The 71157-nt window shown below is 45.5% G+C and overlaps 3 protein-coding genes and 2 long non-coding RNA genes across 8 annotated transcripts in view; 3 read left to right on the top strand and 2 right to left on the bottom strand.

Moving 5' to 3' along the window:
• The window catches only part of apbb3 (amyloid beta (A4) precursor protein-binding, family B, member 3), a 10967-nt gene extending 10691 nt beyond the window's left edge, over positions 1-276 (bottom strand). For all 3 annotated transcript variants that reach the window (XM_026180966.1, XM_026180968.1, XM_026180967.1), the window contains exon 1: positions 5-276. In XM_026180966.1, the coding sequence (XP_026036751.1) occupies positions 5-53 (49 nt within the window). In that variant the 5' untranslated portion in view covers positions 54-276. The remainder of the gene's footprint in view (positions 1-4) is intronic.
• A 1936-nt stretch (positions 277-2212) lies between these two features.
• sra1 (steroid receptor RNA activator 1) lies at positions 2213-8869 on the top strand. Of its 2 annotated transcripts, none has more exons than XM_026180974.1 (6): positions 2213-2431; positions 4206-4319; positions 5214-5300; positions 5371-5534; positions 7922-8030; positions 8147-8869. In XM_026180974.1, exons 1-6 carry the CDS (start codon positions 2407-2409, stop codon positions 8488-8490), a joined length of 843 nt encoding a protein of 280 aa, XP_026036759.1. In that variant the 5' UTR covers positions 2213-2406; the 3' UTR covers positions 8491-8869. The 2 variants fall into 2 exon arrangements, with proteins under 2 accessions (XP_026036759.1, XP_026036760.1); XM_026180975.1 differs by lacking the exon at positions 2213-2431 and adding an exon at positions 2438-2511.
• A 3242-nt stretch (positions 8870-12111) lies between these two features.
• LOC113029999 (uncharacterized) lies at positions 12112-15422 on the top strand. Its single transcript, XR_003273532.1, has 3 exons — positions 12112-12235; positions 12696-12788; positions 14514-15422. It is a non-coding gene; the product is annotated as an uncharacterized LOC113029999 (long non-coding RNA).
• A 7731-nt stretch (positions 15423-23153) lies between these two features.
• On the top strand, positions 23154-63761 carry camk2a (calcium/calmodulin-dependent protein kinase II alpha). The gene is made up of 18 exons (XM_026180969.1): positions 23154-23374; positions 24711-24805; positions 34673-34732; positions 45697-45751; positions 50384-50449; positions 50533-50605; positions 51860-51962; positions 52301-52384; positions 52693-52787; positions 52936-53058; positions 53146-53229; positions 53460-53502; positions 55420-55460; positions 59363-59411; positions 59582-59657; positions 60744-60838; positions 60932-61160; positions 62818-63761. Exons 1-18 carry the CDS (start codon positions 23313-23315, stop codon positions 62819-62821), a joined length of 1437 nt encoding a protein of 478 aa, XP_026036754.1. The 5' UTR covers positions 23154-23312; the 3' UTR covers positions 62822-63761.
• LOC113029997 (uncharacterized) lies at positions 38872-41793 on the bottom strand. The gene is made up of 5 exons (XR_003273531.1): positions 41662-41793; positions 40897-40962; positions 40388-40546; positions 39834-39926; positions 38872-39579 (listed from the first exon to the last, which is right to left on the bottom strand). It is a non-coding gene; the product is annotated as an uncharacterized LOC113029997 (long non-coding RNA).
• Positions 63762-71157: the final 7396 nt, after the last annotated feature.

Genomic DNA, 71157 nt, shown 5'->3' with positions numbered 1-71157 from the left:
TTACCATCATAGTTGACTATAATGATGGCCAACATGTAGTCCTTGCCCATCATGGCTCCGCCCTCCAATACGTGTGTTCCAATCAGCTGATCACCAACACACACATACACACGGGCCCAGAGGACGGTTGTTAACGTCTTCTCCCGTTCGCCTCTCTCTCTCTCTGTCTGTCTTTCTCAGTGTCTCTCGTTCCTCCGGCTGTCGCTCTCTCCGATGACACCATCAGTCTTCTTCTTCTCCTCCTTTGTGCTTGCCCAGCGTTTGTTTCTCCCTCTCTCTCCCTCCTCTCTGCCTGATAAACGATGCTGCTTGTCCTCCTCTCCTCTCTGTCCTCCCTCTCCCTGACTCTCCTCCTCCTGCTGATGTCATCACTCCCCTCCCTCTCCTATCTCACCCTTCACTGTAAAAAACTCAGTGTTACTACTGTGGTCGCGTTCACATAATGTCTGGTAAACAGTCAACTCGAGGCACTTCATATTGTACAGTAGACCCTACAATAACACATACAGAGAAAAACCCAACAATCATATGACCCCCAATGAGCAGCACTTTGGTGACAGTGGGAAGGAAAAACTCCCTTTTAACAGGAAGAAACCCCCGACAGAACCAGGCTCATGGAGGGGCGGGGCCATCTGCTGTGATTGGTTGGGGTGAGAGAAGGAAGACAGGATAAAGACATGCTGTGGAAGAGAGACAGAGATTAATACTCCTCCAGATTTGGAGGTCTGATTCTCATTCCCACTGTTTCACACTCGGCTGCAAACCGTTCCAGTGCGAGCTGGAGGCCAGCACTCCATGAAGCCAACAGAACCACATTTTTTACAAAAAAACAAAGAAGAGACTCTGAGACCACCCAGTGAAGCCTTCAGACACTTCACTACGCCTAGACGTTCTGTCCATAAAAGTTATGAAGAGAATCGATGACAGAGGGCAGCTCTGGCTGAGTGCAACACCCACTGGAAACCAGTCTGACTTATTGCCGACTACGCGGACCAAGGTTGTATTAGGATGGCATGGCCTGCTTCAGAGACAGGGATGATAAATATGAACAAGTATCTCTGCCTGGTTTTAGACATCCAGCAGTTAATGTCATCAGTGCAGCTGACAGAGGTCACATCATAAGATCATCTGCACGGAACAGCAGGAGATGTTGTGGCTCGTTATGATTGTACCAAGTGGGAGCATGTAGAGGCTAAAGAGCAGTGGACCGAGGACAGAACCCTGAGGGACCCCTGACTGGAGTGTGATTACTTTGACCGTTAGATATGGTGACAGGCAATTCATTTTGTTTGTTTTCAAATCATTTGCTGAGAAATGAAAGATTATAAATGATTAATTATCAGTGGCTCTAAGAGGTGTGACACAGATGTGACAGGTTGGTGGGGTCGAGTACAGAGACTGTAACTGATGAGGAACTTCAGGTGAGAAAGTTTAAAAATGGTCTTGTGGAGTTGAACCTCTATTTCCTGGATCAAAGTTTCACTTTTCACTTCACTAACGGGAGCACGATACACGGTTATTAGTTTGACTTTCACAATAAAATACTCCAGAGATCAACTAATGACTGCATCCAGGTTCATTAGTTTGTTTACAGTCTCGCTCTCTCTTTATTTCAGGCTCACTGCGTGTCTCACTACGTCATCATATCTGTGACACAGCGGCCACGTGTCCCGGAAATGTTTGTAATGTTGGGCGTTCGTGAAGCTCGAGACATTTCAAGATACAGAACCATTTCCTTTTCAAAGTAAAAGCCTTAACATTACATGTAAGAACATGTTTAAACGCAACACTATAATCGTTTATTTTATTTTCTAGTTTCTGGGCTTTTACTAACATTTATAAATTATTAACTCTAAAAAGTCATCTTGTTTCTTTGTTTGCTTGTCATAATCAGAAAACATGTATATTTACTCACTTAAGTAACTCAGTTATTGTATAATATTATTGTTAAATGTTATATTTTTATTATTTTTATCATAGGTTATTATTTTATATGCAGCAATTTATTTTATTCCAATAATTCAGTGGTGACAGAAGAGTTTTCTCTGCTTTTGCACATCTATCTCTCCTTGAACAAGAAAAAATACATATAAAAATGCATATCCTTTCTAATATTGGTCTGTGTAAATGCTATAATATTTATTCAGAGTGATATTAGAAAAATATAAAATAAATAAACGTTTCAAGAAACGTTTATTTTGAAGCTGGACCGGAAACCGGAAACCGTTCCCCGTGTAGTCTGACCCGGGCCCGGCGTGTCCCGTCCACAGCAGGACTCTGTGTCGGTTTACTTTAAGTTTAATTTGGACCAAAGTTGCCCCGAAGCTTCGGTCCCTGTTTAGCTCGGTGGATTAGCCTCCCGGTTAGCTTAGCCCAGCTTCCCGCCGCTGCTCTCTGGACTCCAACATGGAGGACATGTACGTTAAACCCGGTGAGTTTCCTCCTCCCGGCACAGAGCGGCTCTGCCTCCATGAAGAAGGACATTAATGTTAATGAACGGCGTCGTGCCCGGTAACGATCTGCTCTCCTCTCATCGTCTATTAACAGAACACAGTGACGAACTTCATTCACAAATCTGTGAATTTAAAGTTTTTAGGACTACAGGCAGTAAATAAATAGAGTGTAAACATAATCTGTGTCAGGTGCCAGTTATTGGGTTGTTATTCGACATTCGGCCAGCAAACAATCCATAAAATAGAAATGGAGGGTTAGTGTTTTATTTAACGGTAACGGGCTGTTGCGACTTGTATGAGTACGTGTAAGGTTACATTTGAATTTATGTCTGATTTAAACATGCCGTTTGTAGCCGATTTCTCTATGAGTGGAGTCTTCGTGTTCAGAATGATGAACCGGAGTTTGGTTGGACTGGCTGGACACGTAAATGAGTCCGCCTGCTCAGCTGGAACAGAATCACCTGAGAGCCAGGTAGTACCGGACTGCAATCACGTGGTCAGCTGACTCCGAAGGGAGTCTGTGTTTATCTAACATCAGAGACACCGCGCGTGGAAAGAAAGACGAGACGAACCTCATTCAAAAACTTGTTAGTTTTACATTTCGCGGAAGCTTCAGCCAGCTAACACACACCTGACACCTGTAAATGTTAGTGTTTCTTAATCCTGAGTGTATTTAGGTTCGGCTCACGAGTCATGCACCAGATGATCATCATCCAGGTGCAAACAGGAGTTTCATTTGATGTTTCCACAAACTGAAAGTCCTGATCAGGTTATAGCGGAAATCACGTGATCAGTGACGGCTCGATAAACGACCTGACTGACCTCCTTATGTTTACACACACGTGGACAACGTTAGTGTTGCTGTTTTTAGATTCCAGAGCTGCTTTCATTGATCAGTTATTGATTACGAGGCATCAGATGGTGTGTTTCTGTCTGACTGATGAGGGTCATTGATCACATGAACAGCTTCAGCCATCTGTCACAGGGCAAACTGAGATATTGATCCCAGTGTGCTTTAAATTAGAGGATGGATCATGTGACCAGTGAGGGGATCAATAATCAGTCACATCTGAGTCACAGTAACGAATCTCCACAATCCACCTCCTGCGTGATGTGAGTCATGTGAGTTTGTGTTGTCCCTGAACCTCACACCATCTCACCTTTACCTGAAACGTCCCAGGTGGAAGGACCACGTCTTTATCTGAATTCTGCAGACTGTCAGGTCCCTGCCGTCAGCAGTGTTCTCAAAAGTAGAAACGCTCTTTGCTGTTGTTCAGACTCCATTTTTAATTCCATTAAGTAGAAAATCGTGGGGCGATCGTGGCTCAAGAGTTGGGAGTTCGTCTTGTAATCGGAAGGTTGCCGGTTCGAGCCCCGGCTCGGACGGTCTCTGTCGTTGTGTCCTTGGGCAAGACACTTCACCCGTTGCCTACTGGTGGTGGTCAGAGGGCCCGGTGGCGCCAGTGTCCGGCAGCCTCGCCTCTGTCAGTGCGCCCCAGGGTGGGTGTGGCTACAATGTAGCTGCCATCACCAGTGTGTGAATGAGTGTGTGGATGTGTGGACGTGTAAAGCGCTTTGGGGTCCTTAAGGACGAGTAAAGCGCTATATAAGTACAGGCCATTTTACCAAAATTCTGTGAGCTCGGCCCTTCAGGAAGCATTTGTACGGGGAGCAGTGGAGCAGACATGACTGCGTGCAGCTCTTACTGAGGAACGTTTAGAGCTGGTTTAAAACTCCCAACTCTTTGAGCAGGTAACCAGGAGCGGGGCTGGAACGACCCCCCTCAGTTCTCCTATGGCCTTCAGGTGGCCCACGGACCACAGAGGAACCTCCTCAACAAGAGACCGCCTCCAGCGCTGACCTCAGGTACGAACAGTAGTGATGTGTCGCTCGATAATGAAACGGCTCTTATTGGGAGCCGTGTTTCTTTTTTTTTTCCTCGCACTTTTTTTCGCTTCACGCCGCACGTGAGCCTTGTGTTTGTGGTGAGCAGAGGGGGGAGGGGCGGCAGTTACACTCACAGTAGCACAGGAACAGAGCGGGAGGGAGAGAGAGAGCCGGGGGCAACAACAGACAACATGGTGACATTAGAAAGGTAGAAAAGAAGCAACATCTGGACCCATTTCAGCTTTACTGACAACACAAAGGCAGAGTGTGAGTCTGCAAGAAGACGCTGTCGCACAGAGCTGCACAAACAACCTGCAACCTGACAACTGTCCACCCATCAGTGCAGGGGGAGATCAAACAGTCAGCTGAGTGTGATATTAATGAAGGTGCCAGTGTGTCTACACCACCACAACCCTGATCCAACCCACAGCTCTATGAGAGCGTTTGCAGAAGTCTGACCCAGCAAGACACGACTCAGCTGATAAAGACCTGCAGACATGACCGCACTTGATTTCCAACTATTTTCAGTTGCTGATGTTTAAGGATTCAGAAAGTTTATTCTGAATCCTGTGAATGCACTTCCAAACAATCCTGCCTGCATGACGGAGAACGTGCGTCTGCGCTTTGTTTTGCATATTTTCATTTATATTGTGTTGTGTTGTTAAGTAGTTAATAGCAGAATTGTAAATAGTTGGTTTTTGTATTTTATAATCTATGTTTTACATTTTATGGAGTGAATCAGTATTTCATTTTGTCCATAATTTTATGTTGTTGTTGATAATAAATTGATTCAAGCAATAAAACAAACAGTCAGCTGATCCACCTGCTGCTAAGAACTACAACCAGATACTTAATAATGACCTTCACCTATAGGTGCAGGAGCCCCACCTGCAGCCCCTCCCTCCTCCAACCCTCTCGCACCACCTCCCTGTGCTGTAGCTCCGCCTCTACTCAACCCAGGTAAGAAAGGTTTGTAATGAGATGTGGTGAGTTTACACCTGACAGCTGAGACATTTGTGGTTTCTCCCAGCTGGACCCCCACCTGGTGCTGTGGCCACGCCCCCTCCTCCTCATCTGGGGCAAATGAGGACTAAGAGAGAGGCTGCGATCAGCCAATCAGAGAGTGAGCCTGAAGTTGAGGGCGTGATGTCGGTGCTGAACGGAGCGCTCGCTGCCTGCAGACGCGCTGTGAAAGTGAGTTCAAAATATGACGTCATTCAGGGGTAAAACCGCAAAGGATTCTGGGAACTCGTGGCAAGCGGTACTAGCGCACGCAGGCTTTCACATGAAAACAGTCACAGCGATAAAAAGAAACACAAAATGGCAAGAAGCCGTTGTATTATTAACTGCAGTAGCCGGTCGCATGACAGCCACGGGAAGCCGACGAGTAAAGAGATCGTTGTTAACGGATTACGTCGTTGAAGAGAAATTGTTCGAGCCATGTTTCCGAAGTAACAAAGAGCCACGGATGGTCTGGATTGCAGCCATTCAAAGATCAAATATAATGTCCCAGAACTCTCACAGGTTAGTCTGCTCCAAGCATTTACACACAGCTCAGTCTGCTGTTGTAGCAGTGATTCTTGAGAGAAGGGACAAAACATGTCGGGCAGATAAAAGACAAACCAAGGCAATGTTTATACAACAAAACTATGATTTTGTCTTCAAACAATTATATGTAAATATGTTTTTGAAAAATCAAAAAATATATTTTAGAAAATTAAAACCTGTTTTGTCCCTAATCTCAGGAATCACTGGTAGTTAATGCGTCATTTTCATAACATAATTGGTGATATAGGTTACAAGCAAGTCTGGCACTGAACAGAAATTGTGGCGCTATGCTCCTTTATTTATTGTGCATAAATAGTGAATTGTCCTGACACAATATTGTGTTTCGCTTCTGTTATTATGGTACATTGACAAAAACATATACTTTTATTCACAGGATAAAGCAGTTGTTTTGTATCACTAATTGTCCAGTACGATTACAACATACAGTATTATTGTCACTGCTACATTTCTGTAATGAACCAGAAATTATTTCCACTACTAATTAATTACCGTTGAGCTCAAAGGTCCTATTAATAAACGGTTAACGAATGTGTATTTATGACGACGATTTGTGAGACTGGTAAACTTACCTTTGTTCGTACGATGCTCTGTACTTTCTACACGGTGCATTTCAAGGTCCTGCACCCATCCGTCGGTAAACTGTACCTGGGCTTGTTGCAGTGACCTGAAGTTACTAAACTTCATGAGTGTATGCACTCACTCCAAGAACCGTATAATTATAAATCTGAGCGTGGTGAAAGTTGGGGAGCACGCTGACGTATTTTGTCCACTCTGTGTGCTCGTAAGGGTCTAACACTTTCGCTCCTTTGATTTTTTTCCTCGTATCTTTTCTTTGACTTTTCATCAAGTCCGTCTTTGTACGGACCGGCATTGTTCTCCTTCGTTTTGTACATTCCTTTTTGGGGGGAAAAGAAAACGCAAGAAGGTTTTGGAACAGGAGAATGAACGTTTTGCGGTGCTGCAAATGCTGGCGTTTGATGCGGTACTTGGATTGTTTTGCCACGAGTACCCGTCATGCAATGCGCGAAAGTCACGTGGTCTGTCAATCTCTATATATTACATCAGCAGGGGGCGCCACCACGTTGCAGTGAATGTTACTGTAGCACAAAGTGACCTTTGACCCTGAGCTGAAACTTTGGCTGTGTCCCAATTCAGGGTCTGCAGCCTTAACGGTCCTCAAGGGCCACCCACTCAAAGACCGCTAAGGCCGGAAGTGCGAGGCTTGTGAAACGGGACGGTCTAGCCTCCGTCGCGCTGCCCAGGTTGCCTAGCAACCATGATACTAACTGGAAACGTTTCACACAGCTTTGTTTGACAGAGATGAAGGAGAACGTGTTTTGTTCGTTTGTTTCTACACGAGCTCTGTGTGGTTTAATGAGGCTGAGACCACACGACTGTCAAACATGATTCCTGTGCTGAACAGTCGTTTAAGATTAGCTAGTAATTAACAATTAGCTGCTGTTGTTCATGAGACTAAAGTCATCTCACTGTGGTAATGTGAATATAATATGGCCAATATTATAGTTAATATATTAATTATTATTAGTTATTACAGCAGTGAGCTTGAACTCTGTGTCAAAGATTCAAGTTGCATTTATTTATTTGTCCTGTCACCTTAAATCTTCACTCAAAGACAAGTACCTGTGACAGTGTATATGCAGATGTTTTATATATAAGAGACAAATATTGTTCTGTCTACACCGCCACATCCTTGAAATTCAGGGAAATGAAGGACGCGTTTGAGGCTGCATTTCGAGCAGCCTTCGAATTGGGACAGCCTTCGTCGCTGTGACGTAATCGTCCTTAAAATGCGGCCTTTAAGGCTGCAGACGCTGAGTTGGGACACAGCCATTATCTTCATCAGAGAAATAACCAGATGTTTCAAATCACCTCTGAGCGTCACAGTCTCACCTGCAGTACCAGGTTGGGCCACCGAGAGGCCAACGAGTCATTTCCTTTTCTGTTAACACAAAAATGTGTTTAACTCAGAGCGACCTTTGACCTGTGTGCAGGCTCAGGTGTGTAATGAAGTGGCAAAGCGCCTTCACCTGATGGAGGACAGCTGGAGGTCGGGTAGACTGAGCCTGCCTGTCAGGAGGCGCATGGACACCCTGTCTGCAGGTAAGGTGTCTCACTGCACACCTGTGTGATCACACAGGTGAGTGAACACTCACCTGTGTGATCACACAGGTGAGTGTTCACTCACCTGTGTGATCACTCGTCTGTTTGTCTCTCAGAGTTACAGAAGGGTCGCTGGGACGCGGCTGATGACATCCATCGCTCTCTTATGGTTGACCATGTGACTGAGGTTAGCCAATGGATGGTTGGTGTCAAACGACTCATTGCTGAAACCCGAAATCTGAGTCCAGAACTGCTAGAACCACTTCAGAAAGTGAGAGGGCCGGTCGAGGACTCCGCAGAACCTGTCCGAGAACCGGTCAAGGAACCTGGAGAACTCCAGCAGTCTTTACAACTAGTCCAGAAGGAGGAAGAACCAGACTCAGCAGAACCAGCCCAGAACCCCGTAGAACCAGTCCAAGACCCCGTAGAACCAGTCCAGGACCCCGTCTCGGAGTCCTAACTGTCCAGGACTCCTCTCTTGACAAACTCTGGCGCTTTCACCAGGATTTGCTGCTTTAATTCTCACCATCATGTACTTATAACACTCTGGACTTTGGCCACTCCCAGCGGCTAAGCCTGGTAATCTTGGTATCTTGGGATTTTGAACTTAATCTTCCTGGACTGTATTGGGAACTTTGGACCGTAAACGAAGTCGCCCCTGATTCTGCTGCTGAAGCTCCTCCCCCCACTGTAGCACCCTGCCATGGTTTTGTTTCTCTGGCATCTTTCTGGGCTCGAGTCCAGCCCAGTGAAACCTGGTTTCAGGATGAGTGTTTGGTCCTGATCAGGTGGATCCTGTTTCTGTCTGATGTGAGAATAAATCTGGTTTCTGTCCTCGATTTGTGTCCGCCTCTTTAATGCTCAATGACTGTTTCCTGATCCAGAACCACCGACATCGGGTATAAAAGTGTCATTAGTTTCTAAGTTTAGGACTGAGCTCAGTCACCCACCCGTGGAGGTCCTCGGTCACCTGGGTCATGGTGAGACTACCTGAGGTAGGTTCTTGAAGATATTTAACCCGTCCTCTGAAAGGCTTCTTCAGTTCTAAACGCTGGTGGTCCCACGTTACCCGGGTCCCACCTGGCCCCAGGTATGTCACCACCCTGTCAGAGGAAAGGTCAAACATCTTCAGACAGAGTCCACAGGACAGCTGAGGTTTGTTAGGACTGTGTTTACTGTCACATGTAATCCAAAAATGGCATTAAAGATCACCTCCAACTAACCAATCAGATCTCTGGAAAATGATATAATTCCCTGAAGCCTCAGAGGTCAGACAGCCAGAGCGCTTGTGTTTGATGGTCAGTTCAGAGGAACTTTACTCCAGCCGTGTTCCTGTTGGCTGCAGCAGGATTTTAAAGTATATGTGTGGTTCCATGTGGTATTACCTGTAATAGTAGGACACGATCCTGGGCGGACGCGTGCTCGCTCTCAGGGCTGCAGTGGAAAGCGGAGCTGGTCTCACGATGAGGTGGACCAGGCTGTGACGAGCTCTCGGCTGTGCTACCTGCTTCATCCTGATCTGATGTCATCCTGTCTGTGTTCCTGATTGGTCCGATGCTGCCTGCAGCCCTCCTGCCGACTCACTTGTAGCTACATTAATAAATCCTGGATTGACCAATGGAGTCGATAACTCCCTGTGACCTCTGACCCTGACCGATGATAGATGAAGCTGGCCTGACCAGAGGTGTGAGGTTACCTGCTAAGTCACCATGGTAACTAAGCACAGGTTACAGAGCGCTGTGATGATCACAGCCTTATTTTATCTGTGTGACATTGAGATGGACCGAGCAGCGAAGGAAACTTAGCCACAGGTGAAAGTCCAAAAACAAGAGATTTTTTATTAAACCCCAAAACATCATAGTTCAATCCTGCAAAAAGATTCAAAATGTTGGGCCCATAAATAATAATCAGCTAATCAGCCCACAAAAAGGGGTAAAACACACAAAACCCAACTGAAACTAACATCATGAACTCCGATCCCCCCCATGGTCCCGAGTTATGGAATGAGCCAATCTGCAGTTTTCCATCAAGGCTTGCTCCGCCCCTTTTCCACGTCTTGGCTCCTCAATCAAGGGACTGGAGCAGCTGCAACTAAGGTAACTCAGAAAACAAAGATTAATCATACATAACAGTGTAAACTGAAATGTGCGCACTTATTTTAGAATGCAGTGTTATGTGGATACGTGAATTAACTCTAAACCAAAACCAGTTCTTCATTGTCCTGTAAATTAATTCCTATATTTAAAGAAAGACAGATGTGAATGCAACGTTATGTATAAGCCTCAGCACTAATATGCTGATATTACCCCTGTGTGGCTGTGAGTGCAGCCATCACACACACGTTCCTCTGATAACGGCTGTGACTGGGGGAGGCGGAGCTCAGTCGATCCCCTTGATGTGAGCGCGCTCAGATCTTGGAGCAGGAAGTTCACAGAGAAGGCTGATGCCCAGCTGACCTCTGACCTGAGGGTTCAGCTTGAACACAAAGCCGGGCTTTGATGACAAACTCATGAAACAAAGTTTGAAAGATGATTAGAAACATTAGAAATATTTATAGGTTCCTTATAAATGTGTCTCACTCAAAAAAACGAATGAGGTGGATTGTTCAGTGTATATTAATTATTTATTTTCATTTTACTTAAAATATGTTTTTGTTAAGTTAACATGTGTTTTTCTAATCAAGTCTACGTAATTGTGTCTATTATTCAATGTACATAATACTAATGTGTTACTTGATGGCATAACATTTAAGTCAATTAGGATCGATATACTTTGTATATCCACAAGGTGGCAGTAATGCAAAAACAGTTGTAATAAAACCGCGAAGAACAACAAGGTTTCACGGCTTGTGCCTGCTCATGCGCAAGACTTCAAATTTAACTTGAAAACGTTGTTTTGGCGCCAAGCTGCTGTTTCTTTGAGAGGTAAGACCACTTTTTTCTTTGACTATGTTGTGTAGTATCTATATGTCCAGCATGGTTATATTTTGCGTTTGTCTTACAAGACATGTTATATCGTTTGCGTGCGCTTGTTCTACATTAGTTTTACTGGGTCCTGGACATGCTTATTTTGTGGACTGTGTAAGAAACATTTTTATTGTTTTTTGTTTTATTAAGGGATTAGCTACAGGGGTTCATGGGGTTATTCTTTCAAGGGGTTATTTTTCCATTTGCTTTCTTGGGATTCCTTTAATGTAATCCGAGAGTCGTAAATATCGAATAGGATAGCAAGGATAGCATAAAGTGACATTTAAAATCCAAAAAGTCAAGGGCGAAAGCCACTGTGACACCATTGTTCTGCTCTATCAGTAATCTGTATTATGTAAAAATGGTCTGTAAATACAGCATGTTTCCTAGCGGAGTTATACATATCAATGTAGTTATAAATTACAGTTTGTGAAAGTACACACTTAATTTTTTTAATAAAATTATTCAAGACATATGAGTGGACAGACAATGGAGGTCGACAGACCTGGTGATAATTGCTTCTATAGAAAGTTAGCACATGGCAGTGTCAATCTCTTGCTTTTCTTCTGAGTAGTATTTTATTTAGTTGTAATTCAAACAATAATTTGCTTCTTGAAATTAAGGAATTAATTTCTTGTTTTTCTTTATAAATCTCAGATCCTGCCTTTACCTGCTCCCTCCTATACTGATGTGGTGTATGTGGTATTGCTGAGCTTGTATGTGGTATGTGAACTGTTATACTTTTAAAAACAAAACTGTTTTATAAGTTAAGTTTTCTTTAGTGACCCATCCCATGCCCCTGTTATTTCTTCTCCACATCTGAACCATTGTAAAGGTTGCAGTTCAAGGGCCTGAGGTATGAAATTTTTTTCAGATCAGCTGTGATCAATATTTTTTGGAACTTATAAATAACAATAAAAGCTGTAATGGCTCCATTAGCATTTTGTGTAAATGTTTGTGTTAAAATTATAGCTTTAATGAGGTCTTTCTACTTTAGTTTTAGTTATAAACTATGTATATGTGTACATATAGTATGTATATTTACAGTACAGTATGTTGTGTTTGTTGATATGTTTTCAGGTGGAAGCAGAATATGTGAGGGTTACTACTGCTGCACTTGTTCCAAGGCTTTTTACACAACTTGACCAATACACCAATGACCAGCTCATAAAAGTCTTCAAGAAAAAAGGAGGCGTTGCAGGGAAGAAAATTAGACAAACTTTGGCCCCAGCCACACAGGTGCGTTATTCTGTTGGTAGCAAAATATTATGGCTAATAAGATCATTTTCAAATTTAAACAGCTAGTGTATGGTAGCTGCACAGTGCACTTACATTTATATTAAGCAAGACAAAGTTTGGTACCCACAACTTTGGAAAATTAAAATTACCTAAACTTGTGTAAAATCTGATCCCTCAATTTTGGGTTAAACCAGAAGTGAATGTTTTTATGTTAAAGATCAGTTTTTGAATGCAAAAAAGATGATGTATTAGTTTGTCTTTACCTCCATTATGGACATATATAATGTGGTGGAAACCCTGCCCAACAGGTTAACTATTCATGTCCATGTGATGATCAGTTGGTCTTGTGTACATGTCTATCTGTGCAGTGGATATGTCATTCATTTTGCGTATAATGTGAGTTTGTGTCATCCTAAAGTATATCTGTTTTCTCTTCCTGTATCTCTGCCACTCTCTACAGAAGGAAACTATTGAAAAGGGGAGGGAGTGTGTCCTCAGGGCACTACCTTTTTACCTGAATGAAGACCCAAGCATCCTCTTCAAAGAATAATTGGTTGGTAATTTTAGTTTAGTTTTTTATCTGTATTAAACCAAATTTTTGAATAACTAATACAGTTTGCATACAGGGAGAACCGGTCAACCGAGGATGCGATCGCCACAGTGCTGCACACATTACTGAAGCACTTGGAACACAGGAACACCTATGCACGGCTCCTCTTTGTAGACTACAGCTCGGCTTTTAATACCATCCGGCCATACAAACTCCGTCCCAAACTCCACCAACTGGGACTTAACTCCTCTCTGTGCAACTGGATTGTGGACTTCCTCACTAACCGTAGACAGAGTGTCAGAGTGGGTAAGAACACCTCTTCCACCCTTGTGGTCAACACCGGTGCCCCTCAGGGGTGTGTTCTGAGCCCTCTGCTATACACTCTCTTCACCCATGACTGTATTTCCTCCTGCGCGTCCAATCTCATTGTTAAGTTTGCAGATGACACTACAGTGCTCGGACTTATATCCAACAATGATGAGACAAACTATAGGACAGAGGTGCAACAACTAGAGTCATGGTGCCACGACAATAACTTGGTCTTAAACACCAAAAAGACCAAGGAGATCATTGTAGATTTCCGGAAGAGGGGTCATAACAACCATCTGCCTCTCTTCATTGGCAGTGAGGCGGTGGAGAGGGTGAGCAGTTTTAAATTCTTGGGGGTAACTGTGACCGAGGACCTGTCCTGGGGCAACCATATCACCTCAGTTGTACGGAAGGCCCAACAGCGCCTCTACTACCTGAGGAGACTGCGGAGCGCACACATTCCCAGATCTCTGATGTTGAACTTCTACAACTGTGCCATCAGCAGCGTTCTGACGTATGGATTTCTAGTGTGGTTCCCCAGCTGCACCAAGGCCGATCAGCAAGCACTCCAGCGGGTGGTGAAAGAAGCTGGCAGAATTATTGGAACAAGTCTGCCAGAGATCAGTAATATCTTCCCCACTCGCTGTCTGAGGAGGGTGCACAGTATCCTGCGGGACCAACATCACCCTGCGCGCCACCTTTTCCATCTGCTGCCCTCAGGGAGAAGGTACGGGTCTATACAGGCCAGAACATCCAGACTGGCCAACAGCCTGTATCCACAGGCTGTGAGGCTCCTGAACTCTCTGCCCCCCTCTCACGGACAATAACCATATCCAACTTCTTAATAGCAATGAACTGGTCTGCATTGGTGCATCATATCTTTATTCTCTTCCCCCTCCTGCCCCCCCCCCTCTTTCTTAAATAGATAACTATCATATCTGATATCATATCTCACAGTACAATAATATTGAATGGGTTGCATTGTTGTATTTTGTCATGTTTCTCAGGTCTTTGTCTGAATTTCTACGAACATTATTGCTAAGGATTGTCTTATTGCATTGGAGTCACACTGGGTTAAATATGTACACTTGGGTTTTAAGGGGTATTTATTATTTTCTTCTTTTTTTTGGGTTGTATGGAAGCCCCAAACGCAATTTCATTGTTCTTGACAATGACAATAAATAAATAAATACTAAAATACTAAATACTAATGTTGTTGCATGTTGTAACGTTGTTGTTGTTGTTGTAATTTGCATGGAACCTGTTTAAATGTTTTGGGAAATCTTCTTGTATACCCAAACTATGTATATTTATTGTTGAATCTGTAGTCTAAAATAGTGGCCCACTGGGGTGCATGTTCCTAATATTGTGTTTACTTCATTAAACTGGATGCCATTTTTCTATGTTTTTGTGTCTAAGCTACAGCTGTTCAGAGGGAGCTGGAACAAATTACCCTTGCTATCTTCACCATCGAAAGAGTTGATGCCAGCACTCCTCCAGCCGATGTGGGTATAACCATCTCGGGTGTTCTGCATGACCTGGAAGACCTGGCCTCTGCATGTGCACTCTTAACGGGTGGGATATATGCACTGAATCTCAGTTAACCTCAAGACTGAAAGCTTTCTTTGAAGTACTTCAGAAGCTCTTCCTTCATCTGTATGTCAGCAGACTCTTGACCAAGGTACAGATGCTCAAGAATAAACTGAATGAATAAGCCAACCCTTAACTTGGATGATGAATGTTCTGTCAGATGGACAGAAGTTTTTCAGAGGCTGAATGAGAATAAAATGGTAATTTGTTGAAAATGACAGATAAAGGGAAAATTACATTTAAGAGAAATTTAGAACATTTTGAAAAGTTTGTAAACTACTACAATTTGAGAGATTTTACTCTTGTGGGGGGATTTAATTGAGATTCAAAGGATTTAATTGAGAGATGATACTGCACCAGAAATGTTGAAGGGTGGTGTGTATATTAGCGTTCAAGGCATATTGTTATGAGGTGGAAATATGTTCATATTCTGTTTGTGTTACATTGTGTGCATTGTAAAGGTAATTGCAATACATACTAAGAATAAGGGTAAGTTGGGAATGCAGGATGAATGTATATTTTGTGGACTTTTAAAGACGAACAATTGTTTCCATGTTAAAATGTTTACAACTGAAGTTTTTTGGTAAAATAAACGTTGACAGTGGCAAGTGTTAAATGGTTACTGCTGTGCTGTTGCAAAAAACCGAACGCTGACAAGCTGTTTTGTTGTTAGACCATAATGTTGGCATGTTTTATTAAAGTTTTATTTGGGATGGTGATAGAATTTTCTTTGATTGCTAATATCAGTGGACTATTTATTATTATTATTATTACATTAATTTTTTTTTATTGTAGCTGTTGAGGTGGACACTCCACTTTGTATTGTTAAAGGAAAGCACTTTGGCGTTGTGTTACTGGACTGACCCTAAGCAATCATTGCAAACAGCAACTTTGCTATCCATTTTAGACACTAAAAGAAAAAACACTCCACAGACCTTACTAGCATCACATGTGCATAACTCAAGTGTCATCTTATCAATGTGTTATGTGGTCTTCAATGTTTTTTTTCTTCTATTTCTGGCACATACAGACATTTAATTTAAAGTCGTGATGTTGCATCTGCCTACATACTGTTAGTTACTAACCCTAATGAGCTGTTGTGTTTTGTTTCGGACCGGTTTTACACAAATGCTCACTGAATAGTTATACAAGTATAACACACAGTGAAATGTAGCCTGACACGCTCCTCGACATGTGCAAAAATTGGGGGGGGGGGGGGTGTAGAGGAAGAACATTATATATATATATATATATATATATAGTATATACATTGGGTGAATGTGCAGTAGTAGCAGCAAGCAGGTGAATTCTGTACATTAATATGAATAGATATCTGACTATTTTACAGGATAGACAATATAAACATATTTAAAATTAAAGGAATTGAAATGTACATTGTGCCTTGGTTTAGTGTCTGGAAGAGTCCTGTCTCAGTCAATTATAGATGATGTGAGAGGGCGGGTGTGTGTGTTTAGGGCCTGGATGGCTTGGGGATAGAAGCTCCTCTTGAGTCTCTCTGTCCTTGCCCGGAAGATGCGGAACCTTCTACCAGATTGCAGAAGTTGGAACAGTTCGTTGCCAGGATGGGACGGGTCCTTCAGTATCTGCGCTGCTCTAGTCCGGCATCTCCTGGTGTAGGTGTCCTGAAGCGGGGGGAGAGCAATCCTGCAGCAGCGTTCTGCTGTACGGATCACTCTCTGGAGAGCTTTTTGGTCCTTCACACAGCTGTTCCCGAACCACGATGTCATGTTCTGTGTGAGGATGCTCTCCACAGCGCCTGTATAGAAAATCCTGAGGATCTTTGGAGAGACCCTGAACTTCCTCAGTTGTCGTAGGTGATACAGGCGCTGCCTAGCCTTTTTGGTCTGGACCTGAATGTGGGCAGCCCATGTCAGGTCTGAGGAGATGTGGACACCAAGATACTTGAAGGACTGCACCCTCTCCACTGGAGCTCCATTGATGATAATGGGCTTGTAGTCTCTGTGCTGACCCCTTCTGAAGTCCACCACCAGCTCCTTGGTCTTGCTGACGTTCAGCTGGAGGTGGTTGTCCTGGCACCACGATGCCAGATTCTTCACTTCATCCATGTAGGCCGCCTCATCGTTGTTGGAGATGGCACCCAACACCACTGTGTCGTCAGCAAACTTCACAATGGTGTTGGAGCCGTGGGTGGCCACACAGTCTGAAGTGTAGAGGGAGTAGAGCAGTGGCGAGAGGACACATCCCTGAGGTGCTCCTGTGTTGATGGTGATGCTGTTGGAGAAGCACCTGCCCACCCTCACCACCTGAGTTCTGCCAGTGAGGAAGTCCAACACCCATGCACACAGACGGCTGTTAAGTCCCAGATCCCTGAGCTTTGTGAACAGTCTGCAGGGCACTATTGTGTTAAACGCTGAACTGTAATCAACAAACAGCATTCGCACATAGTTACCCTGTTTCTTGTCCACGTGGCTGAGAGTGGTGTGTAGGACGTGGGCGATGGCATCCTCTGTGGATCTGTTGGATCTGTAGGCGAACTGCAGCGGATCTGTGGTGTCTGGGATGGAGGAGGAGATGATGTTCTTCAGCAGCCTCTCAAATACCTTCATTACTACCGAGGTCAGTGCAACTGGCCGCTAATCGTTCAGGGATGAGGGTTTGCTGTTCTTGGGCACAGGGATGATGGTGGATCTTTTGAAGCATGTGGGGACCACAGACTTCGCCAGGGACTCGTTGAAGATGTAAGTGAACACACCTGCTAGCTGGTCAGCACAGCAGCGCAGCAGACGGCCGGTGATGCCGTCTGGCCCCGCCGCTTTCCTTGTGTTCACTCTCCTCAGTGCCGCTCGGACGTCATGCTCCGCGATGCTGGTCACCGGTCTCTCGCTGATGACGTCACTGTCCTCGGTAGTCAGGCGGTAGATAGCATTAGCCGCCTGGCTAACCTCGAAACGGGCGTAGAACCGATTCAGCTCGTTGGTGAATGCAGAGTCAGCGTTGATCGGCGCAGTGTCCCTGGCTTTGTAGTCCGTAATGGTGCGTAGTCCGTGCCACATACTCCGTGTGTCGCCCTGGTGGAAGCGAGACTCCACACGTTCCCGGTACCTGCGTTTGGCATCTCTCACCGCGCGCCGCACGCCTTATGAGGCTGCTTTATAGGCGCTCATATCGCCAGTGGCGAGACCCGCGTTGTAGGAGGCGGTCCTGGCGTTTACTGCAGTGCGGATCGATCTGTCCATCCACGGTTTCTGGTTTGGGAATGTGGTGACTCTCGCAGTGGGGATAATCTCCTCCGCTAGCATATTGACGAAGCATACTGCTACTTCCGTAAACTCGTTGATGTCGACTGCGCATGCTCTGAACATGTCCCAGTCGACGTCGTTGAGTGCGTCCTGTAGCGTAGCTTCTGATTGGGCAGTCCACCGTTTTACCTCCCTCGTGGTCACGTCTTCCCTCCGTATGCTTTGTTTATACTGGGGGATGAGGAAGATGGCGTTGTGGTCAGACTTCCCAAAAGCCGGGTGTGAGACAGCTTTGTAGCCCTGCTTGTATGGCGTGTAGCAGTGATCCAAAATTCGATCCTCCCTCGTTGGACACGAGACATGCTGGTAAAAGTTTGGCATGACTTGTCTGAGGTTCGCTTTGTTAAAGTCTCTTGATACAATGAGGGCTGCGCCCGGGTCCTTGTTTTGAAGCGAGCTCAGCACATCATGTAATTCGGACAAAGCCATACCTGTGTCCGCTTGGGGTGGGATGTAGACCGCCGTGGCGATGACCGAGGTGAACTCACGGGGCAGACAGAAAGGGCGGCACTTAATGCTCAGGAACTCCAGATGTGGCGAGCAGCCGCTGGAGAGAGTAGAAATGCTCCTGGCATCACACCACTTTCTGTTTACCATGAAACACACTCCCCCACCTTTGGTTTTCTTCGACTCTGCCGTTCTGTCCGCGCGGAGCACAAAGAATGAATCCGACGGAGTTACGGCCTGGTCCGGCACGGTGGGGGTCAGCCATGTCTCCGTGAAGCACAGAATGTTGCAGTCCCTCATGTCACGTTGGAAGGTGACCCTTGCTCTTAGGTCATCGAGCTTGTTCTCCATGGATTGTACATTGGCCAGTAGGATACTGGGCAGTGGTGCGCGATGCGCCTGCTGTCTCAGTCTGTTCCTAATACCAGCGCGTTTCCACCGGCGCTTCTTTGTTCTGTGCCTCGGATGAGCGGCCCGTCCTTTGTTGTTCTCTGGCGGCCAGGAAGGGTCAGGTTTAAAAGTGTCCAAGATTAGATGTGCAACCTTGGCACCGATGTTTACAAGTGATCCGCTGTCGTATACTATAAGACTAGAGGATTTTGGGATGAAAACCAGAGCAAAAAATAGGTAAAAAATAAGAAAAGTAGATAGTCGGAGCGGAGTGGTCAGGAAGGCGCCTGGACGTGGCCGCGCCATCTTGTATGTGTTAGCTAGTAAATAACAATTAGCTAATGTTGTTCATGAGACTAAAGTCATCTCACTGTGGTAATGTAAATATAATATGGCCAATATTATAGTATTGTCAGATTATTATGTTATCTATCTATTACAGGATATATTACAGCAGTGAGCTTGAACTCTGGGTCAAAGATTCAAGTTGCATTTATTTATATTTCCTATCACCTTAAATCTTCACTCAAAGACGAGTATCTTTGACAGTGTATATACAGATGTATTATACATAAAAGACAAATGTTGTTTGTTTAATATGTTGACATTATTACATTTGGCTCAATGCTTACATATATGTGTAAAAAGCAAATGTACGAGCTATGAAAACTGTGTCTGATAGAATGAAGAGTAGACTGATATATGAAATATTCCTTTATTGGGTGAGAAAATCAGACCATGTCATAACTGCTGTAAGTCACACAGAATAGATATCAGAGCCTTAAACAGGCTGACGTCTGCTAAATGGGTCAAACTGGGCAGAAAGTCTACAAACACATAACATCCTTATAGAATATGATGTAACACTATAGATCAACTTAGCTCAGAATATATAAAGCATATAAACAGTTACAGCAATATGATGCAACACACACAGCAGCTACTGATCCAAAATACTCAAAGCTTCATAGAACTGGAAACCAACATTTATTTTTAGCTCCATTCTGCTGCTGATACAGACTTTAGTAGTGTGCGTACTTCAAGCATGCGGTCTCTTAATTGGGACACAGCCCCAGTGTTAGCTAGCTCACTTCATCTGTAACAGGAAGTAATGTGTGTGTGTTGCTGACACGTGTACCTGTGACCTGCTGCCACACAGATCACACCTCAGGCTCAGCTGTCCCACTCACAGCTCCCCACACCCACACTGCTGACACTAAGCCAGCCCACTCACACCTGAGCAAGCAGGTGAGCTCTTTTATGTAAAAACACGTGTCTGACTGCAGGAGGCCCCTGGGAAATGTGTTTTTATTCAACGCACAATTTATTTTGTAATAATACATTTTCATTCTAAGCCACATAAACAGAATGCTGCTCTGCATAGATTCAGTGAGCCAGATTAAAACCTGCTTTTATTTCCACTCAGGACAGAGACATGTTTTACTTTGATATACTAACTGATGATGTTTATTCTGAGAGGACTACAGATCAGCAGCAGGTGTGCAGAAATCAGACCAGCAGGGGGCAGCAGAGGACAACACCCACAGCAGAACTTCACAGACACGGTGACAAACCAGCCCGGGAGTTCCAGCAGGTACGGGAGCCTGGAGGTTGATGTAGCCGATCTTCAGCCAATCAGACGTGAGCCCCAAGAAGAGAAGTGAGCAGGCAACAGCAGAAGCTGATGAGCATGAAGTCTTTGTGTTTACTCCTCAGACTCATCTTTAACTGCTAACCCACAGAACCCTGGAACTGTCAGTCTGAGGCCACGCTGAGAAACGAGACACATCGAAGGCCTTTTCACAACAATATAACATTTACTCAAACTAAACAATGTAATCTGATTACAGTGAGACGCCTGTTTGAGCTACTGGCACAGCAGTAATGAGTCTTTAATGTGTCACTGGTGTGAACTTCTCAGCTCAGAAGAGAAATTGTTTAAAACTGTGATCATACAGCACAGCTTTCAGTGTTAAACCTGCCGTCACACCTGTGACACTGAAGACTCTCTGCTCTCTGTGCATGACTCATCCTGTTGGAGGGTCTCTTCTGCTCATCGGATTAAACCCAGACTTAATCTGACTGATGGATGGATGGACTGATGGATGGAATGATGGCTGGAGGGATGGATGGATGGATGGGTGGAGGGGTGGATGGATGAACGGATGGAGGGATGGATGGATGGGCTGGTGGATGGATGGATGGACAGGTGGATGGATGAAGGGGTGGATGGATGGAGGGATGGACTGATGGATGGGTGGATGGATGGATGGATGAAAGGGTGGATGGATGGACTGATCGATGGTTGAAGGGGTGGATGGATGGACTGATGGATGGACAGATGGATGGGTGGGTGGATGGATGGATGGATGGACTGATGATGGATGGAGGGATGGATTGATGGATGGACCGATGATGGGTGGATGGAAGGACTGATGGGTGGGTGGGTGGATGGATGGATGGATGGAGGGATGGATGGATGGATGGATGGACCGATGATGGATGGAGGGATGGACTGATGGACTGATGGATGGACCGATGATGGATGGAGGGATGGACTGGTGGATGGATGGATGGAGGGACGATGGATGGAGGGATGGACTGATGGATGGGTGGGTGGGTGGATGGACTGATGGACGGATGGACTGATGGATGGATGGAGGGTCGGACTGATGGATGGATGGAGGGATGGACTGATGGATGGACTGATGGATGGATGGAGGGTCGGATTGATGGATGGATGGAGGGATGGACTGATGGATGGATGGACTGATGGATGGATGGATGGATGGACTGATGGAGGGATGGACTGATGGAAGGATGGACTGATGGAGGGATGGACTGATGGATGGATGGATGGATGGATGGACTGATGGATGGATGGAGGTATGGACTGATCGATGAATGGATGGATGGACCGATGATGGGTGGGTGGAGCGATGGGTGGATGGACTGATGGAGGGATGGACTGATGGATGGATGGATGGACTGATGGACTGATGGATGTACGGATGGATGGATGGAGGGATGGACTGATGAATGGATGGAGGGATTGACTGATCGATGAATGGATGGATGGACCGATGATGGGTGGGTGGAGCGATGGGTGGATGGACTGATGGAGGGATGGACTGATGGATGTACGGATGGATGGAGGGAGGGATGGACTGATGGATGGATGGACAGATGGATGGATGGACTGATGGATGGATGGATGGACTGATGGATGGATGGATGGATGGACGGATGGAGGGATGGACTGATGGAGGGATGGACTGATGGATGGATGGATGGATGGACTGATGGATGGATGGATGGATGGATGGATGGATGGATGGATGGATGAATGGATGGACTGATGGATGGATGGACAAACAAAGTTTCAGCATCACAGACTCAAACAGCTGCTGCTGTCATCTTATTACAGTTAAAGTTTACTTTGGAACCAGCCAATCAGAAACCACCATATGGTATCACATCTGTTCACTCATCAGCCCAGAGCTCCCAGTGCTGTGAGGGATGCTGGGTTGGTGTTTCGCCCACTCACAGCGTGTTCTCGGGGTTTGGAGACGAGCTCAGCCTGAACTCTGCTGACCAATCAGCTCTGCTTCAGTCCTGCTCTTCATCCCCAGAGAGAGGAGGAGGAGGCGAGGAGGCTCGAAAGGAGGAAGCCGAGCAGAAAAGATGAGTGACAGGAAGAAGGAAGCTCGTCCCAGCGGAGATAAACAAAGCTAAAAATAAAACTGGAGACCGGAGAAGTCGGCTCCTCCGACTGCTGGACTCAAACACAGACACTGATCGCTGTCAGTCATGATCAGCTGATTTATTATCAGCTGTTTCTGGAAATACCCTGGGATTCCCCCCCACCTCCGCAAGGGTACCCTGACCTCCTCACTGTGGTTGTCTTGTTCCCAGTACAAACTGGGTGCAAACCACTCTTCCTGTAGTAGGAAGCATGATGTAGTATAGCAGTGGCAGTATTCACAGTACTGTGTGTACTGCAGTACCACTGGCTGCAGTAGTATTATTAATAGTAGTATCACTGATATTTGCAGTTTAATCTGCAGTTTTTGGATCTCTCACTTTTTTACTTTATGCTCACAGCGAGGATGCAGTTACCATAGCGACTGTGTGTGTGTGTGTGTGTGTGTGTCCTGCGCTCTGATTGGCTGGCAGGGTTGTGGGCGGTCAGGGCGAGCCTCTCACAGCCTCCCTCTCTCTCTCGCAGCCTCAGATCAGCACAGAGAGACGAGAGGTGCAGCTCTTCCTCACTGCTCTCTCCATCATCCCTCCATCTTCCTCCTCCTCTTCCTCCTCCTCTACCTCCGTCCGCAGCCAAACTCTCTCTCTCTCTCTTTGCCACCTCTGCTTCTTCTTCTTTCTCTGCCTCCTCTTCTTCATCCCTCCGACACACTCAGACGGGTCTGACTCTTGGGCTTCATCACCATCATCATCATCCTCGGAGGAAGACGACAGGGAGCTCCCTGACCCCTCGCCCCACAGGGTCACCATGGCAACGGTCATCTGCACTCGTTTTACTGAAGAGTATCAGCTGTATGAGGAGCTGGGCAAGTGAGTGTGGTCGTCTTCATCCCCACGTTAAACAAAGCCTGCGAATCAGAAATGTTCAATAATCTGCTTTATATCAGGAATCAGAAGCCTTTAATCGTTTCATCGTTATTCCACCGTCCTCTCACAAGTTGTTTGATTTGTTTTTAGCTCATGTGTCAAATAAAACTTTATTTAAAATGTTTTAAATATTTGATTTTTTCTTTATATTTTCTGCAGGATTTTCTAAGAGATTCACATTTAATGAGACAAATCTCATTATTATCATTATTATTGTTATTATTATTATTATTAAATAAGTTTCCTTATAATCAAAGTTGTCTTAGTAATGATTATTCTGATGATGTCACAGGTGGTGTACTGTGTTTATGTTTGGATATAATTGTAAACGGCAGTAACAGACGCAAAGATGCTGATAACGACTCGATCTGTCTGATGGTTTATTGATTATTGATCAAGCTGCTGATCAGTAAAGATGGCTGATGAAAGCAGAGAAAGATGGAGGGAGAAGTGTAACACCTTTCTGACCCCATCCCACTCACCGCCCACACTCACACACACACACACACACACACACACACACACACACACTCTCACTCTCTCTCTCTCTCACACACACACACACACACACACACACTCTCACACACTCTCTCTCTCTCTCACACACACACACACACACACACACACTCTCACACACTCTCACTCTCTCTCTCACACACACACAGACACACACATAATGCCAGGTCTCTTACATAATGTGATGGTGGGTGGCAGAATGCAGCTTTCATAAGAAACAGAAAGCTTTCTGCAGAAACTACAGCTTCACTTCCAGCCATAAAAGGATCGTCGTGAATAACTGTTCATCAGTGTTACTGTTATTGATCACTGATTGAGTTATAAAAACAGATCTTCAATCTCTCCCATAATGTATCTGGTCTTTCTTTAGAGATGAACAGATGTGGCTTTAAACCACAGACTGTATATAAAAGATGGAAGTTTGTGAAGCCTCCACCATTGGTGTCTCGTTTTTCCTCAGATCTGTGTATGCAGACTGAAAACCATGCTAGCTAGCATTAGCTGATGACATCACTCCACGCTGTACTCCTTTTATGTTCACACCTGGAAACGAAAGGATGCAATTCCACCAAAAAGCAGTGGGTGACGTCTCAGGTCTCGTTATGAGGATGGAGCCTGCCTCCTGTGGCCGTTAGAGGAACTGCATGTTTCCATGCTAGCTTCATGTTTCAGCCGTGCTTCACTTAAAGTGAAGGTCTCTCACTCTGAGAGGATGAGCTGTGTCCTTTATCTGCCTGATTGGTTCCTCCTGTCGTGTTTCCAGGGGAGCGTTCTCCGTTGTGCGGCGCTGCGTGAAGGTCCTGTCGGGTCAGGAGTACGCCGCCAAGATCATCAACACCAAGAAGCTGTCTGCCAGAGGTGAGGACAACTCTTGTTAAGACATGCTAACTCTCGTCAGCGACTGAATCAGAACACCAGACGTTTGAGCGCTCGACAGCGAGCTCTTAAACGTCTGTAGTGACGGCCGAACCCTCACCGACCTCCACGCTAACAGCCCTGCAGCTGTAGTTTGAATAGTCCTCATTCATCTGCTCGGCATTTTAGAGTTCACGACTCACACAGTCACACTGATCCATTGCTTTCTTACCAAGACGCCGACACGTCTGCAGACAGTCACTGAGCTGTGCTGAAACATTTTAAACCAGGACCTGCTCGCCTTCAAAGTAAAATCTGTGCTTTCTGAAGCCTGTGAAGCACAGCTTTTATTCTGAAAGCAGACAGTTGCATCCTTTAGTTTCACAGCTGCTTAGCAACTGGTTGCAGACAAGATGGCTTCACCGTAATCTGCATCAGTCTGTCAGAGACCGAAGCCATCACCAAACCTCCAGCATCCACTCGCCAACCTGTCGGTGAATACCAACGTGTCTGTACTGGTCAGCAGTTACCAGGCAACAGCTAACTGGTCTGTAGCCCTGTGTGCCTGTGACGTTTGGAAAAGGCTGTTTGGGTGGACGACGTTGGCTGATTCATACAAACTGCCTGATCCCAACATAGAAGTACCACGCTAGCAGGCTAACATTAGCATGCGCTCTGTCAGGTAACGAGGTACAAACACCTGACGACTCTTCTTCAGTCCTCAGGTATCTGCGGTACAAACGGGCTCAGTACTGCAGGTGATTCTGTCACTTCACACAAACGCATCACCTTAAATCTGAGAAACAATAAGACGTGAAACACAATCTGATTGCTCCATCAGTGACACGTGACCGAGTTTAAAACGTGATGAAAAACACACCTGAGAAAGGTGCGATCAGCATCTTCCCACAAATATATGCTGCAACCTGTTGTTTTACTCGAGTACTGAAGTTAAATCAGTACTTTAGCCTGTACCTGTACCTGAGTGAGGAACGTGTGACCTCGCTTAAATCCTGTGTGAAACCTCATCAGCTCTTAGTTTGTGTCACTGTGGGGTTTGTGTCGTTTGACTGGAGGACACCATTTCTAATGGCTAACTGGCGAGCCAGTGCTGCTCACTTGGTGCACAGACGTGGATTCAGTGGGCGTTTCCTGAGACGTCACATAGAAATCAGTCACAGACTGTCAGAGGCAGTCAGAGGAGGAGGAGTGAACATGCTACATCACCTGCATCGTGGCTGTAGCTCAGGTGGCAGAGCAGGTCAGCCACTAATCAGAAGGTTGGTGGTTCGATCCCAGGCTGCCTCCTGGCTGCATGCCAAATATCCTTGGGCAAGATACTAACCCCGTGTTTGCCTACTGGTGGTGGTCAGAGGGCCCGGTGGCGCCAGTGTCCGGCAGCCTCGCCTCTGTCAGTGCAGCGGTGGCTACGATGTAGCTGCCATCACCAGTGTGTGAATGACTGAATGTTGTGTAAAGCGCTGTACAAATACAGGCCATTTACCATCGTCACCTTGTTCTTTTTCATCATGACAGAAATCAGCTGTCAGTAAAGCTGCCTTCAGTGTAACGAGCAGCCGTGCATACATATGTAGCGACACCTCCACCCAGCCTCCACCGCAACCAAAGACCCTCTGAAGCAGTAAAGTCGTTGTGCAGCTAAAGTTTAAAATGTTTTTTTACATTATTATTAACTTCCTGTGATGTCGAGCTTCACCTCAGGTTTAAAACCAACGTGAGGCCCAAACTTGGCCTCTGCTGACCAGGCCGGGTGAACGGGAGTGACATCACACACTGCTAGCTCATGAGCTAACACACGACTACAACTTCACAAGTTGGCCGTTGTGTCCATGTCACACATGCTCAGTGTTGTGCACAGAGACATATTAGGAGGTTGGGGTGTGATGAAGGATGATGATGTCACTTCCTGGTTGAAGCCCAGTAGGTTTAGGAGAGCTTGTAGTTTTAGATTTTAGCAGGAAGTCACAGACCATGTCTCTAACATATCACACACCTGAGCCACAGACTCAGGTGTGTGTGATCCAGATGTGTGTGATCCAGGTGTGGCGTCTTGTGGACGAGCTCGGTCTGTGTGAAACCTTCGTTGTTGTGACTGTTGTTCTTGTGATTATTTGTCTGAAGCAAACATTGAGCATCTCCTCATGGCGAGCTGGTATTCATTGCTTTTAAGCCCATCCCACTTTGCATACCTAAATCACATGACCTGTGTGTCTGGATCTTGGTCACATGAGCGTGTTAGCGTGCGGGAGCTCAGACAGGTGTGTTTAATGACATCAGCATCATGTAAAGTTATGCGTTCATAAAACCACGGCGCTCATTTGGTTTTCTCGCTAACTTCCTGTTAGCGTGCTTGGTTGTGCTTTGGATGGAAACCTTCCTCCCCCTCCTCCCCCTCATCTCCCACACGTTCCAACATGACGGCAAAGCTGAGAGAAACAGCGAAGCTGCATCTTTCTCTACATTCTGTTGATTTTTTTCACATCGCTATTCTGGTTTCAGATTTCCTTCGGTTGCTTAGCAACACCCTGCAAAGTTGACAAAGAAGTGTGTGTGTTCATCTCTCCATCTCTTTCCTTCAGTTGACTCTGCAGGACAAACTGCTGCTGAAGCGTCGCCGCGGTTACATAATGGGTGTCTCTGCAGGTGTTCGCTCACCTGCTGGGCGGAAACGTCCAATCAGATCTCTTTAATTTCAAACCAGCAGCACGCCATCGTCACACCGCCGTCATTCGCTCGCATCACTGTCACCTCAAACCTGCAACAGGAAACATGACATTAATGTAGGCTGTGAGTCAATCAAACTTTATTCGTACTGCATGCTGAACAGAGGTCACCTGAGGTCAGAGTCGTCACAGCTGAGTGACCACAGGAGTTATTAATGACGCGTGCACAGACCTCAAACCAGTCAAACCAGTCAAACCAGCACATACACATATATACATATAATAGAATTTAATACATATGGATGCAAAATAATTACTCACTGAAAAATAACAATAATAAAAAGTAAACACAAATACATTTTAAACATTCAGGTGTCGGTTCACTTTTATGGTAAAGATCCTCCAACAATACAGATCAGAAATTATATAAACAAGAATAAAATAATGAAATAAAATAATTATTAAAAATAAATCAGACAAAATAGTTTCAGGATGAATAAAAGTAGGATCTTAAAAAAGAGAAAAGAAATCAGAAAATAAACACAAAAGGATTGTTTAACAATAGATTAGTTGTTTTAAATACAAACAGCAAAAAATATATTTAAAAATTAAAACCCTATAAAATAAAATTGTACAGATTCTGAAAACCACACTGTTGGCTCTAACAATCACTCATGATGATGAAGATGATTTCATTAAACAAGCTGTCTCGTCTCTGAGGTGGAGTCTCCTGCACATCGCCGCCGTCTCCTCCCACAGAGGCGGAGCTACCGCTCAGAGCTGCTGTCACAGCGTCCGTCCTTGTAACGTCCACCTAAACCGTGAACCCGTGCAGCACTCAGACCATCCACATCAGACTGGACCTGCGGCGAGGTCCAGTCTGATGTGCTAGCTGTGGACACGTCTGCCTCCTCTTCACTGTGTTGGAAGTCGATGATGCTCAAAGCTCCAAAACCTACATGTGAAAACCTCTCAGCAGAAACCATGACCGCATTGATCGATCCGCATTTGACTGCATCGATTGGCCAGCACTTTGGATGGCGCTGGAGACCGAGCACATCCCACCAAAAGTCATTAAGCTCCTGCAGGAAAATTACAACGGATCATCGAGCCAAATACGCAGCCGTAATGAGCTGTCGACTAAATTCACCATCCGCACTGGAGTCTGCCAGGGCGCTGTCGCCTCACTGCTGCTCTTCAACATCGTAGTCGACGCCATCATGAGTCTTCAGGGGCAGATGCGGAGTCTGGTTTGATGAAAATGGCACCGTGACGGATCTCGTGTTTGCAGATGACAGCACTGTGCTGGCCGAGGATGACGCCGAAGCCACGGACGCTCTATACAAGCTCACACGCACCGCCGAGTCATATGGCTTCAAGATAAACACTGACAAGATGACAACAGATGGGTCGCCTGCCAACGTCTACCTCAACGGTATCCAAATAGAGCAAGTCCAGCAGTTCAAATACCTGGACTCACTGATCGAGCAAAGGAAGGTTGGTTCCACGGCAGAGATCCACAGTCGAATAGGTCACGCAACTGCAGCAATCTCTAAAGTGGTGCTTGTGGAAGCGAACCAATATTTCCATCTCGACCAAAATCCGCCGTTTCCGGACGCTGATCCTCCCGATATTGCTCTATGGATCTGAAACGTGGACGGTGCTCAGAGCGGACCTCAACAAACTCGACGTTTTCCAGATGCGCTGCCTTCGACAGATATTACAAGTGTCACTTCGAGACCGCCTTCGAAACGAGGACATCTGATAGCGATGCGGCAACCAACCGCCAATTGAGGGGCGAATTCAGAAACGCTGATTGCGATGGTTTGGCCATGTGTGTCAAATGGATGCGAGCAGACTACCACATCAACTCCTCTGGCGTAAACAACCCACCCAGTGGAGAATCCACAGAACGGCACCAAAGAAAACATGGCTAAAACAGGTCAAAGATGACATCAGGGGCAGAATAAATCTCGACGAGGCCAGGACAATCGCCAACGATCGCCATGCATGGCAACGAGTTGTGAAGGAAATTCGACAACCATTGGCACCCACAGCAGCGTATGGGCTCAGGAATCGATGCACACCCAACACCAGCTAGGGGTCAAAGAGAAAGATGACCCCATCACTCTTCAGTTTCATGGAGGAACTATTTTCTCTCTAAAATCGACAAAGAGCAGCGGGCTGAATGTTGACTTCCTGTCATGCTGTCACAGCCATGATGCTTTCATGACGCTGCGGCGGACACGCGTGTGACCTCAGAAAATGTTGCTATCTTGTTAAAATGTTACTATTCAGCTCAGTTCAGTGATGTTTATATAGCAGCACAGCGACAGTCGCCTCCACGTGTTGTAAAGATCGACAATAATACACAAAACGTCGTATGAGCCGCTGTGAGCCAGCACAACGAAAAACTCCCTTTTAACAGGAAGAAACCTCCAGCAGAGCCAGGCTCAGGGAGGGGCGGGGCCATCTGCTGTGACCGGCTGGGAGTAAGTTGAGAAAATTTCATAACAGGCCCCTCCTACTTCCTGTCACTACTCTCTGTGGTTGCTCTGTTGCTGTGATTGGTTCTTAGGGTGGCTGCATGTTTCCATCCAATCCAATCAGTCACCGTGCTGTGACATTGTCACTGTGCTGTGGATGATGTCACTGTGCTGTGACGATGTCACTGTGCTGTGGATGATGTCACCGTGCTGTGACGATGTCACTGTGCTGTGGATGATGTCACTGTGCTGTGGATGATGTCACCGTGCTGTGACATTGTCACTGTGCTGTGGATGATGTCACCGTGCTGTGACGATGTCACTGTGCTGTGGATGATGTCACTGTGCTGTGGATGATGTCACCGTGCTGTGACATTGTCACTGTGCTGTGGATGATGTCACCGTGCTGTGACGATGTCACTGTGCTGTGGATGATGTCACCGTGCTGTGACATTGTCACTGTGCTGTGGATGATGTCACCGTGCTGTGACGATGTCACTGTGCTGTGACATTGTCACTGTGCTGTGGATGATGTCACCGTGCTGTGACGATGTCACTGTGCTGTGGATGATGTCACTGTGCTGTGAATGATGTAGATCCACGGTTATGTCCCACAGTGAGCGGCTAATGAGCGGACATCGATCGCTCACAGACGTCCCGTTCACCCCACAGGAAACGGTCTCACTCAGGAACGCCTGACTGCTGAGCTCAGGGTGCGGCGATGCTGAGTCAAAGGGTGGAGCTGGGTCTGAGTCAGAGAATATAAAGAATAAAAACAGCAGAAGAAGAAACCGCATTTGATTCTGTATGAACACGTTTGATCATCAGACTGTGAGTCAAGCACCGTCTGATCCCAGCACAGTCAAAGCAGAGCTGTGTGTGTGTGTGTGTGTGTGTGTGTGTGTGTGTGTGTGTGTGTGTGTGTGTGTGTGTGTGTGTGTGTGTGTGTGTGGTGTGTGTGTGTGTGTGTGTGAGTTTGTTTGCTATTTCTTCCTCTGAAGTTTGCTGACAGGAAGTGCGACGTTCAGCTCTGCAGGATGCTTTGATTGGGGGATTCCTGGTGGTGCTTGCTCTGGTGTGTGTGTGTCTGTGTGTGTCTGTGTGTGTGTGTGTGTGTGTGTGTGTGTGTGTGTGTGTGTGCTGTTGTGTGTGTGTGTGTGTGTGTGTGTCTGTGTGTGTGTGTGTGTGTGTGTGTGTCTGTGTGTGTGTGTGTGTGTGTGTCTGTTGTCTGTGTGTGTGTGTGTGTGTGTGTGTGTTGTGTGTCTGTGTGTTGTGCTGTGTGGTGTGTGTGTGTGTGTGTGTCTGTGTGTGTCTGTGTGTGGTGTGTCTGTGTGTGTGTGTGTGTGTGTGTCTGTGTGTGGTGTGTCTGTGGATGTGTGTTGTCTGTGTCTGTGTGTCTGTGTGTGTGTGTGTGTGTGTGTGTCGTGTTGTTGTGTCTGTGTGTCTGTGTGTTTGGGGGGTCTGTGTGTGTGTGTGGTGTGTGTGTGTGTCTGTGTGTGTGTGCCTGTTTCTGCTGCCTGTTCTGTTGGAGCTTCGTGGTGGGTGTGGTGCTTGTGTCTGGGTCTGTGTGTGTCGTGTTGGTGTGTTGTGTTGTGTCTGTGTGTGTTTGTCTGTGTGTGTCTGTGTTGTGCTGTGTGGGTGCGTGTGTCTGTGTGGTGTGGTGTGTGTGCGGTGTGTGTGTGTGTGTCTGTTGTCTTGTGTCGTGTGTGGTGTTGGTGTTTGTTGTGTGTGTGTGTCTGTGTGTCCGGTGGTGTGTGTGGTGTGTCCTGTTCTGCCGTCTTTGGAGCTTCAGAGCTGCTGCTCGGTTGGACGCCTTCTCTCGCGGCTGTGTGGGCCGACCTCGTGATCTCGCCGCGCTGCTTCTGTGTCAGCGCGCGAGTGCGGCGCGGATCAGTCGCCGGTGGGCTGAACCGCCTGGGGAGGTCACAGTGAGTTTCACGGGAGCTGAAGCTGACTTCAGAGTCCCAAACAATCAATACTCCATTTATGCCGGATAACTTCTCGTGTGATCATCGCGGCGCCGCGGCTAATGGCTTCCACCCAGCACATTAATATCTAATTAAAGAGTTACTGGAAGGGAACCAGCTGCTTCTCTCGCTGCTCGCACTAAATGAGTTTCTGGTGGTTTTTAAATGGCCTTTAATGTCCACTTGATGCACTCAGCTGCAGGAAAAACACAGAAGGAGAAACTTTAATTGATTCCAAACCAACAGCAGCTCAAACTAACCTCCTGATGTCACGTTTGTAGCTCGAGAGCTGCAAATAAACCTCGATGGTGCACACGGGGCTAGGGCTGTGCGATATGACCACAATCTCATATCCCGATATAAGACATCTATCGTCCTGACAACGATATAAATCACAAAAATGTAACGTTTTCTATAAATTCTGTGAATCTCGGGCAGCTCGACTTGCGTGACGTGTTTGCAGCTGGGCGTCGTTTACCTGGAGTCGAGTGTTTTAACGATGCATGAAACGATACATTTTTAGACATGTTGTAACGGCCGCCGTTTTCTTTCAAAGTTTGAGTCTAGGGTTTATTTTTCAGCACCTGACGGCTCTTTTTTGCTTCTCATCCCTAAACTCTCTGCATTCCCGTGATTCAGTTTATTTTATAAAGTCTCAAGAGGATCCTGAGACTTTATTGTGAAAGGTTTACGTGGAAAACAAACAAGCGGACAGCGGAGCCACGCGATGCTGTTACCATTGTTGTTACTAACGACAACGCATAAAAACAGGCGCTTGTCCGTCCGTAGTGTGGTTATATCAAATATAAGAGAAAGAGAGACCTTTAAGAAATTAATAATAACTACAGTGACACCAGAACCATGAAAAATATTGCTGTAAACAGTTTATTTTGCGACACCACGAAACAAACGATAGCGTGATAGGAAACGATAAATGTTTTTATATCGTCATCCGATATATATCGTTATATCGAACAGCCCTACACGAGGCGTGGACTCAGTGACAGTGAAGATCCACAGTGCAGTTTGTTGGTCCTCACCTGTGGGCGTGGACCACCTGTGGGCGTGGACCACCAGTTCATGGGTCACACAGGATCATGATTGGTTCAGACCAGTGAGCTCACGACGAGTGAAGGGTCTGCATCCCAGCAGGATGTGATTTCTAACACACTTATTGTTCTTCTTAGTTGATCGATGAGCCCGAACCGCCTGAGCTCAGTTCTTCTGCATCCCTTCAGCCTGCTGGGACGCTGAGCCTCACAGCTCAAACACACAAACCTTCACCTGTTTTTGCCTTTTTGGATCCAAACTGCTGTTTTAAATGTTTCGCTACATCTACTAATACTCTTAGTTTTCCATGTTCGCTCCTGTGTCATCATGCCGCCATGAAAACAAAGCAAACAGCTGTTTACTGAAACCTGGAGAACTTCATGACCTCACAAAGACCCGAGCTGGACCCTCTGGTGATCTGGTTCTGGCCGCTGTGCTGCATGTTTGACACTGAGTTAATATTCGTTTGTTCACTTTAGATGTTCAAAACCACCTTTGAGCTTCTGCACAGGTGTAGTTCTACAGCAGGTGGTGTAACATCTCCTCTCACTCTGTGAACAGCTTTGAAAGCAGCTTTAAACCTGTGTTTGACTCGTTTCAGTGTTTAATAAGATAAAAGGTCACATTGGTGATGGTTCAAGCTTTTTTCATCTTCTGAAGTTAGAAAAACAAACGTCTGTTTAAGGGCTAAAACACAAAAACAACAGAACAGCAAATCTCTGAGGTCACATTCACTGTCTTCACAGTCTAATATTTTAATATCAGCACAGCAGGTAATGGGATTACTCTGTCCCTTTGAGATCAAGGTGCTCCATACAATCACAAGAACATGGATTTTACTGTAATATCAACAATATATCTGAATATATCATTAGCATCATGTGACCATGTTATTGGTCACATGATGGGTCACCTTTATTTCCATCGTCATCATTACTATGAACTCGGCTAATGCTGGGCTGTGTGCAGGCGTCTGCTGCAGAAACCAAAAAGCTTCCAGCATCAAAGCTGCGCACAGTTGATAAAGATGAGGAGCAACAAACAGCTCTCCCATTATTCCCAGCAGCCACACGCCTGATTTAAGCCCCAACACTGCACTGACTCACCTTTGGAGCCTCAGACAGACTTTACAGGAAGTTTTCAGGAGGTCAGAGGAGGTTTTAAGCATTGAAATAAAGTGGAAAATAAAACTTTGACTTAAAACCATCCTGATGTGTCATTACCAGACAAAGTCCCACTGATGCAGAGGTCTCTTTGGTCCCACCTCACGGCGCTCAGGCCTGAAACCGAGCCTCGTTCTTGGTCAGCAGAGCTGTGTGTGAGCAGCTCCTGCCTCGGTGGAGTCTGGATGTGCACACAGATATCTCTGCATCGCTGTGACACTGACGCTCAGATCAAACCTCAGGCAGCAAAAGCCTGATTCTCCTGTTTCTGAGTGCCTCAGTGAGCGTTTATCCGGGATGAAGATCAGAGATAGCGAAACTATCACCGTCACATTGATGCTTCATGAGCGTGAGCTCTGATTGGACTGATTTCCTGTTGTCTGTGAAATACCTGCGATCACCTCGCGGTGTGAAAACCGACAACAGGTCTGATTGCTGACTCTCCTGATCAATAACAAGGTCAGGAGGGAGATCCCCGATCGATGCCTCTGATCAGTAATCTCTGTGTTTGTGTTGTCAGATCATCAGAAGTTGGACCGTGAAGCTCGAATCTGTCGACTACTGAAACACCCCAACATCGGTGAGTAATACTGCATGTACTGCATGTACTGCATGTACTAACACTGCTGTATGTACCTCGGCTGCTAACGGTGAGGGTGATGAAGGCGGTAAAATCACAGAGGAGTCGTTCTCAGAGTGGAGGCGACAGACGAGGACGCGGAGAGGTTTCCCTCCAACACGCTGATCTCTGAGCAGCTGGAAGGAAAACCTGCACCGTGTACTGGAGACAGCACGCAGTACGAGTACTGTGATACTGAGAGCCGCCTTCGTCAGTAACGTAGGGACTGTCTTCTGTACAATCAGGTTTGAATCGCATCGAAGGGTTGATCAATAACCACGAGTCCCATGCACAGAGTTGGAGAATGGCTGCAATCATTGTAAGAGGGTGACAGATGTTCCCTCAGAGATGGGCTTAGGTCGCTCTTACCTCTGAATGACTGAGAGTCTTCCTCGAGGCTGTTAGAGATCTTGTATGAATAGATTGTGAGAGTTTCGTGAGCCTTTGAACGTAATGGCGTTGTGGAAAAGCTCCGCCTCCCCAAATTACAGCTAACGGCTTCTTCACCCTGACCTCAGGAACAGCCGCCTCGTCCTCCAGGACGGGTTTCTGCATAGCATCAGCATAGCAGTATAAATGTATGCTATGTCTTCTAATGATGCTGCCTAAGGGAAGCATGTATAATGTAAACAGAATTGGTCCTAGCACTGAACCCTGTGCAACTCCATAATTAACCTCAGTGTGTGAAGAGGACTCTTCATTTACATGCACAAACTGGAGTCTATTAGATAGATATGATACAAACCACTGCAGCACAGTACCTGTAATACCTACAGCATGTTCTAATCGCTCTAATAGGATATTATGGTCGACAGTATCGAACGCTGCACTGAGGTCTAGCAGGACAAGCACAGAGATGAGTCCACTGTCAGAGGCCATAAGAAGATCATTTGTAACCTTCACTAAAGCTGTTTCTGTGCTGTGATGAGCTCTGAAACCTGACTGAAACTCTTCAAATAAACCTCTGCAGATGATCTGTTAGCTGTTTGACAACTACTCTTTCAAGGATGTTTGATATAAAGGAAGGTTGGAGATTGGCCTATAATTAGCTAAGACTGCTGGGTCTAGAGATGCTTTTTGAGTAAAGGTTTAACTACAGCCAGCTTGAAGGCCTGTGGTACATAGCCGATTATTAGAGATAGGTTGATCATATTTAAGATCGAAGCATTAATTAATGGCAGGACTTCTTTGAGCAGTTTTGTAGGAATGGGGTCTAAAAGACACGTTGATGGTTTGGAGGAAGTAATTATTGAAGTTAACTCAGAAAGATCAATTGGAGAAAAAGAGTCTAACTTAACATCAATGGTACTAAGAGTAGCTGTAGATAATATTACATCTGTGGGATGATTACTGGTAATTTTTTCTCTAATGATAAAAATTTTATTAGTGAAGAAGTTCATGAAGTCATTACCAGTGTTGGGACTAACGCGTTATTAAGTAACGCGTTACAGTAACTACGTTATTATTGTGGTAACGAGCACGGTAACTAGTTATTATGCCAAAACCAGGAGCGCGTTAGTCGTTACTGGGATTTAGATAGGCTCGTTACTCGTTACTTCGTGTGGTGGCTATCGCGGAGCTTCCACAGATTCAGTAACATTAGCAAGTGGTGGAGGCCAGCAGGTGGATGAAGGAAAAGGGACGCAGAAGGAAAAGAGACCCGAGGCGGCCGCTGGTCCAAGTGTGAACTGAACTTCAGGTAAGAAGTTATGACCTGCAGTCTCTCTGGGTCAGATATAAACCAAGTTTAGGTGGAGTTTATTTTCGTTATGCTGACTTTTTCCGTACTGCGTGCTAGCTAGCATGACGGAGTTTCTATACAGCTGGGTGGTGCTATGAAGTTACTGATGTTGAACTTTATTTTGTTCATAAGTTATTAGAGTTGCCAACCGTCCCGTCTGGTATTCAGAGAAAATATTACGCGTTTCTTATTGAGGTGAAAAGGAACAGTTTGTCCCGTAATTCAGCTACAATGAAAAAGACACAAAGCTGGAGTTATTCTGTGTCTTTGCTGCACAGCTGCCTCTTCTTCTCTCTCTCCTGTTTCTACTTCAATCATGAAACTGATCAATGATCAGCTGATCGTCTCTCTTGTTTGTTGATCGCCCACTTTGCGCCAGAAAGAGGAAACCAGCGGATGTCGCGCTAAACAGCAGCAGCACGTTTAAGCTTGATCAGCTGTTGTTAGAATTGATTTAATATTAATTTACCCTTCATTCTAATTTGTGTTGTACAGTTATTTCATTTTTAACCTTAATTTATATTTTATTCCTTCATAGTTAAATTTACCCTTTTTAATTTTTCATATTTATTTCCTATCTTATTCATAGCCTTTTCCTTTTTTTGTTTTCTTTAGGTCACGAGCAGTTGTCCAAGCATTTCACTACATATCGTACTGTGTATGACTGTGTACGTGACAAATAAAATTTGAATTTGAATTTGAATTTGAATTTGAATTTCTAGTATCAGCTGATGTTTGCTGGAGCCACAGCTGTAAAGCTGCTGGTCATGATATCAGTTTGTATATGTGGTGAGAGGGAAACATGAAGATGAAACCAGGAGACGTCCTTACTGAATCATCAGAGCTGTGATGGAGAAACAGGTTTACCTTTTACACTCAAAAAAATGAAACGTTGACTTTAATTAAAATTATTTTGTCAACAGGTTCCACGAAATTGAATTATGTTAGTTTAAAGCAAAAATCTTTAGTTCATCTAATTTAAAAAAACTACTTAAGATTAACAAGACATATTTAAGACTAACTAAATCAAGTTATGTTGTATGAACAAAGATGATATATTTTCAGGTTAGATAGTTTAGATTAGTTACTTCAACACATTTCTTATTTGTGGCAGTAAAATGTTAAATTTAAGTTAGATTAATTCAAATATTATATTTTCAGCCACCTTGTGCTTTATTAATTAGTTTTACATAAATCTATTTTGTCAACAGGTTCCACACAAATGAATTAAGTACATCCAACTTATTTTTTAAAATTTATTTTATTGCCAACACATTCAGTGAGCATTTGTGTAAACCCAGTCCAAAATAAAACACAACAGCTCATTAGGGTTAGTAATTAACAGTATGTAGACAGATGCAACATCAAGACTTTAAATTAAATGTCTGTATCTACCAGAAATAGAAGAGAAAAAAAACGCATTGAAGATCACATAACACATTGATAAGATGACACTTGAGTTATGCACATGTGATGCTAGTAAGGTCTGTGGAGTGTTTTTTTCTTTTAGTGTCTAAAATGGATAGCAAAGTTGCTATTTGCAATGATTGCTTAGGGTCAGTCCAGTAACACAATGCCAAAGTGCTTTCCTTTAACAATACAAAGTGGAGTGTCCACCTCAACAGCCACAATTTAAAAAAAATTTATGTAACAACAACAACAACAACAACAACAACAACAACAACAACAATAATAATAATAATAATAATCATAATAATAATAATAATAATAATAAATAGTCCACTGATATTAGCAATCAAAGAAAATTACATCACCATCCCAAATAAAACTTTAACAAAACATGCCAACATTATGGTCTAACAATAAAACAGCTTGTCAGCGTTCAGTTTTTTTGCAACAGCACAGCAGTAACCATTTAACACTTGCCACTGTCAACATTTATTTTACTAGTGTTTGGGCAAAAAACTTCAGATGTAAACATTTTAACATGGAAACAATTGTTCGTCTTTAAAAGTCCACAAAATATACATTCATCCTGCATTCCCAACTTGGATGATCTGATATCCTCGTGTTGGTGTTGTTCCCAGACCATCATGAAAATGTTGTCACATTGTTGTGACGTTATTCTTTTGCGCGCCAAGCCATTCGTGCATTTATGAAATTCCAATGTTGCAAGGACAATATCAGTTCTGCTTACTGTTTATTAAAGGGTTACGGTTAGGGTTAGGGTCAGTTGATCGGCGGACAGAGGCGGTTTCACGCAGCTTAAGTACAGTTTTTTGTTTTACGCCAGTTTTTCCCGAAGTCGCAAAAGTATGACGTCACAACATTCTGATTGGTCACTTGCAATGTTGATCCTGGAACAACATTTAGTATGATGATCTGGGAACAACACCAACACGAGGATATCAGATCAACCTCCTAACTTACCCTTATTTTTAGTATGTATTGCAATTACCTTTACAATGCACACAATGTAACACAAACAGAATATGAACATATTTCCACCTCATAACAATATGCCTTGAACGCTAATATACACACCACCCTTCAACATTTCTGGTGCAGTATCATCTCTCAATTAAATCCTTTAAATCTCAATACTTTTGATTGTCTCTTACTAGCCCCCCCACAACAGTAAAATCTCTCAAATTGTAGTAGTTTACAATCTTTTCAAAATTTTCTAAATTTCTCTCATGTAATTTTCCCTTTATCTGTCATTTTCAACAAATTACCATTTTATTCCCATTCAGCCTCCGAAAAACTTCTGTCCATCTGACAGAACATTCATCATCCAAGTTAAGGGTTGGCTTATTCATTCAGTTTATTCTTGAGCATCTGTACCTTGGTCAAGAGTCTGCTGACATACAGATGAAGGAAGAGCTTCTGAAGTACTTCAAAGAAAGCTTTCAGTCTCGAGGTTAACTGAGATTCAGTGCGTATGTCCCACCCATTAAGAGTGCACATGCAGAGGCCAGGTCTTCCAGGTCATGCAGGACACCCGAGATGGTTATACCCACATCGGCTGGAGGAGTGCTGGCATCAGCTCTTTCGATGGTAAAGATAGCAAGGGTAATTTGTTCCAGCTCCCTCTGAACAGCTGTAGCTTAGACACAAAAACATAGAAAAATGGCATCCAGTTTAATGAAGTAAACACAATATTAGGAACATGCACCCCAGTGTGCCACTATTTCAGACTACAGATTCAACAATAAATATACATAGTTTGGGTATACAAGAAGATTTCCCAAAACATTTAAACAGGTTCCATGCAAATTACAACAACAACAACATGCAACAACATTAGTTATTCAAAAATTTGGTTTAATACAGATAAAAAACTAAACTAAATTTACCAACCAATTATTCTTTGAAGAGGATGCTTGGGTCTTCATTCAGGTAAAAAGGTAGTGCCCTGAGGACACACTCCCTCCCCTTTTCAATAGTTTCCTTCTGTAGAGAGTGGCAGAGATACAGGAAGAGAAAACAGATATACTTTAAGATGACACAAACTCACATTATACACAAAATGAATGACATATCCACTGCACAGATAGACATGAACACAAGACCAACTGATCATCACATGGACATGAATAGTTAACCTGTTGGGCAGGGTTTCCACCACAATATATATGTCCATAATGGAGGTAAAGACAAACTAATACATCATCTTTTTTTGCATTCAAAAACTGATCTTTAACATAAAAACATTCACTTCTGGTTTAACCCGAAATTGAGGGATCAAATTTTACATATGTTTAGGTAATTTTAGTTTTCCAACGTTTTGAGTACCAAACTTTGTCTTGCTTAATATAAATGTAAGTGCACTGTGCAGCTACCATACACTAGCTGTTTAAATTTGAAAATGATCTTATTAGCCATAATATTTTGCTACCAACAGAATAACGCACCTGTGTGGCTGGGGCCAAAGTTTGTCTAATTTTCTTCCCTGCAACGCCTCCTTTTTTCTTGAAGACTTTTATGAGCTGGCCATTGGTGTATTGGTCAAGTTGTGCAAAAAGCCTTGGAACATGTGCAGCAGTAGTAATCCTCACATATTCTGCTTCCACCTGAAAACATGTCAACAAACACAACATACTGTACTGTAAATATACATACTATATGTACACATATACAAACTAAAACTAATGTAGTAAGACCTCATTAAAGCTATAATTTTAACACAAACATTTACACAAAATGCTAATGGAGCCATTACAGCTTTTATTGTTATTTGTCAAGTTCCAAAAAATATTGATCACAGCTGATCTGAAAAGAATTTCATGCCTCAGGCCCTTGAACTGCAACCTTTACCATGGTTCAGATGTGGAGACGAAATAACAGGGGCATGGGATGGGTCACAAAAGAAAACTTAACTTATAAAACAGTTTTGTTTTTAAAAGTATAACAGTTCACATACCACATACAAGCTCAGCAATACCACATACACCACATCAGTATAGGAGGGAGCAGGTAAAGGCAGGATCTGAGATTTATAAAGAAAAACAAGAAATTCATTCCTTAATTTCAAGAAGCAAATTATTGTTTGAATTACAACTAAATAAAATACTACTCAGAAGAAAAGCAAGAGATTGACACTGCCATGTGCTAACTTTCTATAGAAGCAATTATCACCAGGTCTGTCGACCTCCATTGTCTGTCCACTCATATGTCTTGAATAATTTTATTAAAAAAATTAAGTGTGTACTTTCACAAACTGTAATTTATAACTACATTGATATGTATAACTCCGCTAGGAAACATGCTGTATTTACAGACCATTTTTACATAATACAGATTACTGATAGAGCAGAACAATGGTGTCACAGTGGCTTTCGCCCTTGACTTTTTGGATTTTAAATGTCACTTTATGCTATCCTTGCTATCCTATTCGATATTTACGACTCTCGGATTACAGTAAAGGAATCCCAAGAAAGCAAATGGAAAAATAACCCCTTGAAAGAATAACCCCATGAACCCCTGTAGCTAATCCCTTAATAAAACAAAAAACAATAAAAATGTTTCTTACACAGTCCACAAAATAAGCATGTCCAGGACCCAGTAAAACTAATGTAAAACAAGCACACGCAAACGATATAACATGTCTTGTAAGACAAACGCAACATATAACCATGCTGGACGTGTAGATACTACACAACATAGTCAAAGAAAAAAGTGGTCTTACCTCTCAAAGAAACAGCAGCTTGGCGCCAAAACAGCCTTTTTCAGTTAAATTTGAAGTCTTGCGCATGAGCAGGCACAAGCCGTGAAACCTTGTTGTTCTTCGCGGTTTTATTACAACTGTTTTTGCATTACTGCCACCTTGTGGATATACAAAGTATATCGATCCTAATTGACTTAAATGTTATGCCATCAAGTAACACATTAGTATTATGTACGTTGAATAATAGACACAATTACGTAGACTTGATTAGAAAAACATATGTTAACTTAACAAAAACATATATTTTAAGTAAAATGAAAATAAATAATTAATATACACTGAACAATCCCCCTCATTCGTTTTTTTGAGTGATAGGTGACATGAATGAGTTGAAGTTATGAACTGTTTCTGAGAGACAAATAACACCAGGATGTTTTTCTATGTAGCTGACAGCTGGTAACTGTGCAGGGGCGGGTCTAGCAAAGTGTTGCCAGGGGAGCAGGTAGGGCATTAACAGGGAGAGGGGGGCACAAAGACATACTTTCTTATTATCATTTAAAATGTCTAGCTTTTAAAAAATAATTATCTAAATCTTACAACAAACGATTGATAGATTGATGCATATATACCATCAGAACAGTGTACATCACTGTCACAGCAGTGTTTGTTTTCATTCAAAGGCTCTAGTCAAAATGCTCGGGATGATTTTTTGTCCCAGTCCAGCTCTGTATGCAGCTCATCTGCAGTCTGGTGTTACCTACATCTTCCTATTCAGAAGGCAGAATTTCCGAGTTCTGAGTACAATCAAAGCACCACGACTGCAGTTTTTGTGTTGGATGTAAAAGGCGCACATGACGCTGTGACGTAGGCTAGAATCATGGCAGCAGTCAATGACGGTCCAGGCGTGGGATTTCTCTCGTGGAAATGTGCACATTATCTTTTCCTTTCTATTGGTCGGTGGCACAGTGCACTGTGGCAAGTAAGCAAGCTAGAAGACTGCAAAGTTATGGAAGCAACACATTAACAAGAGAATTCTGAGTAAAACCAAAGTTACTTTCCCTAGTAACTAGTTACTTTGAAAGTAACGAGTACCTTGAAGTAACTGAGTTACTTTTGAGAGAAGTAACTAGTAATGTAACTAAGTTACTATTTTAAAGTAACTTACCCAACACTGGTCATTACTAGTTAACGTTAAAGGGATGGTTGGCTCAACAGAGCTCTGACTGTTTGTCAGCCTGGCTACAGAGCTGAAGAGAAACCTGGGGTTGTTCTTATTGTCTTCACTCAGTGATGAATAGTAAGATGTTCTGGCTTGACTGACGTGAAATCCATGATCCTGATCCTCCACACTGATACTGGCTCACTTCTGCTGGGCTCAGACAAACACGTCTTTGTGGAGGCTGTGACTCTGTTTACCCCAGAAGAGCTCTCCCAACGAAACACATGACTCCAGTGTTGTTGTTCTGAAATCGATCAGCACGCTGGAGCCTGAGCTCGTACGATGGCAGCAAAGATGGATGTCTGTGGTAAACGTAACCACGGGCCTAATGCTTCAGTCTCTGAACGGCCCCCTGCTGAGCAACAGCGCCCCCTGTAGGACAGGACGTCCAGAGAGTCGCAGTTCTGCATTAGATTAGGAAATCTCTGACTTCACCTATCAGGAAGCTACATCCATAGTTTATGAACGATCATTATGGTTGATCTGTGATGTCATTAGTGGGCGTGTCCTTAGTGTAATATCTGTGTTTTATTAGTGCTGAGAGTCTGCTCTGTGCACCGAGGCAGCAATGTGAAAACCCTGTGGCTGTGCAGCAGGATGCCGGCGCTGCCTCTGAGCCCGCAGCTCGACTTAATGAGTGTTCATCAGATCATGTGTGAGCCGCCTCTCCTGGTAATGACGTTACAGCGAGCAGCGAGCCTTCTGCAACATGAGGAGCTCCGTTTGACGGCTGCCTGCTGCCAGGCACGCACAGGGGGCTTCACGCGTCCTCAGATGAGCCCGTGGACAGCTTAATGAGTGTGTGGGAAACGCCTCAGAGCTCAAACCACTTAAACGCAAACTGATCTGTGTGCGGCCGCCACTTCCTGTGAATAATTCAGAATAAAAGCCCAGCAGGAGGCGCCGCTGCTGTGGGCGGGTCCAGTCTGAGCGCAGAGCACAGACCCTCACACCGAAACCTCCAAAAAACAAACTGTGTGCTCGATGGAGTCCAAACAAACTCACCGCCGTCAGTCAGATGTTCAAATATGACCTCGCGTGGACCCAGCCGGCCAATCGGCAGCCTGCAGCTGAACAGAGCGGCCAATCATTGCCTTGTGTGGGCAGGCGATGCTCTACAGATACTGAGGAGTGTTACGTAACCCTGAGTGTGTGTGTGTGGTGTTGCTAGGCAACAGAGTCCATAGGTGAAGGAATCAAAACCATCTATCCTCCTACACACACACACACACACACACACACACACACACACACACACACAGTACCTGTGTGAAAGCACTCAGAAAGAAATAATCAGGTTTTCTCTCAAAGCACTCCTACACAGTACAGCAGCGGGATTTAGTGTGTGTGTGTGTGTGTGTGTGTGTGTGTGTGTGTGTGTGTGTGTGTGTGTGTGTGTGTGTGTGTGTGTGTGTGTGTGTGTGGGCAGCAGCCTCTCTCTCCTCAGCTATAATACTTCCTATTAAACAATATAAGCGGAGAGCAGAAACAGACGCCTTCAGTCGGGCTCAGAGACGTCATCCAACAAGTTTCTCAAACTGCGAGGACCCCGTCACAGGAAGGACCTGATTAACTGTGACACGCCGTTTAAGAAACTCCATGTTTGATTTTCCAGAACAGAAATCTGAACGTTCGCTCTGTGAATTCAGGATGAAACGTCTTCTCGCACATCACTGCATAAATCACTAAAACCAGAACAACTGTCCGGATGTAAATCATCAGGTATCAGTTTAAACTGGACCTCTTCTGCTTCTCCTCACTTCCTGTCACATGACCCCTGCCCCTGTGCTGGATTTTCATATTAAACATGAAGCTGGCGATCGTGGCTCAAGAGTTGGGAGTTTGTCTTGTAATCAGAAGGTTGCCGGTTCGAGCCCCGGCTCCGACAGTCTCGGTGTTGTGTCCTTGGGCAAGACACTTCACCCGTTGCCTGGTGGTGGTCAGAGGGCCCGATGGCGCCAGTGTCCGGCAGCCTCGCCTCTGTCAATGCGCCCCAGGGCAGCTGTGGCTACAATGTAGCTGCCATCACCAGTGTGTGAATGGGTGTAAAGCGCTCTGGGGTCCTTAGGGACGAGTAAAGCGCTATACAGACACAGGCCATTTACCAAGTTTATATGAATGGTCTTGGTGTATGTGCTGTGATCCCTGTGAGCCCACAGCTCAGGCTGTTCAGGAATATTCAGTATCACAGCTTTATAGAAGCTCCGCCCACCCGCTCAGCCAATCAAAAGTAAGAGGGGAGGAGCTTAAACTTATTGTTTTAGACTGAGGATGAACTGAGTCTGAGTGTCAGACAAAGAAGTCTTATTCTGATCTGTGAGTCATGCAGAGCTGCTCTGAGAGTCGCCTGTGAGGACGGGTCGGTTTAAATGTGTCAGAAGAAACCAGCATGGCTGATTCGCCCTTAGCCCCGCCCAGCTTGGACGGCACGCTCACTGACACATTACTAACAGCCACAGTCGGTGTTCAGCTTTAATCTTCAGCAGTTTCCTGTATGTATCTGCAGCCTTTCTAACATACAGCAGGGGGCGCCTCTTCTGCCCTGATTGGATGCAGTGTATGAGGAAATAAGCGTCCTGGTCAGCTGATCGGTGAGTTCAGTGAGGTGACAAGTTTGTGGTCTGATTGGATAAAACAGGAAGTTCATTTTGGAGATGCTGGTCAGAGTCACAGCAGAGCAGGAAGCAGGAAGGCTTAAGGGTGGCAGAGGGAGAACCAATGACTGTGACCTCTGACCTCGGCCAGCAGCTGCGTGGCGAGCAGCTGCGTGTGCGCTCTGTGGGGTTGACGTGGTGTAACGGGAAAATAAAATGTCTGCTTTCCTTTCTGTCTTCCAGTTCGGCTGCATGACAGCATCTCGGAGGAGGGGCATCATTACCTCATCTTTGACCTGTGAGTGTCTCGTCATGCTGTTTGTGACACACCTGAGCTCCTCACATCCACACTGAAAACACCACGAAGGCTCCGTGACGCCACCAGTGGGTGGTGTCACTGTGGCTACAACTGTCCTTTATACCGTGTTTTTGACCCCACCCACACCCCTTTCTTACACCACCACCAATGAAAACCACAGAAATCAGTGAGACAAGCAAACAGAATCCAAATATTCAAACAGAGGTGAAGCACATCTGTCCACAGGTAAGCAGCTTATCCACCCAGTGTCCTCCACCTACAGCCCCTACATTCAGAGCCCCTCCACCCAGTGTCCTCCACCTACAGCCCCTACATTCAGAGCCCCTCCACCCAGTGTCCCCACATCCAGAGGTCAAAACTGTGCAGTTTCTTGACGTTGTGTGGTTGTGTGTCTCAGGGTTGTGTAGTTTCTTGACGTTGTGTGTTGTGTGTCTCAGGGTTGTGTAGTTTCTTGACGTTGTGTGTTGTGTGTCTCAGGGTTGTGCAGTTTCTTGACGTTGTGTGTTTGTGTGTCTCATGGTTGTGTAGTTTCCTGACGTTGTGTGTCTCAGGGTTGTGCAGTTTCGTGACGTTGTGTGTGTGTCTCATGGTTGTGTAGTTTCCTGACGTTGTGTGTCTCAGGGTTGTGCAGTTTCTTGACGTTGTGTGTTTGTGTGTCTCATGGTTGTGCAGTTTCATGACGTTGTGTGTGTGTGTGTGTCTCAGGGTTGTGTAGTTTCTTGATGTTGTGTGTTGTGTGTCTCAGGGTTGTGTAGTTTCCTGACGTTGTGTGTCTCATGGTTGTGCAGTTTCATGACGTTGTGTGTGTTTGTGTGTCTCATGGTTGTGTAGTTTCCTGACGTTGTGTGTCTCAGGGTTGTGTAGTTTCTTGACGTTGTGTGTTGTGTGTCTCATGGTTGTGTAGTTTCCTGACGTGTGTTGTGTGTCTCATGGTTGTGTAGTTTCCTGATGTTGTGTGTTGTGTGTCTCATGGTTGTGTAGTTTCCTGACATTGTGTGTTGTGTGTCTCATGGTTGTGTAGTTTCCTGACGTTGTGTGTCTCATGGTTGTGCAGTTTCATGACGTTGTGTGGTTGTGTGTCTCAGGGTTGTGTAGTTTCTTGACGTTGTGTGTTGTGTGTCTCAGGGTTGTGTAGTTTCTTGACGTTGTGTGTTGTGTGTCTCAGGGTTGTGCAGTTTCTTGACGTTGTGTGTTTGTGTGTCTCATGGTTGTGTAGTTTCCTGACGTTGTGTGTCTCAGGGTTGTGCAGTTTCGTGACGTTGTGTGTGTGTCTCATGGTTGTGTAGTTTCCTGACGTTGTGTGTCTCAGGGTTGTGCAGTTTCTTGACGTTGTGTGTTGTGTGTCTCATGGTTGTGCAGTTTCATGACGTTGTGTGTGTGTGTGTGTCTCAGGGTTGTGTAGTTTCTTGATGTTGTGTGTTGTGTGTCTCAGGGTTGTGTAGTTTCCTGACGTTGTGTGTCTCATGGTTGTGCAGTTTCATGACGTTGTGTGTGTTTGTGTGTCTCATGGTTGTGTAGTTTCCTGACGTTGTGTGTCTCAGGGTTGTGTAGTTTCTTGACGTTGTGTGTTGTGTGTCTCATGGTTGTGTAGTTTCCTGACGTGTGTTGTGTGTCTCATGGTTGTGTAGTTTCCTGATGTTGTGTGTTGTGTGTCTCATGGTTGTGTAGTTTCCTGACATTGTGTGTTGTGTGTCTCATGGTTGTGTAGTTTCCTGACGTTGTGTGTCTCATGGTTGTGCAGTTTCATGACGTTGTGTGTGTGTGTGTGTCTCATGGTTGTGTAATTTCCTGATGTTGTGTGTTTGTGTGTCTCAGGGTTGTGTAATTTCCTGACGTTGTGTGTTTGTGTGTCTCAGGGTTGTGTAGTTTCTTGACGTTGTGTGTTGTGTGTCTCAGGGTTGTGCAGTTTCTTGACGTTGTGTGTTGTGTGTCTCAGGGTTGTGTAGTTTCTTGACGTTGTGTGTTGTGTGTCTCAGGGTTGTGTAGTTTCTTGACGTTGTGTGTTGTGTGTCTCAGGGTTGTGCAGTTTCTTGACGTTGTGTGTTTGTGTGTCTCATGGTTGTGTAGTTTCCTGACGTTGTGTGTCTCAGGGTTGTGCAGTTTCTTGACGTTGTGTGTTTGTGTGTCTCATGGTTGTGCAGTTTCATGACGTTGTGTGTGTGTGTGTGTCTCAGGGTTGTGTAGTTTCTTGATGTTGTGTGTTGTGTGTCTCAGGGTTGTGTAGTTTCCTGACGTTGTGTGTCTCATGGTTGTGCAGTTTCATGACGTTGTGTGTGTTTGTGTGTCTCATGGTTGTGTAGTTTCCTGACGTTGTGTGTCTCAGGGTTGTGTAGTTTCTTGACGTTGTGTGTTGTGTGTCTCATGGTTGTGTAGTTTCCTGACGTGTGTTGTGTGTCTCATGGTTGTGTAGTTTCCTGATGTTGTGTGTTGTGTGTCTCATGGTTGTGTAGTTTCCTGACATTGTGTGTTGTGTGTCTCATGGTTGTGTAGTTTCCTGACGTTGTGTGTCTCATGGTTGTGCAGTTTCATGACGTTGTGTGTGTGTGTGTGTCTCATGGTTGTGTAATTTCCTGATGTTGTGTGTTTGTGTGTCTCAGGGTTGTGTAATTTCCTGACGTTGTGTGTTTGTGTGTCTCATGGTTGTGTAGTTTCCTGACGTTGTGTGTTTGTGTCTCATGGTTGTGTAGTTTCCTGACATTGTGTGTGTGTGTGTGTGTGTCTCATGGTTGTGTAGTTTCCTGACATTGTGTGTGTGTGTGTGTGTGTCTCATGGTTGTGTAGTTTCCTGACATCGTGTGTTTGTGTGTTTCATGGTTGTGTAATTTCCTGACGTTTTATGTTGTGTGTCTCATGGCTGTGTAGTTTCCTGACATCGTGTGTTTGTGTGTCTCAGGGTTGTGTAATTTCCTGACGTTGTGTGTTTGTGTGTTTCATGGTTGTGTAATTTCTTGACGTTGTGTGTTTGTGTGTCTCATGGTTGTGTAATTTCCTGACGTTGTGTGTTTGTGTGTCTCATTGTTGTGTAATTGCCTGACGTTGTGTGTTTGTGTCTCATGGTTGTGTAGTTTCCTGACATTGTGTGTGTGTGTGTGTCTCATGGTTGTGTAGTTTCCTGACATCGTGTGTTTGTGTGTTTCATGGTTGTGTAATTTCCTGACGTTTTATGTTGTGTGTCTCATGGCTGTGTAGTTTCCTGACATCGTGTGTTTGTGTGTCTCATTGTTGTGTAATTGCCTGACGTTGTGTGTTTGTGTCTCATGGTTGTGTAGTTTCCTGACATCGTGTGTTTGTGTGTCTCATTGTTGTGTAATTGCCTGACGTTGTGTGTTTGTGTGTCTCATGGCTGTGTAGTTTCCTGACATCGTGTGTTTGTGTGTCTCATTGTTGTGTAATTGCCTGACGTTGTGTGTTTGTGTCTCATGGCTGTGTAGTTTCCTGACATCGTGTGTTTGTGTGTCTCATTGTTGTGTAATTGCCTGACGTTGTGTGTTTGTGTCTCATGGTTGTGTAGTTTCCTGACATTGTGTGTGTGTGTGTGTCTCATGGTTGTGTAGTTTCCTGACATCGTGTGTTTGTGTGTCTCAGGGTTGTGTAATTTCCTGACGTTGTGTGTTTGTGTGTTTCATGGTTGTGTAATTTCTTGACGTTGTGTGTTTGTGTGTCTCATGGTTGTGTAATTTCCTGACGTTGTGTGTTTGTGTGTTTCATGGTTGTGTAATTTCCTGACGTTTTATGTTGTGTGTCTCATGGTTGTGTAATTTCCTGACATCGTGTGTTTGTGTGTCTCAGGGTTGTTTAATTTCCTGACGTTTTGTGTTGTGTGTCTCATGACGTTGTGTGTTTGTGTCTCTCATGGTTGTGTAGTTTCCTGACGTTTTATGTTGTGTGTCTCAGGGTTGTGTAATTTCCTGACGTTGTGTGTTGTGTGTTGTGTGTCTCATGGTTGTGCAGTTTCTTGACGTTGTGTGTTTGTGTGTCTCATGGTTGTGCAGTTTCGTGACGTTGTGTGTTGTGTGTCTCATGGTTGTGCAGTTTCGTGACGTTGTGTGTTTGTGTGTCTCAGGGTTGTGTAGTTTCCTGACGTTTTATGTTGTGTGTCTCATTGTTGTGTAATTGCCTGACGTTGTGTGTTTGTGTCTCAGGGTTGTGTAATTGCCTGACGTTGTGTGTTTGTGTCTCAGGGTTGTGTAATTTCCTGACGTTGTGTGTTTGTGTGTCTCAGGTTTGTGTAATTTCCTGACGTTTTATGTTGTGTGTCTCATTGTTGTGTAATTGCCTGACGTTGTGTGTTTTTGTCTCAGGGTTGTGTAATTGCCTGACGTTGTGTGTTTGTGTGTCTCAGGGTTGTGTAATTTCCTGACGTTTTATGTTGTGTGTCTCATTGTTGTGTAATTGCCTGACGTTTTATGTTGTGTGTCTCAGGGTTGTGTAGTTTCCTGACATCGTGTGTTTGTGTGTCTCAGGGTTGTGTAATTTCCTGACGTTGTGTGTTTGTGTGTCTCAGGGTTGTGTAATTTCCTGACATCGTGTGTTTGTGTGTCTCATGGTTTGTTCAATTTCCTGACGTTTTGTGTTGTGTGTCTCATGACGTTGTGTGTCTGTGTGTGTCAGTGTGACAGGTGGAGAGCTGTTTGAAGACATCGTAGCGAGAGAATACTACAGTGAAGCTGATGCCAGGTAAGAGACGCACTCTTCAGACTTCTTCTGCTTCTGTGCTGAATCTGCTGCTGACCTCTGACCTCTGACCTCTTTCTGAACAGTCACTGTATCCAGCAGATTTTGGAGGCGGTGCTACATTGTCATCAGATGGGCGTGGTCCACAGAGACCTAAAGGTACCCGACATGTCAGGTGACATAATCTCTGACAGCTCCACGTGTCCTGAACCGCAGTTCTGTGCAGCGATATGATTGGCCGCTGGGGCCAGTGGGGGAGGGACATCTTTACTGCCACAGTACTGTCTGGGATCCTATTGGCTGTCTGACCGCCGAGTTCTGTTAATAACCTGCTCATAACCAGCAGCAGGAAAATCGATTATTTGAACGAGGTCTGGCTTGTTAAGCCTGAATTATAGCACGTGTGATGATTTAACAGCCGCCCACACAAACACAGTGTTTTCATGACAAACAACACACCAGCGTTACACACAACAGTAATCAGCTGCTCATCAAAACATGAACAGCTGATTACAGCAGACGGGTGAATTGAGCCCAGAGCTGCTGGTCTCTGATGAAAGACGGGAAGAAACCAATGAAACCAAGACTCAAGTACGCGAGTCCGTGCTCGTGTACTCGGCGAGCACGGACTTGCCGAGAACGCGAGCACGGACTCGCGATTTGCACAATTGGAACACCAGCGTACTTGATGATGTCACAGGTCCAGAGTTTTTACTGCCGTCGACTCTTAATTTAACTGATATTAATATGTTATGAAGCTTTAATCTTTAGTCTCAGCCAAACCGATTTACTCAGGAACAAATAAAACACTGAAATAAACCAAACATTAACATTTCGAAGTGATCTAAGTGACTTATATATCATGTTTAACCTCAGTAGCGAAAGACCGTGGGGGGTGGGGGTTCAAAAGGATGTGCCAGGAGTCCACTGTTGTCGCCGGCTCTAGTGATCCTCGACCTCGCTGTGTGCTATGGAGCTGGCGGGTGACGGACGTCTCCGAAAACGTCGGAGCACGTTTGGAGATATGCGATATGTTGATAAACCGAGCAGATATTTGAAGCTTACACAGCTACATTCTCACTTGAAAATAACTTAAACGTTTATTTTGTGACCCAGAAATATTTAAACGTTTTCAGCCCCGCTCGTCCACCATTGCCGCCATTGGGTTTTGTACCAAGTCTACACAAGTCACCACTGATGCATGCTCAATAAAACGGGCGGACGGGAACACATCCGGGATTTTTTGGCGTTCTTGGCCTGATGCGTACTTGAATTGGAACAGTACTATACGCACAAGTACGCGTATTGAGACAGGCTCCAAGTCCTCTAACGGTCCTGTTAGCATCCTTAGCACCTTTCGTGCAAACCAGTGCGGTTAGAGTTAGCGTGTTAGCATGTCTGTTGTGTCTGCAGCCTGAGAACCTCCTCCTGGCCTCCAAGTCCAAAGGAGCGGCGGTGAAACTCGCCGACTTTGGCCTCGCCATCGAGGTGGAAGGAGACCAGCAGGCATGGTTCGGTAAGAGCACCAAGTGATGGTGATGATGATGATGGTGATGATTGTGTAGATAATGGTGATGGTGATGAAGATGATGATGATAGTGATGGTGACGATGATGATAGTGATGGTGATGATGATGATGGTGACTGTGGTGATGGTGGTGATGATGATGGTGATGGTGACGATGATGATGGTGACTGTGGTGATGATGATTATGGTGATGATGATGGTGACTGTGGTGATGGTGGTGATGATGATGGTCTTCATTAATCTAAATTTTTTATTTGTGCCGCTTTGTCACATAAACAAGGGTCTTCCAAAACAGCAACTGTGTGTAAACATGTGTTTGTTTTCAGGCTTTGCGGGGACTCCAGGTTATCTGTCTCCAGAGGTCCTCAGGAAGGACCCATACGGGAAAGCAGTCGACCTCTGGGCCTGTGGTGAGTCTCTACTTCCTGTTTCTACCGTTTCTTCTTTCTTTATGTTTCCTCCACTCATGTGCAGTTTGTTTATTTTTTACTCGGGGTTCATGTCCAGGGTGTTGTTTTCACGTTTAGTGTTTTACTTTCTTTATTTTCAGTCTCTGAGGACATTTTTGTCTCTTTTATCTTTCACATTCATTCCTTCTTCCAGTTTTTTTTTTAGCTTTTATGGTTTTTCTGTCTGTCTGTGGATTTTTTTTTATATTTTATTGCATTTTATTTTTGTCAGGTGTATTTATTTAATTTTTTATGGTCTTCTGTCTCAGGTGTAATTCTCTACATCCTATTGGTCGGTTATCCTCCATTCTGGGATGAAGACCAGCATCGTCTGTACCAGCAGATCAAAGCTGGCGCCTATGATGTAGGTCACATGACATCACGACTGTTCACCTGTACTTTATTGACAGTTTAACCATTGTGGGCGGGGCTTTAACACCTTTGTTATTACAGTTGTTCTAATTTAAACTGGTCCTCTCCTTGCCTCCTCTCCCTGTGTCCTTGCTTCCTAGTTTCCTTCCCCGGAGTGGGACACGGTGACTCCTGAAGCCAAAGATCTCATCAATAAGATGCTGACCATCAACCCGGCCAAACGCATCACAGCTGCCGAGGCGCTCAAACATCCCTGGATCTCTGTGAGACCCTCTCACCTTTGACCTTTGACCTTGTTCTCTGTCCTGCTCTGCTCCTCACGATGATGATGATGTTCTTCTTCCTCCCAGCACCGATCCACAGTGGCATCCTGCATGCACAGACAGGAAACGGTTGAGTGTCTGAAAAAGTTCAACGCCAGGAGGAAACTGAAGGTGGACTTTCAAAATAAAACCATGAAGTTTTAGTGTTTTTAGTGACCACGGAGGAAAAAAGTTTCCAACGCTCAGATTTGTGGTCACAGCTGCTTTTGACTCTTTGTTGTTTTAAAGGAAATGTTGAAGTTAATCTGTTTTAAATTCACATAATAATCATTTTTAGAAAATCAGAAATAAATTCTGTCATAATTTTCTGTGCTTTTATTTTTATCCCTTCTTTCCTTCAGGGAGCCATTCTCACCACCATGTTGGCCACCAGGAATTTCTCTGGTAAGACCCCCCCCCCCCCCCCAAACCCACCCAGTGTGGCTGTCCCCTATTAACTGTCAGTAAGTCACACAGCTTGTGGCAGCAGCAAGTTTGACCTTTGACCTGCAGGTTTGTGTTCCAGTAGCAGGAGGTTGCACAGAGAAATCCACCAGTCAGCTGCCAGCTTACACACAATAAACACGTTATCTGTGTGTGTGTGTGTGTGTGTGTGTGTGTGTGTGTGTGTGTGTGTGTGTGTGTGTGTGTGTGTGTGTGCAGCAGCTGTCCCAGACATTCACACACACTGAGCTCTAAAGATAGCGGGGAAACCACCGACACAGCCGCAGCGGCCAAAGCAACACACGCCAGGCTACAAAAAGACGAGACGTGCACAACCGGCTGAAACACCACAAAGACGGTGTCACATGACACGTAGTGTGATGTCATAATGGGTGTGCGACACAGGCGGCTCGGCGAGCATGATGGCCCTGTCAGTGTGTCTGTGTCCACAGTTTTCCCAGGCTATGTTTGCCCCGCCCACTTGCTCCTGTTTCACAAGCGAGGACTCAGAAACAGTTTTAGGTCGACTGTTGAGACGACGGCGCTGCATGAAGAGTCCACAGATATTAAACACAAACGCTGGAATAATTCAACTCGTCTTCATCTGCACAGCATCAGATGAGCTCGATGCAGTTTTACTGTCACATAAACAGAGGAAACAGTCAGACAACACTCTGAGAGGCAGCTCTCAGGGACAGGGGAAGGAAAAACTCTTAACAGGAAGAAACCTCCAGCAGAACCAGGCTCAGGGAGGGGCGGGGCCATTCTACTTTTAAATACTCTAGGAACAACAAGTAGGCCTGCAGAGCGAGAGCGAAGTGCTCTAATAGGGTGATATGGTACTACAAGGTCATTAAGATAAGATGGGGCCTGATTATTTAAGACCTTGTATGTGAGGAGCAGGATTTTGAATTCTGGATTTAACAGGAAGCCAAAACAGGAGAAATCTGCTCTCTCTTTCTAGTCCCTGTCAGGACTCTTGCTGCAGCATTTTGGATCAGCTGAAGGCTTTTCAGGGAGTTTTTAGGACTTCCTGATAATAATGAATTACAGTCGTCCAGCCTGGAAGTAATAAATGCATGAACTAGTTTTTCAGCAGGATATTTCTGAGCTTTAGAAAAGTGCTGAGCAACATGCAGACTGATGTTAAATTAGCAGATATTTGAATGGAGTTTGGTCGTTGGTGTAAAGCAGGGGTGCCCAATCCCGGTCCTCGAGAGCTACCGTCCTGCAGCTTTTAGATGCATCCTTGTTCCCACACACCCGAATCAAATGAATGGCTTGTTATCAGGCCTTTGCCAAACATGATGGCATGCTGAAGAGGTAATCAAACCATTTGATTCAGCTGTGTTGGAGTAGGGATGCATCTAAAAGCTGCAGGATAGTAGCTCTCGAGGACTGGGATTGGGCAGCCCTGGTGTAAAGTAAACAGTATATTTGATGTTCTTGTCATGTGAGCAGAACAAACACATGTTGTGATACTGAGCTGGTTGTTCTGAGCTCTCTGATTGGCTGTTTGCTGCTGGACCTGAGCAGAGGACGTGTTTCCAGATGCACGTGTTCAGCGTGGACGCTCAGGAATGCGTGCACACTTTCTGCTCTCCAACTATCTCAAGTTGGTCCTAAATTTGGCCTCGCCGCTCACTGAGCGACCCACATGTCACGCCGGGAACTCCCTGAATCTGCAGCAGGAAGTCTGAGTATTTTTACTCCGACATGTGACCCACTGTCTTCAGTCTGTGCTGCGATCAGACCGCCGGCTGAAGGGCACGTGGGCAGAGGTCCTGGGTACGATGCCGTCTCTCCTGTTTGCTGCTTTTGTTCCTTTCTTCCTGACTCTGCTGCTTCTCTCTCTCTTTGTTCTCATCCCTCGCTCAGGAGGAAAGAGCGGGAGCAACAAGAAGGCCGACGGAGTGAAGGTAACCTCATCATCATCATTATTTTTCAGTGTTATGATGTCTGACATAAGGTGAGTGTCACAGAGCTGAACTCCCACCTGCATGGATCAGTGTCGTGTTCACTCAGTAATAAGATGATAAATGTGTTGTTTCCTCTGTACAAACACATCAGAGGTTGGAGCTGCGATGCATCACCTCACAGCTGTTCTGGTGAAAAGCCAGAAAATGCTGAAAAAATCAACATTTAAGTCATAAAATTAAAAAAGAATTACAAATCTGAAAAACTGGATGAATGAAATTAATGCAACAAGAAACATTAAAAATTAAAATAACATAAAACTGAAACAAAGTGTCAGTAAAGGCGTGGATGTAGGACTGACTGTGTGCAGATGACACAGTTATACACAGAAATAAGATCATATATTAGCAACTGTAGACCAGCTGCAAGATTTTAAAATAAATGAATCCACATGTTGACCTGTGTGCTGGTCATTCTTCCTGCAAACAAAGGTCAGCTGGTGTAATCAGGTACAATAAGAACATACACAGTGACATCGTGTCTCTGTGGTTAAAATTATGTTTTTATATTTACGTATAAAAAGACAGTTTAATTTGTAGAGCTCCGTCAGTCATCACGACGCCTGCAATGATGTTTGCTGTGTGCACACTCAGCGTTACACTCCAGCCTCAAACACACCTGCTAATAACACACGTGGGTTATGACAGTTGGAAGAAATAATATTTGCAAAATATTCCCTTTTTGCCTCTTTAACAGTGTTCTGGTAGCGATGCCAGCAGTCTTTGAGAATTTGAAATGATACATGCAGTTTATCCTTTTTCCGCTTCTGTTCTGCTCGACGACATTCCCTCTTAACAGCACGACTGCTCTCATTAAACCAAGGCTCAGGTTTAGCCTTAAGCTGCCTGGTTTTTAAAGGAGCCACAGAGTCCATGATTTTTTTACAGCAAGAATTAAACCAGGAATGTAGGTCTTCTGTATCAGAGGAGACAAAGTCAGAAGGCCCGCCGAGCTGATTAAAAGCAGCAGAAAACTGTGCAGCAGTGGCGGGGTTAATAACCCGACAGCACCGAGTAGCAGCGCCAGATCTAACTGCGGTATATGTCAAACCAACGTTGAATAACACAGGCATATGATCTGAGAGTGCACAGTCACAAATCTCCAAGTCAGTGACAGGCAGACCATATGACAGAACAAGGTCCAATGTGTGTCTGTGCTCATGTGTAGGGCCACGTACAGACTGTACCAGGCTAAAAGAGTCAATAAGGCTTAAAAAGTCCTTTACCAGTGGCTTATCAGGACAGCATACATGTATATTAAAATCTCCAACAATAAGAACACTATCATAGTTGGGCATAATCCCAGCTAAAAAATCGGAAAAGTCGTTTATGAAGTTCTTATTGTATTTCGGGGGGCGATAGATGACAGCGCAGAAAACCGGGTTTGTACGACTCACCTCGAAGGAGGTGTGTTCGAAGCTGGAGAACGAAGGCTGTAGAAAACACTGCTTACATTTAAAATCCTTTTTGTAAACAGTCACTGTGCCTCCACCTCTGCCTGACGTCCGTGGCGAGTTAAAATAGCAACAATCCACAGGTAAAAGTTCAGATAGAACACTGGACTCACCAACACTCAGCCACGTCTCAGTCACACACAGAAAATCCAGATCATGGGAACTGAAGAAGTCCCGAAGAATAGAAGTTTTGTTTAAAAGTGATCTGGTGTTCACCAGGCCAATCCTAGCGGGAGCTGGAGTTGGCGCTCGGGGTTCAGGAGGTCCAGAAACCCGCCGCAGCGATCTCAGGTTCCGATAATGTTGACAGCGGAGGTTTAGCCTGGGAGGGCATGGGCAGCGAGGCCGAGGAGCATCATCATCAAAGCCGACCACAGGCACCAAACAGGCATCAACAGGGTCCAGAAAACGCCGAGACGCAAACAGCCTTGGCAAGAATCCATGCACTGGTCGGAAAACAGCAGAATAATTCTTTAGGTAAACCTTTAGCTTCACCAGGCGACCGCTTCGTTTACCCCGGCGACGATGACGCTTTCGCCGGGAAGGTAGCGTGGGAACCCGGTACAGGTAACCCGGGGTTTCCGATGCAAATGGGGGCAGGGGTTGCTGCCCACCAGCTCCAAAGGACACAATATTTTGGACCACAGGTTTGAGGTCCAATAGTGTCTGGCGATCATACCTCAGCAGAGACTTTGTTTCGTGGATGACACAAATTAAAAATAACATAAACAGGAACAAACATGACAGTGACAGACGAGCAGCCACACACACCGGCGCCATCTTGACCAAACCGAATCCATCCGTCTGTCCGTCCATTCATCCATCCTTTCATCCATCCGTCCATCCATTTATCCATCCATCCATCTGTCCGTCCATTCATCCGTCCGTCCATCCATCCATCCTTTCATCCATCTGTCTGTCCATTCATCCGTCCGTCCATCCATCCATCCATCCTTTCATCCGTCCGTCTGTCCATTCATCCATCCGTCCATCCATTTATCCATCCATCCGTCTGTCCGTCCATTCATCCGTCCATCCATCCATCCATTCATCCGTCCGTCTGTCCATTCATCCATCCGTCCATCCATTTATCCATCCATCCATCTGTCCGTCCATTCATCCGTCCGTCCATCCATCCATCCATCCTTTCATCCGTCCGTCTGTCCATTCATCCATCCGTCCATCCATTTATCCATCCATCCATCCATCTGTCTGTCCATTCATCCGTCCGTCCATCCATCCATCCATCCTTTCATCCATCCGTCCATCCATTTATCCATCCATCCGTCTGTCCGTCCATTCATCCGTCCGTCCATCCATCCATTCATCCGTCCGTCCGTCCATCTATTCATCTGTCCATCTGTCCGTCTCTCCATCCATTCATCCATCCGTCCATCCATCCATCCATCCATCCATCCATTCATCTGTCCATCCATTCATCCATCCGTCTGTCCGTCCATTCATCCGTCCATCCATTCGTCCGTCCGTCCGTCCGTCCATCCATCCATTCATCCATCCATCTGTCCGTCCATCCATTCGTCCGTCCGTCCGTCCATCCATCCATTCATCCATCCATCTGTCCGTCCATCCATCCATTCATCCATCCATCCATTCATCCGTCCATCCATTCATCCATCTATCCATCCATTCATCCATCCATTCGTCCGTCCATCCATCCATCCATTCATCCGTCCGTCCATCCATTCATCCTTCCGTCCGTCCGTCCATTCATCCTTCCGTCCGTCCGTCCATTCATCTGTCCGTCCATTCATCCATTCATCCATCCGTCCATTCATCTGTCCGTCCATCCATCCATCCATTCGTCCGTCCATCCGTCCATCCATCCATTCATCCATCCATCTGTCCGTCCGTCCATCCATCCATCCATTCATCCGTCCATCCATTCATCCATCTGTCCATCCATTCATCCATCCGTCCATTCATCTGTCCGTCCATCCATCCATCCATTCATCCGTCCATCCATTCATCCATCCGTCCATTCATCTGTCCGTCCGTCCATCCATCCATCCATTCATCCGTCCATCCTGTCCATCCATTCATCCATCCGTCCATTCATCTGTCCGTCTGTCCATCCATTCATCCGTCCGTCGCCAGTCTGTTGCAGGGCTCACACACAGAGACAGACAACCATTCGCACTTACATTCACACCTATAATTTAGAGTAATCAATTAACCCATCCACACAAACGAGAGGAGCAAAAACTGTAAAGCTCGCTGAAGAATAAGAAAATAAGAGTCTCAGTTTAAACGTCCCTGTAAACGGTAATCACTCTTCAAACACACTGGAAACAGACGGAAACAGCAAAGTGGAAACTATGGTGGGTGTGGTTAGATGGGACTCCGCCCACACTGACTCTTCTTCCTCTGCAGGAATCCTCTGAGAGCACAAACACCACCATCGAGGACGAAGACACCCGAGGTGAGGACGCACAGACACACAGCGAGTGAGCCGGGACGCTGCTGAACCAGCACTAACCTGTGTGTGTGTGTGTGTGTGTGCATGTGCGTGCGTGCGTGTGTGCGTGCGTGTATGTGTGTGCGCGTGTGCGTGCGTGCGTGCGTGTGTGTGTGTCCATGTGTGTGTTTCAGGGAGGAAACAGGACATCATTAAAGTCACTGAGCAGCTCATCGAGGCCATCAGCAACGGAGACTTTGAGAGCTACACGTATGTAACCAGCACTGAGCACGCTCGGGCAGAAGGAATGTTTGTTTGTTTGTTTTTGAATAAAACCATCAAAGCGTTGAGAAATCCCTGACACGAGTGAGCCTCACAGAGGGCGGAGTCACCCTTTAACGTACCTTTGGGCAGGTGAATCAGTGCTTCTGATGGAAACATCTGGAACATCTCCTGACGCTGCCCTCGCTCCTCTCTGAAGCTGGTGCCAGCAGAAATAAATCAGTGATTGAAACTAGCCAATCAGACGTCCTGATCAGTGGCCAGTCTTTAAATGCTGAGAGCGAATCAGCATCCTTTAACCCAACAATACAAACGAGTCGTCTTCTGACCCACGCTCAGCTTTTCCCCAAATGTTACAAACACTTCAGTCACGCTCGCTCTCCTGCTCACAGAGCGCTTTGGTGACGTCGGCGTCGCTGTAAACATCACATCGATGTATTTAACTGTGGCTCGGCCTGAATCTCCAAACTGGCCCAAACGATCCGGCCTGGCCGTGATGTTGAAGGCGCCCTGTTTAATGAACTGATACTTCCTGTTTTCTAATCTCAGACATCTTTGATGAATGGCTCGCCAATAAAATCTGTTTTTCTGTGTGTTGATTGAACCGTTAAAGTTTTATAATCGCAACAACAGTCGCCTCAAGGTGCTTTATATTGTAAGGTAGACCCTACAGCAATACATACAGAGAAAAACCCAACAATCATATGAGCAAGCACTTTAGCGACAGTGGGACGGAAAAACTCCCATCCTAAGAAAACAAAAGAAATCAAAGCAGGAAACACATTTATGCTAATATGTGTAACAAAGTGTCCTGCAGGTGTTTCAAAGTGACAGATATTTCATCTATGAGTGATCGATAAAGAATAAAAGCTATAAAACAATGAAAGTTTGGGCTGCTGATCCGGGCTTGAAGGTTCACAGAGACGGGGGTCAGAGCTCCGACAGGATCGTGTTGTGCGTGTTGTGCGTGTGCGTGTTGTGCGTGTGTGTGTTGTGCGTGTGGATGGTTTTTTTCACTTGCTCCCTGTTAAACGTGTCTCTGACTCGTCTCAGTAAACGATTCTCTCCCTGCAGTAAAATGTGCGACCCGGCTGTGACGGCGTTCGAGCCCGAGGCGTTGGGGAATCTGGTCGAAGGCCTGGACTTCCACCGCTTTTACTTTGAAAACTGTGAGCTGAAGCAGACTTCCTGTTACACCTTGCTTTGTAAAAAAACTCTCAGAGGTCACCTGACCATGTTCACCTGTCCGTCTGTGTCTGCAGTGTGGTCCAAGAACAGCAAACCGGTGCACACCACCATCCTGAACCCTCACATCCACCTGGTGGGCGACGAGGCCGCCTGCATCGCATACGTCAGGGTGACGCAGTACATCGACTCCAACGGGACGCCTCGCACCGCCCAATCGGAGGAGACCAGGGTGTGGCACCGCCGTGACGGGAAGTGGCAGATCGTGCACTTCCACCGCTCAGGCTCCCCCTCCACGCTGAGCAAGTAAGAGCAGGTCAAAGGGCAGCGGGGCGTTTGGGGCAGCTGGGAAAAACCAGCATGATAACGAGCTGCACGGAGAAAACGTGTGAAGAGAGGCAGGATCGGCGAATCTGATCCTCAGCAGACATCAGTGAAGTCATGCACGTGTATATTCCTCAGCACTTTGTCAACACCAGTTTTCTCCATGCTTAGTATATTTGCTCTTTTTACCAACGACACATTCACTGCAGGTGGTTGGTGCTGAATCATCCCTCATATGAAACGCTGTGAAGCTGTTTCTGCATCACGCCTTCGCTCTGCTTCATGTCGATGATAAATGAATCTGGGTGGAGGTGGAGCTGCTTATTTTAGCCCCACTCGTGTTTGCAGACTGAATCTGAGCCAGACTGTCGTTCCTGAGAGACAAAACCCAGGAACCAACGAACCTGCCGCTGTTACTGATGCATCAGACCTCAGCAGCAGTGCCCTCGTACAGACTGTCCACTCGAGTGGAAAAAGTGCAGTCGAGGGTTCACACCAGGTGCTGATCCACAGTCGGTGTGCTGAGGACAGGAGGACCGCACAGAGGCTCAGCAGGTCTGCTGTGAACAGCAAAATGACCCCAAACCACGACAAGCATCCACCACACACTGCTCAGGAAAACTGAAAGGGACACTTTTAAATCACAGCAGCCAGTCGGTTAAACCTCTGATTAGTTCAGTAGTAGAGAGACTGTTAATCAGTTTCAGCTGCTCTGACGTTCATGAAATCAACTAGCACAGGCAGTCCAACTCCTCCAGCAAATCAATACATGCCAGTGTCAGAAGGTTTGTGTGTCTCCCAGCACAGTCTGCAGAGCATGGAGGAGACTCCGGCCGTAGGAGGCCATCATCAGGGCCGGTATCAGAACCGAACGAGGATATCCAGAGCTACACGATGACCTCCAGCAGGCCGCTGGTATGACAAGTTTAGCTGCATGCCCCTGGTACACTTGACATCCTGGTCAGTGGCCTCACCCACTAGTTCGGCCGGGCGCACACAGTCGCCCTCCACCACCTACGATGTACCCTGACCTCCAGCTGGCCGCTGGTGTGAACATCTCTGACCAAACAACCAGACTTCATGAGGATGGCCTGAAGGCCCGACATCCTCTATAGGCCCTGTGCTCACTGCCTGGGAGGCGGAGCCATAGAACAGCAGACTTGGCTGGTCCACCCTGAGCACATGTGACTGATGTGAAAGGGTCTGGAGAAGCTGTGAAGATGCTGCCTGTAGAGCGTGACCAGGCTGGCGGGGGGTCAGTGATGGTCTGAGATCCATCATCTGATCAGGAGCCTGAAGGCGTCAGTAACATGAACGAGAGGCTGCATCATCGCTCACTGTGATTTTCAGGGTGTTTGACTTCCTGACACGTCCAGGTGTTTCTTGACGTGTTTTTACTGATTTACTCAGCTGATTACATCTGCTGCTGTCTTCCGATCAGCAGATTCGACTGTAACTACAGCGTTACCTTTCAGGGTGGGGGGCTGGTCCGAGTGTGTCTTTGTGTGTCTTTGCTGCTGTGACGTGATGCAGGTAAAATGCGTGTCGTGGACTCGTCACTGTTCAGCAGGTTGAATCGTCTGTGTTGTCAGACATTGTTGATTCAGTCGCTCACAAACACGTTTGGTTTCGTCTCCAGCTAACTTCCAGAGTGAGTGGATCTTTGATGGGGCCACCGTCGCCGTGACAGCAGTTTGATTGACAGCAGGCCGGGCCTCTGACACCAACCATTCAGGATTTTGTTTGAGGAGTTTGGAGAGGAGACGACGGGGCCAGAAAGCTTCACTCCAACAAGTGAACTGCATTACCAACCAACCAATCAGCTTCCTCTTCTCAGCTTGTTTGGACTTTGCTTCCGCCACGCCCCCTTGTGATCAGCCAATCAGATTGTAATAATGTTTGGAAACCTTGTATCTCCAGTTTGTTCGAGTTCAGGAGGTTCAAACCTTCAGATGTTTAACAGGACCAACACCTGCACACCACAGCTCCCCCTGTGGACAGAACACGTCACTACTGTGTGTTAGCTTCACCCAGCATGTGGTTAGCCTAGTTTAGCACAAACACTGGAAGCAGGGGGAAACTGTTAGCATGGCTCCACCCAAACAGCCCAGTGTTGCCTCCATCTACATGACGTGTTGTAGCTGATCGAGTGTAGACGTAGAAAAAGTTTCCAGCTTTCATTTTTGCTCCTTGTTACGTTTCTCACGGATCTACTGACCCGTTGGCTGCACAGACTTAGCTTTTATAGTGTTCGCGTTCACGCGTTGGTTACCTTTAGATATTAAACAGGAAGTACGAGCCTCGCCTTTAGACGTGTGGGAGATACAAGCTTTCCTGAAACTACAGATATTTACATAAAGGAACAAAAACATATATTATATAGATGTAATGTGATATAATACTATGATCAAGAGCTGCTTTGGTCGCTACAGATTATTTAGATAAATGAACTCGTGACTGAGACTCGAGCTGAGCCACACTGACAACAGCAAACAGACCAATTATATAATATAAACCTGGAAAATCAGGATTATCTGATTACAGTAAAAAATATATTAATAAAAACACTTTTTTCTTCCCGTACATCAGAAATAAAACTCTTCTTCATAGTTATTCATTTTAAAAAGCATCTCATTCCCCCTTTTTTGTTTTATGTTTTTACAACTTTAAGCCTTTGTTTACCGTATTTGCCTCGTATGCTTCCAGAGTTTATACATATATACTACTGGCACAGCTCTTAAACTAGCATGTTAGAAACATGGTGAAGCCCAGTTATTCAGCTAAACCCTCGGGTGACCCAGAGCTCACACATGGATCGTTTTAAACTGGTTAGCGGCTAAAGCAGCTCGTGGCCTTCACGATGACATTGTCTAATGGAGAAACTTTATTTAAACTGTGCGTGCTGCACATGAACACTCATCTGCTTCCATCGGGCTTGGAGAGCTCTAGAAGCTTCCACCACCCTCTGACCTGTGATCTTCCATGAACAGCCACACCTCTGCTCAGATCAGCCCCACCCCTCCCCCACAGCCACCGCCACCACATATCCTAATGAGGAAGGCCTTAACGAGGCGTGTATCTACCTGCCTGCTCTCCGCTCAGAGCATCATTAGCAGCACAAACTTTGCTGTTCACACTGAGTTTACAAGGTTCAGATTTAGGAGCTGCCTCTTACCTGTGAGGGAACAAGGAAGTAGGGAAGGAAGAAAGGAGTCAAGGGACTAAAAATAAAAACAAAAGAAACCAAGAAAGGAATAAGGAACACACACACACACAAGCCTGTCCAGCTATCTTAGTGAGGACCTTCATTGACATCAGAATCAGAATACTTTGTTGATCCCTGAGGGAAAGTATTTTTTTGTTACAGTGCTCCATTATAAACAATGGTTTCCCTAGCACCTGACCCTAACCATTAAAAATGCCTAACCCTAAACTTAACCATAACCTAATTGTAACCCTGACACTAAAACCACATTTTGAGCCTCAGAAAGGCTTCAAACTTGTGAGGACTGTGAGTGTGTGTGAGTGTGTCCTCACAAGTGACCGCTGGTTCTCACAAAGATAGCTAGACAGGAACAGACACACAGTCACACACACAGACACACACACAAACACACACACACACAGTCTCACAGACACACACAGACACACACACACACACAGACACACACAGAGTCTCACAAACACAGTCAAACACACAGACACAGTCAAACACACAGTCTCACAGACACACACAGACACACAGACTCACACACACAGTCTCTCACACACACAGACACACACAGACACACACACACACAGACACACACAGACACAGACTCACACACAGACACACACACAGACATACACAGACTCACACAGACTCACACAGACACACACAGTCTCACACACACACACAGACACACACAGACTCACACACACACACACACACACACACACACACACACACACACACACACAGACACACACACACACAGACACACACAGACACACACAGACACACACACACACACAGTCTCACACACACACACAGTCTCACAGACACACACAGACTCACACACACACACACACACACACACACACACAGACTCACACAGACACACACAGACACACACAGACTCACACACACACACAGTCTCACACACACACACAGACACACACAGACTCACAGACTCACACACAGACACACAGACAGACACACACAGACTCACAAACACGAACAAACTCCTCTTTGATGTTTTTTACACATTCTAAAACTCCTCGATACTCAGACAGCCAATCAGAATCATCATCAGTCTCCAGTGTTGACAGGAATGTACGGAGTCCCAGAAGTGACAAACATCACTGCCCATCATAGTGACACAAATATAGTGAGTTGTTACAGTCACACTCGGGACTGTAACAACAGTTACTGAGCTATAGATTTCAGACGCTTAACAGCAGAAACATCCCAATGCAGTTACTGGCTGGGCTGGGAGTATTTTAAGCAATAATAAATGTACATAAACACAAACATGCAGACGTTTGATTTGATTCGGTTAACGAACACGACGCCGATCTATGGAACCTGTAGTGACTGTACATCAGCACTGATGTGTCGCTAAGCTTCAGCCAATCACAAACCAGTACAACAGAGAAAAAGTGACTCAGACTGATGGTGAAACATCCATATATACTGCCTATAGAGTACTGCAGTACTTTAATACTAGATGAGTAAACATAAACCATTGTGAGGGTTGGATGTGAACGTGAGCTGCCGTTTCACATGGTGCTTTTTGACTCTTCTGGGCCTCCGTACTGCAGGAACTCAGACTGCCCCCTGTTGGTCTGTTGGTGGCGTGGTCGCGGTGTGAAACCTCATATCTCCGTGTGGTTCTTTTCTTCCTGTCGTTGTTTTTTAGAAGCCTTAATTATGGACTAACTTAATAACTTAAACTTTACCTGCATCTTGGATCGTGGCTTTAGTTATCGATCTGCCGGCTCAGAGTCTCTGAGTCGGCGCCATTTTTGGTGGATTTTCTTTGCGGTGGTGTAAAACGGTTGGATGTTTGGCTGGAGTTCTGCAGGGAGGGCTTGTGTTTCTTCCTCTTCAGTGTTTCTGTACAGATTTGTGATTTTCTGCATGCTGGAACTGATTTAGTGTTTTGTGTTTCGGCTTCAGCCTCCGTGGCGTTTTGACGTTCGCTGCTGTCGGCCCGCGGTCCTGCCCTCCGGTGATTTGACTTGGACTCGTTAGCTTTGTTAGCATTCCTCACCCGGAGCAATGGTGTCTGCTAGCCGCGAGCTAACAAAATGCCGGCGGTGCCACCTTTGATATTCTGCGATTTTTGAGCCGTTGTGTTTGTCTGTTACGCCCCTAGTCTAGGCGGGTAGGGACGCACATAAGGTTGGAGGAGAGAGAGACCAAATCCCCGCCCTGGTTCCCAAGCCAAACATCCAAACCAGTTGTAAGTAAAAAAAGTGATTTTATTTAAGGACAAGAAGCATAGCTCCGGGGTGAGCCCAGGCCAAAATAATAAACAAAACCAACTAAGTCCCACCAGAAAAGACTAACTAAACCCTAAGAAAGAAAAAAGAACAAACAAATGACAGAGCTATCCCTCGCTCCCTGACCAAGAAAACAGGAGAAAACGATTCCAAAAGAAAAGGCAGCTCACCCCTTCCGCTTCAGCCCACGAGTGCCTAAGCTTACAATTCACACTCCCACAAATACACAAGATAAACGCAGGCTGGGAAAACCAGGGTCAGGACTGCGACGGCTGTCAGGCTACTCGCTCGTTCCACACTCTCTCTCTCTCTCTCTGGAGCTGTCAGAGCGGCTTTTTGAATGTGGTCACCTGTTCCATGGTCCAATCAGCTCACTACTCTTCATTAGGGGAGGTACCTGTAGAGAGTCTTAAGCACAGTAAAGAGACACAGAACAAACAGCCCACACAGTGTTCTTATGGCCACAGCCGTAACACCCCCCTTCCCAAAATCAAAGACATCTCCTTTGTAGATGTTTTGGACAGTCATGTTTAAGGGAAAACACGGGATAGGGCATCCGCTAACACATTCTCTGTGCCCTTTTTATGACGGATTTCCAAATTGAAGTCCTGCACCAGGAGGGACCACCTCATCAGCCTTTGGTTCGAGTTCCGCATCCGCATTAGGAATACCAAGGGATTGTGGTCGGTATAAACAATCACAGGCGAGGGACTGCCACCGACATACACCTCGAAATGCTGCAATGCAAACAGCAGAGAGAGGGCCTCTTTCTCAATCGTGCTGTACCCTCGCTGATGGACATTGAATTTCTTTGAGAAATAGCCGATTGGGTGATCCACACCATGATGGTCTTCCTGCAGCAATACGGCACCTGCCCCGTTTGCACTGGCGTCCACTTCCAACTTAAAAGGGCGTGCAAAATCAGGGGCGGCCAGCACTGGCGCACTGCACAGGAGAGTCTTAACAGCCCGGAACGCACTCTGACACGCAGAGGTCCACACAAAAGGTCTCAACACACTAGTGAGGCTAGTGAGAGGTGCGACCACGTCCGCGAAGTTTTGACAGAAACTCCGGTAGTAGCCCACCATGCCGAGGAAACGGCGAAGCTCACGCCTAGTCTGAGGGGCAGGAAAATCCAGTATGGCCTGGATTTTGGCCGAGATAGGGCGCACTTGCCCCTGACCCACCTGCTTTCCTAAGTACGTTACCATGGCTTTACCAAAATCACACTTGGCGAGGTTGAGGGTGAGGGATGCCCTTTCCAAGCGATGGAACACATCAGTGAGTGTCTCCATATGCTCTGACCAGGTGTCTGAATAGACGACAATGTCATCCAAATACACTTCACACTTGCAAACGCTGCCCAGCACGATATTCATGAGCCGTTGAAATGTGGCGGGAGCGTTGCGCAACCCGAAAGGCATGACAGTGTACTGGAGAAAATGGTCAGGAGTAACAAAAGCAGAGATTTCGGCCGCACGTGATGTTAGGGGAACTTGCCAATAGCCCTTTAACAAGTCCAGCTTGGTAACGAAGGTCGCAGAACCGACCCTATCAACACAATCCTTAAACTTTACCTGCATCTTGGATCGTGGCTTTAGTTATCGATCTGCCGGCTCAGAGTCTCTGAGTCGGCGCCATTTTTGGTGGATTTTCTTTGCGGTGGTGTAAAACGGTTGGATGTTTGGCTGGAGTTCTGCAGGGAGGGCTTGTGTTTCTTCCTCTTCAGTGTTTCTGTACAGATTTGTGATTTTCTGCATGCTGGAACTGATTTAGTGTTTTGTGTTTCGGCTTCAGCCTCCGTGGCGTTTTGACGTTCGCTGCTGTCGGCCCGCGGTCCTGCCCTCCGGTGATTTGACTTGGACTCGTTAGCTTTGTTAGCATTCCTCACCCGGAGCAATGGTGTCTGCTAGCCGCGAGCTAACAAAATGCCGGCGGTGCCACCTTTGATATTCTGCGATTTTTGAGCCGTTGTGTTTGTCTCAGAGGCTTTAAGCAGCTTTTTACCGTTGGGAGAATGTAGAACTTTGTACAATCAGATTCTTAATATGACGATGATATGATTATGATTATTATTCTCGATATACTGCATTTGTATATTTACAAGCTTTTTAATGTTCGGATCAGACTTCCAGTGCTAGCGTTGTGCGAGTCCGCCTGTAGAGAACACATTGTGCACTATTAGCTTTATTATTTTGTTGAGTGTTGAGTTCCTCAGCTGCTGCTGAATGTGTTTGCCACAGCACTGCTGCCCTTTAATTTATTGACATCTCTGTGCCATTCGGCATCCCGCCTCAGAAACGCTCGGAGCTGAGGAGGCTGAATACTGAGTCAAAGGTCGGGGTGTCGGGGGATGGGCGGGGCCACGCTGAGGCGGAGCATTACACCTCTTGTCATACTGTGTCCCATTCGCTGCTAGAAACAGCTGGGAAAATGACCGGGCCGTCAACGTGTTCAAAAATCTGAGATCATATTTGTAAAGAGGCGGAGCTAGAACTGCACAGGTGTGCTGTGATCCCGGCTAGCAGTGTGCACATGTATCCGCAGGTCAAAGGTGGCCTTTAACTCCAACCAGCTGAATGAAAACACACAAAGAACAGAAAGCGTTGTGAAACGTATTTAAGCTGCTCTGACCTTTGATTTTATTCAGATTTCAGTTTTGGAGACAAAAACCTTTCCCTGTCCTTCAGCCTCCTCAGACTGAGCGTGACCACCGTGGGGACTCTGAATGGCACCTCCAGCGTGAATGGCTGTTTTCTACAATAGTCTGTGTTTTCTAAAAGCAGCACCTCCACTTTGACCTTTGACGACACTTGAAAGTATTTATTAGTGGTGAAAATACTGGTGGACGCACAAACGTCCCCACAAATATCTGAGATGTCATTTTTTAGAACTCTTTTGGTGTTTATGCTTGAAACTGAAAAATTCATCTTAGAGTAGATTTCACGTGTTATTATAGGAACACTGCTATGATGTTTCTCCTGTGTTTCTACTGGATGCTCAGTGGGCGTGGCCTCTCCATGTTTATCTGAACGATCCAATCCAAAGCAGGGACTTCCTGCTTCTTCAGCTGAACGTCTTCAGGTCGGATGCTAAAGATGCTCACAGGTCAGAGGTTCCTGTTTCGAAGCCTCACCTGAGAGAACAGGAAGGAGGAGGTCGCTTCAGACACCTGGGATACTGTTGGCCACGCTTAGCTCCTCTAGCCACAAGCTAAAGGGGTTTTAATCAGCTAGCATGTTAGCTTGTGGCTTACAGGTAATGGTGACAGTAAAGCTAATGATGCTAACAGACCGCATTTCCCATGAAACATCGGAATAATCAGTCTAACGACTCAGACAAGGACAGGTTTGAGCCGGGGCAGTTTTATAGACCAATGATGAAGCTTGATGGCAGCCCGCCCACAACGCGCGCTGAGGCACCCCGAAACAAAACCAACCACGAGCGCTAACAGTCCTCTCTGCTGGTGAAGGCTGATTTAAGTTTATAAAGGTCTTTTTTTTTTTTTACATATTGTTTCCAGTAAACGTCAAAGAGCGCATTAAATATCTCTCTGAGCTTTCTGTCTTCATGCTGGTCTAACTCTGGTCCAGGGAAATAAACCATCACACAGGAACTGAAGCAACACATCACAGTTTATTATCATTTAAAGCAGAGGTCTCCAACCTTTTTTGCACCACAGACCAGTTTATGCCCGACAATATTTTCACAGACTGGCCTTTAAGGTGTCGCGGATAAACACAACAAAATAAAACTAGTACCGGTATCGAAAAAAGATTTATTCATAACACACGTGAAAAGACCCAGGAAAACCGAGTAAACGATAAAAACGATAACAAAATAACGCTGAAAACCGATAAAAACCCTGAAAACCAAACATTTCACACCTGAGCCTCAACTCTTGCGGCCCGGTACCAAACAACTCACGGACCGGTACTGGTCCGAGGCCCGGGGGTTGGGGACGGCTGATTTAAAGAAGTGATGGTACAGCCACAGAAGAGTGAAAAGCCTGGTGAGTTTCAGGCCTCAGTCCCACAGTCAGAGACCACCTGGGAAAATGAGCATCCCTGATTGGCCGGCAGGTCACCAAACAGCAGTGAAACCTGAAAAAGCGCAACAGGCCTGAGAAACTAAGGCTGTTTGCCTTCAAAGTAAAAGCTGTGCTTTACTGCCACAAACAAAATATTTCAAAAGAAGCAACTTTTATTTTGAAGGTGAATTGGATCCATTTCCTGTCTGTTTCACAGCCTGCAGCTTACAGGAGCTCCACGGCATCGTATTTAACCGGGAACTTCCGCCAACCTGCAGCCAACCCTCGGCAACCGGCGGACAATCCGGTTGTTCAGTGATGACGCGACGAATCCTACTTCCGGGTCTAAAGTAGTCTGCGTTTAATATGGCTTTTGTGTTGTTAACATGTTTAATGTTTTGTATTTTCTTCTATTTAATCTCAAAAAGCTCCTAAAACAGTCAGTGATCCCTGTTGACCTCC

Source organism: Astatotilapia calliptera, chromosome 10, assembly GCF_900246225.1.
Source record: "Astatotilapia calliptera chromosome 10, fAstCal1.2, whole genome shotgun sequence".
In the NCBI taxonomy this organism is placed as follows: Eukaryota; Metazoa; Chordata; class Actinopteri; order Cichliformes; family Cichlidae; genus Astatotilapia; species Astatotilapia calliptera.
This window is presented reverse-complemented; position numbering and strand designations above follow the sequence as displayed.

What these genes read in the sequence shown, in the direction of transcription:
- sra1 (XM_026180974.1), top strand. Translation starts at nt 2,407, where the DNA reads ATGGAGGACATGTACGTTAAACCCG. An exon ending in GGACATGTACGTTAAACCCG is followed by an intron (nt 2,432 to 4,205) that starts GTGAGTTTCCTC and finishes CTCTTTGAGCAG; the next exon opens with GTAACCAGGAGCGGGGCTGG. An exon ending in TCCGCCTCTACTCAACCCAG is followed by an intron (nt 5,301 to 5,370) that starts GTAAGAAAGGTT and finishes GGTTTCTCCCAG; the next exon opens with CTGGACCCCCACCTGGTGCT.
- camk2a (XM_026180969.1), top strand. Translation starts at nt 23,313, where the DNA reads ATGGCAACGGTCATCTGCACTCGTTTTACTGAAGAGTATCAGCTGTAT. An exon ending in CATTACCTCATCTTTGACCT is followed by an intron (nt 45,752 to 50,383) that starts GTGAGTGTCTCG and finishes TGTGTGTGTCAG; the next exon opens with TGTGACAGGTGGAGAGCTGT. An exon ending in CGAGGACGAAGACACCCGAG is followed by an intron (nt 59,412 to 59,581) that starts GTGAGGACGCAC and finishes TGTGTGTTTCAG; the next exon opens with GGAGGAAACAGGACATCATT.